Source organism: Mixophyes fleayi, chromosome 4, assembly GCF_038048845.1.
Source record: "Mixophyes fleayi isolate aMixFle1 chromosome 4, aMixFle1.hap1, whole genome shotgun sequence".
Lineage (NCBI taxonomy): Eukaryota > Metazoa > Chordata > Amphibia > Anura > Limnodynastidae > Mixophyes > Mixophyes fleayi.
Window position 1 is genome coordinate 338,729,906 of NC_134405.1, and position 72,089 is coordinate 338,801,994.

Here is a 72,089-nt window from a genome sequence, read left to right on the forward strand (position 1 = left end):
CTGTATCAGTAACTCTTGTGAATAGAAGACATAAGTTTAAATAATAATATTTTCTGGTTCTTCAGGATGAAACCTGTGGAGGAGGCTGCGGAAGATCCTGCAGAGATTGTGAAGGCTGAACTGGTGAGTCCATGTCATCAGCCCCTTCCTCTATGTTATATAAAGTAAGATCATATTTACTGTCAGCAGTAAGACATTTGTACCTGCCACCTCTGTCACAGGTCATCTTTTGTTACTACTAAACATCTTCTATCAGAAAGAAAGGTTCCCATCCCAGGAGAGGGACAGATAGCTAAGACGCTCAGTGTGCTAATAACATACGTGCTCTGACCCTACCTCACCAGGTCTCCTGCACCACACCAGAGCTCTCACTAGTATAGTGCATTGACGTGGAGCAGGAGGCCAGCAATGGCAGTGATTAGCATGATACCTGGTGGTTACAGTCATTACCATGAGGAAGACTTCTCTTTCTTTTCCCTACAGGCTGTAAGCTCTCTAAGCTGGGCGTACATTGCAGCAAGACCACCATCAACAAAATTGTGGCCAAGATCCAGGCACTCTGGCCAAGCAGCCAGTTTACCTCTGGCTTACACTAGGGTCTGTTAGTACAGTTGGGTGATGACCAGACACACCTAACCATGCAGGATATTTAACTAGTTGATTTCAATTGGATTATTAGCAAATAATGTGCTGTTCATTTTGGGGCAACTTGCTGCAATATGGGACCAAATGGTCAATATCGTAGCATGGCCGGCCAACTCTGACTTCCCTAACTTCAGTGGCTGATCTTGTGTCGTACTCCTCATAATCCCACCACTGATTTTCCTTTAGGAGCGGCAACTGCAGATGAAAAGTGTTGTAAAACGTAAAGAGCAGAAAAGGAGCAGCATTGCAGGACTGAGGTAAATTATTCTCCTATTATTATTTCAAAATGATTGCAACTGTTCATCGCTATAACATAGTTTCTCTTTCAGATTGCTATTTAACATCATATGCAATCTCATGCGCTGGTCCTGCAAGCTGCTGCTCCTGTCTGGCATTCTGCTCCTGCTCTTCTATGTGCTCCTGCAGACATACGCGCCCGTTACCACCAACTGCAGGAGCTGCACAAGAGGGATGATGGAGACTATGGAGCTTATCCTGAGGCCCTACCTTGCTATCAAGGTTGAGGGCCCAGTTCCCATATAATAGCTTGTCCCATCAGCAGAAAGGGTGCAGGCTCCTCTACCTGGTTGGTCTACTCCTTGTCCCCCAGTCCATACGGTGTAGATGTCCTGCTGCAAGGAGGCAGTGACCAACAGGAAAGGTTGTCGCTCTCTGTAGAGACCCATTCGTTCCAGCTCCAGCTGGGACGTATGGATCTCTACAGAGAGTGACGACCTCTCCTGTTGGTCACTGCTTCCGTGCAGCAGGACATCTACACCGTATCAGATGACTAAGGTAAGAACTGGACCTGTGAGTCAGACCAACCAGGTAGAAGACCCAGCACCCTATACTTTCTGCACCTCCCTCTAAAACATCTGCACCAGCATAGGAGATCCATACCATCTGCAGGAGCTCGCACAGGAGATCCATACCATCTGCAGAAGCTCGCACAGGAGATCCATACCATCTGCAGGAGCTCGCACAGGAGATCCATACCATCTGCAGGAGCTCGCACAGGAGATCCATACCATCTTTAGGAGCTCGCACAGGAGATCCATACCATCTGCAGAAGCTCACACAGGAGATCCATACCATCTGCAGGAGCTCGCACAGGAGATCCATACCATCTGCAGGAGCTCGCACAGGAGACCCATACCATCTGCAGGAGCTCACACAGGAGATCCATACCATCTGCAGGAGCTCGCACAGAAGATCCATACCATCTGCAGGAGCTCGCACAGAAGATCCATACCATCTTCAGGAGTTTGCATTAAACCTTTTGAACCAGAGTCTAGTACTGTTTCTTTCATACTGTCATTTATTGTTACAATGTCTAATTAAATATATAGATATACATTCCTTTAAAGAAGTTCCTCTCCCCAATCATTAACCAGCGCTACAGCTAGAAGCAGGCTCCCACTAGAGCAAATGGGGGGGGGGGGGGGGGCAATGAGCATGGAGACCCCTTCTCATAATGTGAACCAATACCACCCTACTCTTTTTTTAATTATTATTTTTTTTTATTTCCGAGGTACATGACTCAGAATCACAAAAGGCCCCAGAGAGGGAAAAAAAGGGAGATCTTCAGTCCCTCCTTTGCTGAAGCTCCTTTATATCACCGACATAAAAGGCTCCCTCCAAAAGGAGGGAGCCTCAGATGACTTGGGGAAAGAGGGTCGCCCATAAGATCCTATACCCAAACCCCTACCAAATGTGGCAAAAACAAAGACACATAATCAAAAAAGTGCTTGGTACCAAGTGTAATAAATAAATAAATAAATAAATAAGTGCCATAAGGCCCCAGCCTTTTGGACGGAAATATAAAAATGATGCTTGCACTCGGCCAACAGGCTAGGGCAAAAAAAATGGTGCTGCCTGAAAATTAAAGGTGCAGAGGGCCTTACTCTGTGCACAGGTGCCTCTCTCTCCACAATGCATTTTTGGGCATGTAGCAACTCGGGCTCCAGGCAGCCGGCCTCTTGGCCAGAGGACCAGGTGACGGCCCATCGCCTACAGGGGGTGTCTTTAAGCCCCACTGCATCCATGGGCATGTACACCTACTCTTAGCCAAAAGGCCAAGAAGCACCTGTGTACCTGCTCGTTAATGCAAATATCTAATCAGCCAATCATGTGGCAGCAACACAATCATAAAAGCATGCAGACAGGCTGAAAAGGTTCAGTTGTTGTTCAGACCAAACACCAAAATGGGGAAGAAAAGTGATCCAAGTGAATTTGATCGTGGAATGATTGTTGATGCCAGACCGGGTGGTTTGATCATCTCAGAAAGTGCTGATCCCCTCTGGAGTTTACAGAGAACGGTGCGCAATGGTTCAAGCTGACAGGGAGGCGTCAGTAACTCAAATAACCAATGTGTTATAGCGGTGGTAGGCAGAGGGGCATGTCTGACTGCAAAGCGCGTAGAGCCTGGAAATGCATGGGCTGCAGCAGCAGAAAACCGCACTGGGTTCAACTCCTGTCAGCTGAAAACCCTTTGATGAACAAGCCCGGTTATAATTATAATAACAAAATAACACATTGCATAATGGCTAACAGGCACTCACATAACAATATATACTCATTAGTGAGGTAGGGTACTATCTTGTGCGGAGCGGTTTTTCCTGTCATCCCTTCCCATTTTTCCCATGATATCATATGTTCTACTGAGTGTCTATACTCAGACTCTAGCTCCTGCACAGATGTGATAACTTATATAGTGAATAAAGACTTAGGGCTAGATTTACTAAGCTGCGGGTTTGAAAAAGTGGGGATGTTGCCTATAGCAACCAATCAGATTCTAGCTTTCATTTATTTAGTACTTTCTACAAAATGACAGCTAGAATCTGATTGGTTGCTATAGGCAACATCCCCACTTTTTCAAACCCGCAGCTTAGTAAATCTAGCCCTTAGTCTGTTATACTTAATCCTTGACTAATAATTTTTTGATATACCACTTGTATTATTATACAAGAAACCTATACATGGGTATACTGTAATACTTTGGGCGACCAATCCTCATACGATATAAGATACCTCACTCTCTATCTGACAACACTGATCACCTATAAAGACAGCAAATAGCCACTGACCAACTTTTGGGTTGATATACGAATTAGGCTTTAACCTATTGCTTCATCTGTTGTTATACCCCTACCTTAGAGGTGATCCACCTCTTTAAAGTATCTTCCCAATTCTTGTTCTCAAGTTACGAGTAATCCACCTTTACCTGTATAACTTAATAATAGCAATGTTTAACTTAAGAGCAGATCTCAGCAAAAGGTGTGATAAGTGGAAAGACAATTTGGGATCCGTTTTCCCTGATCAAGATATAGCTAACACCAGCTCTAATAACGATCCCTGGTTGGAAGATCTAAACCAATTAAAAACACTAATGCATAAGCAAAGTAAAACATGGTGGAATATAACCACCACTGAAAATTATATAAAAGAAATGATCACTCCACGTGGCTTGAGACTAGAGATGGTCACTGACCCCCGTGTTTTGGTTTTGGATTCGGTTTTGGATCTGGATTACCGTCGTGTTTTGGTTTTGGTTTTGGTTTTGCAAAACCGCCATTGCGTGTTTTGGTTTTGGTTTTGGTTTTGTTTGGTTTTGTTTTGCTATTTTTTGGGAAAATCCATGTTTTTGGGCCTAAATTAACCCAATTTAGTGCTCCAACTGTTTTAGAGACAAGTAATCTAATTGTTGAGGTAATAAATCATCCAAAAAAACAGTTTAATTCTTCGTTGGTAGGCCTATTCTACACACAAAACAGATTGTCTTCCTCTCCATCTATGCATATTGGCAATGCAGCCATCGTCTTGAATGTATATTACACCCTACACTTATAGTTAAATATGTAAAGAAATGGAAAAAGCCAGTTTGGTTTCTGTCTCTCAAGGCCCCCCTCCACTTGTATAAAATACCAAAAAATTCAGCCATTATAGACTGTACAATATTAATTGACATGGAGAAAGCCAGTTTGGTTTCTGTCTCTCTAGGCCCCCCTCCACTTGTATAAAATACTAAAAAATTCAGCCATTATAGACTGTACAATATTAATTGACATGGAGAAAGCCAGTTTGGTTTCTGTCTCTCTAGGCCCCCCTCCACTTGTATAAAATACTAAAAAATTCAGCCATTATAGACTGTACAATATTAATTGACATGGAGAAAGACAGTTTGGTTTCTGTCTCTCTAGGCCCCCCTCCACTTGTATAAAATACTAAAAAATTCAGCCATTATAGACTGTACAATATTATGAAAAATGGACAAAGCCAGTTTAGGGTCACTCTGTCTATGACACCCTACCCTTAAGGATAAATTGCCCTAACAGCAGCCTTTCAAGATGGTATGTGATATGGAAATGCCACAAGTCCCTTTCCTCTTTGGGGGTAGATTGCACCCTACACTTACATAGAAAGTTTTAAAAAGATGTTATCGGCATCATCTTCAGCTTCATCCTCACCCTCATCAGTGTGTACGTCATCATCACAGACTATCAATTCATCGCCGCTTGAATCCGCCATTAGAGAACAGTCAGTGCTTGGATGTCTTGGATGGTGAAGGCCTTCCTCGTGGAAGATGTAGTTCATTTTTATAAACATCATTTTCTCCACATTTTTGGGAAGTAACCTTCTACGGCGATCACTGACTAAGTTCCCTGCTGTGCTGAACACTCGTTCAGAGTACACACTGGAGGGTGGGCAGCTTAGGTATTGCAAAGCAAGTTTGTACATGGGTTTCCAAATGGCCTGCTTTTCTTCCCAGTAAGGAAAGGGACTGTCTGACATTTCCATATCAACTACCTCTTGAAAGTAATCCTCCACCATCCTTTGCATGTTTATACTCATATTGGATGGACTTATGGGCAAAGTGACACTTTTTTTTGAAAAATCCTTCAAACCAGCCCAGATGTTAAATTGTTCTCGTCTGCCCCCTGTGTCTTCCCTGCTTCTTTTTTGGAAATTTAATTTTTTACGAGCAACAGCTTGAGAAAGTGAAGGAGGACACGTCGTCAAGCCGAGGCCCAGTTCAGCGGCCAACTTGCTGAGCAATAGCTCCTTGCAAAAGTTCACATCTCGCTCATTTACAAGTAAAGACTCAATGTAGGTTTTAAACCTTGGACCAAGCACAGTCGCCAAAACGTACTGATCCGAGTTCAAGATCTTAATAACTCGAGGATCATTGTGAAGCGAATTAAGTACTTGATCGACAAGGCCAACATACTTTGCTGAATTGCTTGCTTTCAGCTCCTCCTTCATTTTCTCAAGCTGCTTTTCCAATAGTCTAATTAAAGGAATGACTTGGCTCAAACTAGCAGAGTCTGCACTGACCTCACATGTCACAACTTCAAATGGTTTCAGCACCTTGCACAGCACTGAAAGGATTCCCCACTGTGCAAGAGTGAAATACATCCCCCCTCCTTTCCCAATGTCATGACTTGTGCAATATGCTTGGATGGCTTTGCGCTGTTCCTCCATCCTCTGAAGCATGTACAGGGTGGAATTCCACCGAGTTACCACCTCTTGCTTAAGTTGGTGGCAGGGCAAGTTAAACTGCTCTTGGAGCTGCTGTAATCTCCTACATGCTGTGGCTGAATGCCTGAAATGGCCTGAAATTTTACGGGCCACCGAAAGCATCTCCTGCACCTCACGGTTATTTCGTAGGAAGCTCTGCACCACCAAGTTGATGGTGTGAGCAAAACAGGGAATATGTTGGAAATCACCCAGCTGTAATGCTCGCACTATATTGTTGGCGTTATCTGAAATGACATACCCTGGGGAGAGTCCGAGTGGTATAAGCCATGCATCAATCACATCTCTCAGTTTGCGTAACAAATTGTCAGCCGTATGCCTGTTAGTGAAGCCGGTGATACAAAGAGTGGCCTGCCTGTGACAAATGTTACGTAGTGGTGTACATGCTGCTGCTGTTCCTGCTGGTGAAGGTGAATGACCAACCCAGTGGGCTGTCACAGTCATATAGTCTTTGGTTTGGCCACTTCCACTTGTCCACATATCTGTGGTTAAGTGAACAGTGGGCAGAATGGCATTTTTCAGCGCAATCTCTACATTTTTACACACTTTTTGGTATAGTTGTGGAATAGCTTTACGGGAGAAATGGTGTCGCGATGGAATTCTGTAACGCGGACACAAAACCTCAATTAACTGTGAAAAACCAGCTGCGTTTATTGTGGAGATTGGACGCAGATCTAACACTAACATTGCAGCCATGGCGTCTGTGATTCGCTTGGCGACTGGGTGACTGCTGTCATATTTGCTTCCCCTCGCAAATGATTGTTTCACAGTTAATTGCTGAAATGTAGGACTGCTCATTTTATTCACCTGCCTCTGGGATGACGATTCACCCCCAGCAGCAGCAACAGCAGCAGCAGGACTAACGCTTTCTTCAGAGGAATCAATAATAGTGCCGGAGTCATCCAGCCTTAAGTGGGATGCCGGGCTAACTCCGAGCGCTACTGAGGATATTGATGAGGATGGTGTGGTGGGTGTATTTTGTAGCCGTCGGTATGTCGGTGAGCGGAGGGTCTTAGCTGATGAGGGAGTGCTTGTATTCTTTTGGGAAGAACTTTCAGCTTTTCCCAACACTTTGCCATGAACTCTCGTTAAATGGCGTAACATAGACGAGGTTCCAAGATGGTTAAGGTCCCTCCCTCGACTGACTGTGGCTTCACATACACTACAAATGGCTATACAATTGTTGTCTGGATTTGGGTAGAAATAATTCCACACATAAGAAGTGGATTTTTTTGTTTTATGCCCAGGCATGACAATGGCCTTTTTCTTGTCACGTGCCAGAACTGCTGCCACTGGTGCAGGACTTACACAAACAACCTCATCCTCATCAACATCCTCATTAGCGCCCTCGTCGCCTACACAAATCTCCCCCTCATCCTCTTCTAATTCCAAAGTGGCATCCTCAATTTGGGTATCACCGGCTACACTCGGGCTATTAAGGCACACATCAGCAGAATGCTCACGATTAGACATCCCACTGTTGGATGGACTCTCCACAGGGATTGTTGTCATTTGTGAATCAGAGCAAATATTCTCCTGTAATGCCTCACTGGTATCTTGCAGCTCAGCTTTGACGCGTAACAGTAGTTGTGCACCAATTGTAGCCTGGGTAACTTTTTGGGATCTGCCACTAATAGCCAAAGGTGAAGGCCTCATTCTCTCTTTGCCACTGCGTGTGTAGAATGGCATGCTTGCAATTTTTTTTTTATCGTCACTTAACTTTTGCTCAGTTACACTTCTTTTTCGCTTCAATACAGTAAATTTTTTTTTGGTTTTTGTTTTTTGCACTAATTTGAAAACACTCTGTTGTTTGACATCGCCTTGGCCAGATGACGTACTGGGAACACTAACATCAGGACTGGTGACAGAACCTGGTTGCTCATTTAGATCATATGTGGACTGCTTTGAATCCATTCTGAGCGCAAACCACTGAGGAGTGCTAAAAATTATTGAGTAGATACTGCTGACAGATATGACTTTTGACAGCCAGAAATATTAATGCACAATTAGGGAGGACACCCCAAAAACACTGAGGAGTGCTAAAAATTATTGAGTAGATACTGCTGACAGATATGACTTTTGACAGCCAGAAATATTAATGCACAATTAGGGAGGACACCCCAAAAACACTGAGGAGTGCTAAAAATTATTGAGTAGATACTGCTGACAGATATGACTTTTGACAGCCAGAAATATTAATGCACAATTAGGGAGGACACCCCAAAAACACTGAGGAGTGCTAAAAATTATTGAGTAGATACTGCTGACAGATATGACTTTTGACAGCCAGAAATATTAATGCACAATTAGGGAGGACACCCCAAAAACACTGAGGAGTGCTAAAAATTATTGAGTAGATACTGCTGACAGATATGACTTTTGACAGCCAGAAATATTAATGCACAATTAGGGAGGACACCCCAAAAACACTGAGGAGTGCTAAAAATTATTGAGTAGATACTGCTGACAGATATGACTTTTGACAGCCAGAAATATTAATGCACAATTAGGGAGGACACCCCAAAAACACTGAGGAGTGCTAAAAATTATTGAGTAGATACTGCTGACAGATATGACTTTTGACAGCCAGAAATATTAATGCACAATTAGGGAGGACACCCCAAAAACACTGAGGAGTGCTAAAAATTATTGAGTAGATACTGCTGACAGATATGACTTTTGACAGCCAGAAATATTAATGCACAATTAGGGAGGACACCCCAAAAACACTGAGGAGTGCTAAAAATTATTGAGTAGATACTGCTGACAGATATGACTTTTGACAGCCAGAAATATTAATGCACAATTATGGGGGACACCCCAAAAGCGCTGGGGAGTGCCAAATATGAAGAAAAAATAATAAACCTCTATCCTCCTCTCTGCACTAGCGATTTTGGTTAGAGCAATTGCAAGAACAATATGGTATTCTCTGTCCCTGCTCTAATTAGCCTATGACTACACCCTGCTCTCTCCCTCTGTCAAATGGCGATGGATTGCTGTGGAGGCGTGTATTTATAAAGTTGAAGTATCGCGAGAACCGAGTCCCGAGATCCGACGACGTCACAATGACGTTCGGCCTCGATTTGGATTCGGAATGGGCGGGAGAGTACCGAGCTGCTCAGCTCGGTACTCGGATACCCAAAGTTCGGGTGGGTTCGGTTCTCGGAGAACCGGACCCGCCCATCTCTACTTGAGACCTAAGATATTCCCGACATATGAGTTAGCCACTATGGAATTAAAGTCAGAATGGGAAATGGCTCTTCTTAAATGCTCTAAGGAATTAATGCAAATTATTTTAAAGCATGACAATCTTCTATTAGAATCATATTTACGAGATATTGAACAACTTAGTCTCAAATTGAAAGAATATGAAACAACAGACTTATTTCAGAAGACGTATGAAAGATACAAACAGGATTTGGATCGACTTGAGGATAACCTTATTGAAAGGAAAAAAATCCAAATTTAATCGCGATCAAAGAGATTATGCGAATGGTCGCATCTTTAAATGGAAACATTATCCCACTGCCAAAACAGGACGAAATATATCCATTAGTCCTGAATCATCAGAATTAGAATCTTCAGATAATGATAATAATAACCCTTTCAATAGGAGTAGAACTCAATCTAGAACCAGGAGAAATACCAACAAGAATACTTTTTTAGGGGAAACTCAGAGACCTCTAGGGGAGGACACCGGTGGAACAAACGTATTAGGAGGGGACACAAGAAATCTACGCGACCGCTCACGAACTCCCTGGAAGGGCAATTATCAATACAACAGAAAATACAGGGGCAAATAAATGATTCCCTACGGATAATCAACTTGTCAGATAGAATTTTAAATGAGTCACATATAAGATTATTAAGTTATGGTCTAACGTTCTCACCAGTGAACAATTTTGATCGCTTTAGATGGGAAAAAGACCTCCACCTCTTCACAAGGAAACTACGTTTGAATAAATTCTTTAGTAAAAATGAGCCTATTAATTTGCAAGAAACCAGTGCAAATACCTCCGTGGGTACCAGAGAAGATACTGATAGATTTTTCAGTATCCCAATATCTATTTCAGAAGAAATGGATACTAGTATAAATCTGGTAATACCAACAAGGGATGTGAATCTGGAGGAGGAAGATAACACAGCTTTGTCTGCTTTAGAATATCTCTTAGAGGAACAAACTGGCAGGGAAATTACATCTAGCCAAACCTCTAGACCTACATGTAAAAAAAGATCCACTTGAATGATCAAAAGAGCTTTTGTAAGTGGAGTGATTTTGAAATCAGAATTTGAATTTTTAAGCATTGACAATCCTAAAATACCAACAATATACTTATTGCCTAAAATTCATAAAAATGGCATTAAACCACCCGGAAGACCAATTCTTTCGGGTATAGGAGGCTTGACCGAACAAGCAAGCATTTTCATTGATGTACATTTGCGTGATTATGTCACTTCCTTACCCTCTTACGTAAGAGACACTACAGACATCCTTAATCTTTTAGATGGTATCACCTTGGAACAAGATGTTTGGCTCATCACAATGGATGTAGAGTCACTTTATACCAGCATCCAACATTAAGTGGGTATTGATGCTGTCAAGTTCTTCTTACAGGCCAATGACAACCCCACATTTAGCCTCTTTTTGATTGAACTCCTTGAATTTATACTGAAGAGAAACTTTTTCGTTTTTGACAACAGATTTTACCTACAGGTACAAGGGACGGCAATGGGGGCGGCTTGTGCCCCCACTTTTGCCAATCTCTACTTGGGCAGGTGGGAGAGGGAGACAGTTTTCTGTGACCAACTGAACAGATATACTGATAATATAACTGTTTGGATGCGCTATATCGACGACATACTTATTATGTGGAATGGCAAGCAAGAAATGTTTGTAGAGTTCGTAGAAACTCTTAACAACAACCCAAACAACTTACATCTAACATATGAAATGCACCAGAAGCATGTCAATTTCTTAGACCTGACTATCAGGAAAATGCCAGATGGTAGAATTGTTACCAACCTATTCCGCAAGAAAACAGCGACCAACAGTATATTACATAGTGAAAGTTCCCATTTCCCACCTGTAATAAACAACATACCCAAGGGAGAATTTTTGAGACTAAAACGCAATTGCTCCAACCCCTCTGATTTTAAGCAAAGATCTGTAGAATTAAGTATGAGACTTGTGCAACGAAGCTACAGTAAGAGACTCATTAAAAGAGCCTTTAATCAGGCTAATATTAAAGATAGGAGTAAATTGATGTATGGTAAGATCAAACCCAAGAATGACAAGAAAATTAGAATTGTAGGCAACTTTTGCCATGAATGGAAGGAGATACAAAACATTGTACCATAACATTGGCCTATTCTCCTATCAGATATGGATTTGTCTAAAGATTTTGGCCCAAGACCTGATTTTAGCTGGCGTAGATCACCTAATCTAGGTGACAAATTGGTGAGAAGTCACTTTTCGATGGGTACCCTAATTCTATCAGTTAAAGGATCCCATAAATGTGGTCAGTGTAAGGCATGCTCTTATATGGAAAGAACCAGAGACATTTCTGACAGATATGGGAATAAACATCAAATTGAACAGTTTATTAACTGCACTACCAAATGTATGATATACGTTCTTACATGTCCTTGTAATTTGATCTACGTAGGCACGACTAGCAGAATGTTAAAAAACAGACTATTAGAACACATTGGTTCAATCAGGAATGCACCCACAGATAAAGATACATTTAAACAACTGACATCAGTGGCACGCCACTTCCTCCATAAACATGGAGGAAATCCCCATGACATGAAAGCTTTTGGGATCGAACAAATTAAGATGGGTATCAGAGGGGGTGATGTTATCAAACAGCTCCTACAGAGGGAAAGCCGATGGATTTTCTTATTGAATTCTATAATGCCATTTGGCCTAAATGAGAATACTAGTTATGCTAGTTTTCTGTAGGAGCAAGCAATGCCACTACTAATGCATCTGAATCTTATGAGGTAACATATTCATTTCATAATGGATACTGAATTTCATCTTGAGAACATACTTTTTGATTACAATAACAATAACATACTTACCGAATAATGAGAACAAGTCATAATATCCTAATGGCCTATTTCAAGTTCATGATATTTGTTGTATCAACGATCTATCACAATTTAGGTCCGGTTTATATTCGTTCTAATACTAATAATTTTGTTATTTTTGTTTTTCTGTTTGCTTTTTCATTTGTTTATTATTATTCTTCTTTATATATCCCATATTGAATATCTCTGCCATATACTCACTATTGGACTCTTTGTGATATATATGAATCACCTGAGGGCAATTTGCGATAGTACATTGGTAATGTACCCATGGTCAATTGAATTTCACAACTAATTCCATCATAGAAACCTACTTACTCTAGCACAGACCCTAATATACATATATATATATATATATATATATATATATATATATATTCTCACTCTTTATATTTGTTTTTGTATTTATTTGTTCCCTTTTTTTCACCTGACCAATAGTATTGGTCCTTAATCAACTTGGATATATTTATACACTTTAGTGGGTCATAGTATCTAATATAACTGTTTCCCATTTTTTTGCATATTTGCCTTATTAAATTACACACAAGGCTTTATACATAATTATTAGATATTCAGGTTCACATGCACATCTGAGATATCTATATTCACACTTTACATTTGATTAATTCTATTAGATGGATATATCAAATACACTAATAATCATAAATTAGTAACATAAAAATAATATATGGGAAAATAAATGGAGAATAAAAATCTATAAAAATCTAAAAGAATAAAGAATATAAAAAAGTAAGAAAATAAATAAATGGAAAAATATAAAAAAATACAAAAATATAAAATAATAATAAAAAAATAATATAATAAAAAATTAAAAAACAGAAAATAAAATATAAAAAATAATAAATGATAAACAACAGAAAATAAACAATATAAAAAAAAAATAAGAAGTGAGAAATAAATAAATGAATAACAATTCCAAAAAGCAAAAAATATAGGAGATGAGAGAAAAGATATATATAAAAAAGTATAGAAATTTAAAAAAATTAAAAAATACAAATAAATAATTTAAGAAAGATATATAATATAGGAAATAAATATAAAATAACAACTAACACGTAGTTTGTTTTAACATTTTTTTCCATAATCGATACTCACATTTTTTCACAGTGGATATAATTTTGATAGAAATGAATATACACATATGATTGTGACATTCAATCATGCTACTCACTAGTTTATATTTATTTTGGGTTTTTTCATTTTATGTAATTCTACTATACTTACCTCAACCATTATGTCAGTTTCTAACAAATATCTAGATGACTCTTGATGTATGAATTTGGTGACAGCAACCTATGTCAATACAGGAATAAATACACAAAAGTGGCCCTTTAGAAGACCAGTACTATAGAGATCATCCGTTATACACGAGTCACTGAGTAACATCTAGAGTCATAGCCTAAGTAGGCGCATATGTCTGAGAACACAAGCTACTATATACTTGCCAATTCCTTGATATACTACACAGGGCTCGTGTTTAAAGAATATCTAGTATGTATTAAGGTGCACGGCACTCTGAAGGATAACTCATTATTGGATCAATTGAGGAACAAATTAGGCAATACTGCCATCTATAGCTCACACTAAACACAACACAAAATATCAAGTGCTATACAAGTGACACACTGTTACCATGCAGAATGTGCACATTGTTTACCACTCTATTTGTGTTGTGTATACTCCCACAAGAGATCCTATATCAGTGACTTTCCCTTTGGGAATGTTATACGGATTCTGATCGGCTCCATCCCAGGGTCCATTCATTTTTAATTCTATACTTTTCAACACTACATTCTTTTTATATTTCGCTTTTTTATCTGTGTGGTGTATCTATATGTACCATTTTTAATGCATACCAATAAAAACAATATGTATTAATTGATTATTTGTATGTACCTGGAGTGCTTGTTTAGTAGGTCATCACCCTTTTTTTCCCTTTCTTTTTGGATTATATGTTCATATATATGACCTTAGCACCCCCTCACATAACAATATATATTCATTAGTGAGGTAGGGTACTATCTTGTGCGGAGCGGTTTTTCCTGTCATCCCTTCCCCATTTTTCCCATGATATCATAATGGCTAACAGTACAGAGAGAACAGTTTTATATGTAAATTATATGCACAAAAGGGCAATCATGTGAAATCAAACTTCATCAAGACCTCCTAGTGTATGTTTAGCCAATGCTTTCATTGTAATGTAGATCGCTGTATAACGATAGACTGTACTTAATAACGTGGTTGACCAGACAAGAGGTGTTTTCTTTCATCCATGCTACTTTCCAAAGGGGAACATCAAGCGTCGACCCTTTTTCATATGTTTCCGATTAAACAATACTGAGTAACTTACAAAACCTGGGAGAACCAACCTTCTCTATTTAAGTAGCTTTTACTGTCACATCATTTATACGTTTCCTGCGGCCAGAAATCGATGCACTATGAGAGTTGAGGTGGAACAAGAACATTTCGAACTCGTTTTATTGCTAGGAGCTTTAGCAAGTCTGTGCCGGTAATTGCTCTTCATTGGGGAGTTATTACAGATGATCGAAATCCCCCCAAATCATGAAACATTGTTCAAAAGATGCAGAGTGAAAATTGTATATTTATTTTATAATGTTGTTTGTAAATTCTACTAATCAGGATCCATATATACCATCCATGTGTGTCTGTTATATACAGTGTTATATAAAAGTGTTCACCCCCTCCCCCACTCTTCCCATTTTATTTTATTTTCTTCTCTTATATTATATAATCTAAATTAATTTATATGGTAATTCTTAACACCGATCTAAAGACATTTGACAAATATAAAATACATCTCTAAAGCTTTAGTTTAAATAATTGCAAAAAAATGACTGGTTACATATATATTCACACCCTTATTTTTATACTTGGTAGAAACTCATTTAGCAGGAATTAAAGCCGTGAGTATATTTGGGCAATCTTCTACCTGCTTTGCACACCAAGAAACTGCAATTTTCGCCAATTCTGCTTTGCCATTTTCGGTTACAAGAGGACCCTTGGTGGGAAATTTTCAAACCATTCCACAGATTGGGAATGTGACTTAGCTTTGACCGGGATACTCTGGAACAATGATTTGCTCGGTATTTAAGCCACTCCAATGTGGCATTTGCTGTACGCTTCGGCTCACTGACCTGCTGTTGACTGCAGCAGGTTTTCCTGCAAGATTTGGCTACATCTTAGTCTACTCATTTTGCCCTCGATTTTATCAAGTTTTCCAGTTCTTGATGCAGAGGAAAAATTCCATAACATTATACCACCAGCATGATTCAATGTAGGGATCATTCTTTTGGAATCACGTGCTGCGTTAGATTTCTGCCTAGCATTGAAGCCAAACGTTCAATCTTGGTCTCATCAGGACAGATAATCTTTCTCCACTTGGTATAAAGATCTTTCCCATGCTTTCAGACAAATTCTAGGTAAGATTTCATGTAGCCAGGCTACTGTTGTCCTATGGATAGTTTCTATCATCTCTGCAATGGAAAGCTAAACTGACAGAGCTGCCAGGCTCCTCTTGGTGGGTACCCTGACAAGTACCCTTCTCGGACGGATATTCAGTTTTGTTCTAGACAAATTCACAGTTGTGCCACATTATCTTAATTTCTTTATGATGGATGTGATAGTGCTCTGGGGGATGGTAAACAGTTTGGAAATCTCATTATAACCTTCTTCTGACGAGTGCTGATCATTAACATGTTATATTTGAATTTTCTTTGAACTTCATGATGAAGCTTTGACCAACTGTAGGACCTCTCACAGACACGTGTGTTTATTTTCAGATTATGTGAAACACTAATTGTACACAGGTGGGATCCAATTACTTATGTGACCTCTGAAGACAACTAATTACAGCAGGGTTTACTTGGGCAAAATGAACAAGCAATCGTTGTCTGTTTTATATTTGTAATTACTTAAGAAAAATGTTTAGCTATTTTGTTTCGGCATTGTGGACTGTTATGTTTTTATCAGTGGGAGGGATTCTGGGATAAATCCATTATGATTCTATGATGTTAGAAAGTAAAATGTGTAAAAATCTCAAAGTGGTAAATACTTTTAATAGCCAAAAAGAGATGGCAAAATAGGAAAAATGAAAATCATGTGTTTTCCCTTGTGATCATTTTACGACACCATTTACATTTCAAATCCCTCCTCCAAATGCCACACTTGCCCCTCTTCTTCAAGGATACTGGTCATGCATACTGCAGATACCCCAGACTGTTTGTGACTATTACACTGTTTCAATGTGAGCATATGTCTGCGACTCTCTAAAGCTAGTCTAGTCTGTGGATTATGGCAGATTCCAGGGGACTTGGGTTCTGGAAGTGAAGCTTGGGAAGGAAGACTGTTTTCAGTACAGAGGAATGCAGTTGTCCAGGGTATTCCATCTCCTATGGTCAGTAATGTGGATAAAAATGAAGCATCTAAATTGATAGCTGTGATTCAGGTCCAATCAGGAGCCTCATTCAATGCACACCTTAGGTTTGAGTCATGGGTGCTATCGTCAGCAGAAAATACCCTGTGCTTGCCCAGATCCGGACGGTACGCAATAGAACGCAGCCACGTCCAAGTCACCTCTGAGTGCAAAGACACTTACTACAGCCACCGATTTAGGGGAGTGAACAGGGTGGGGAATGGGCGAGCACACGTAGGCAATATACAGTAAGGTTGTTCTTGTGCCCTGACTCCACCAAACGCCTCCCCGTTGTGTGCAGATGTCATTTCCTCTATAAATGTGACCGTTCTGCCCTGCAAACCTATAACATTAATTGAGACTGCGGCTGCAAAAACCACTGTGGTTCCAGAGCTGCATTTCTGCCACCGAACCTCCAATTTGCCCATTGTAAATCAAGAGGTGATGGCTGGAAACTAAAATATAGTATATTTATTAGGGATGAGCGCGCTCGGATTTCTGAAATCCGAGCCCACCCGAACGTTGCGGATCCGAGTCGGATCCGAGACAGATCCGGGTATTGGCGCCAAATTCAAAAGTGAAACTGAGGCTCTGACTCATAATCCCGTTGTCGGATCTCGCGATACTCGGATCCTATAAATTCCCCGCTAGTCGCCGCCATCTTCACTCGGGCATTGATCAGGGTAGAGGGAGGGTGTGTTAGGTGGTCCTCTGTGCTGTTTAGTTCTGTGCTGTTTAGTTCTGTGCTGTTTAGTTCTGTGCTGTTTAGTTCTGTGCTGTTTAGTGCTGTGCTGTGCTGTGCTGTTTAGTGCTGTGCTGTGCTGTGCTGTGCTGTGCTGTGCTGTGCTGTGCTGTGCTGTGCTGTGTTCTGCAGTATCAGTCCAGTGGTGCTGTGTGCTGTGCTCTGTCCTTCTGAGGTCAGTGGTGCTGCTGGGTCCTGTGCTGTGTCCTGTTCAGTCCAGTGGTGCTGTGTCCTGTGCTCTGTGCTTCTAAGGGCATAGTTATTTCCCAACTATTCCCAAGTTTCTAAAAAATAAAAAAAAAGTAAAAAATAATAAAAAATTTAAAAAAAAAAAAATATATAATAATTATAACCAAATTTGCAAAACCAATCCAGCATTATAAGTCCATTGGTACTGCAATATTACCAAGTTCACACATTCTGCAGTATCAGTCCAGTGGTGCTGTGTCCTGTGCTCTGTCCTGCTGAGTTCCGTAGTGCTGCTGGGTCCTGTGCCGTGTCCTGTTCAGTCCAGTGGTGCTGTGTCCTGTGCTCTGTGCTTCTAAGGGCATAGTTATTTCCCCACTATTCCCAAGTTTCTAAAAAATAAAAAAAAAGTAAAAAATAATAAAAAATTTAAAAAAAAAAAAATATATAATAATTATAACCAAATTTGCAAAACCAATCCAGCATTATAAGTCCATTGGTACTGCAATATTACCAAGTTCACACATTCTGCAGTATCAGTCCAGTGGTGCTGTGTCCTGTGCTCTGTCCTGCTGAGTTCCGTAGTGCTGCTGGGTCCTGTGCCGTGTCCTGTTCAGTCCAGTGGTGCTGTGTCCTGTGCTCTGTGCTTCTAAGGGCATAGTTATTTCCCCACTATTCCCAAGTTTTTAAAAAATAAAAAAAAAGTAAAAAATAATAAAAAATTTAAAAAAAAAAAAATATATAATAATTATAACCAAATTTGCAAAACCAATCCAGCATTATAAGTCCATTGGTACTGCAATATTACCAAGTTCACACATTCTGCAGTATCAGTCCAGTGGTGCTGTGTCCTGTGCTCTGTGCTTCTAAGGGCATAGTTATTTCCCCACTATTCCCAAGTTTTTAAAAAAAAAAAAAAAAGTAAAAAAAAAAAAAAAATAAAAAAAAAAAAAAATATATAATAATTATAACCAAATTTGCAAAACCAATCCAGCAGTATAAGTCCATTGGTACTGCAATATTACCAAGTTCACACATTCTGCAGTATCTTGTGCTACATATAATGGAGACCAAAAATTTGGAGGATAAAGTAGGGAAAGATCAAGACCCACTTCCTCCTAATGCTGAAGCTGCTGCCACTAGTCATGACATAGACGATGAAATGCCATCAACGTCGTCTTCCAAGCCCGATGCCCAATCTCGTAGTACCGGGCATGTAAAATCCAAAAAGCCCAGGTTAAGAAAAAGTAGCAAAAAGAGAAACTTAAAATCATCTGAGGAGAAACGTAAAGTTGCCAATATGCCATTTACGACACGGAGTGGCAAGGAACGGCTTAGGCCCTGGCCCGTGTTCATGACTAGTGGTTCAGCTTCACCCACGGATCTTAGCCCTCCTCCTCCTCCCCCCCCCTACAAAAAATTGAAGAGAGTTATGCTGTCAGCAACAAAACAGCAAACAACTCTGCCTTCTAAAGAGAAATTATCACAAATCCCCAAGGCGAGTCCAAGGGTGTTGGTGGTTGTCAAGCCTGACCTTCCCATCACTGTACGGGAAGAGGTGGCTCGGGAGGAGGCTATTGATGATGTAGCTGGCGCTGTGGAGGAACTTGATGATGAGGATGGTGATGTGGTTATTGTAAATGAGGCACCAGGGGGGGAAACAGCTGATGTCCATGGGATGAAAAAGCCCATCGTCATGCCTGGTCAGAAGACCAAAAAATGCACCTCTTCGGTCTGGAGTTATTTTTATCCAAATCCAGACAACCAATGTATGGCAATATGTAGCTTATGTAAAGCTCAAATAAGCAGGGGTAAGGATCTTGCCCACCTAGGAACATCCTCCCTTATACGTCACCTGAATAACCTTCATAGTTCAGTGGTTAGTTCAGGAACTGGGGCTAGGACCCTCATCGGTACAGGGACACCTAAATCCCGTGGTCCAGTTGGATACACACCAGCAACACCCTCCTCGTCAACTTCCTCCACAATCTCCATCAGATTCAGTCCTGCAGCCCAAGTCACCAGCCAGACTGAGTCCTCCTCAATACGGGATTCATCCGAGGAATCCTGCAGCGGTACGCCTACTACTGCCACTGCTGCTGTTGCTGCTGTTAGTCGGTCATCTTCCCAGAGGGGAAGTCGTAAGACCGCTAAGTCTTTCACCAAACAATTGACCGTCCAACAGTCGTTTGCCATGACCACCAAATACGATAGTAGTCACCCTATTGCAAAGCGTATAACTGCGGCTGTAACTGCAATGTTGGTGTTAGACGTGCGCCCGGTGTCCGCCATCAGTGGAGTGGGATTTAGAGGGTTGATGGAGGTATTGTGTCCCCGGTACCAAATCCCCTCGAGATTCCACTTCACTAGGCAGGCGATACCAAAAATGTACAGAGAAGTACGATCAAGTGTCCTCAGTGCTCTTAAAAATGCGGTTGTACCCACTGTCCACTTAACCACGGACATGTGGACAAGTGGTTCTGGGCAAACGAAGGACTATATGACTGTGACAGCCCACTGGGTAGATGCATCCCCTTCCGCAGCAACAGCAACAGCTGCATCAGTAGCAGCATCTACAAAATGGCTGCTCATGCAAAGGCAGGCAACATTGTGCATTACAGGCTTTAATAAGAGGCACAACGCTGACAACATATTAGAGAAAATGAGGGAAATTATCTCCCAGTGGCTTACCCCACTTAGACTCTCATGGGGATTTGTGGTGTCAGACAATGCCAGTAACATTGTGCGGGCATTAAATATGGGCAATTTCCAGCACGTCCCATGTTTTGCCCACACCATTAATTTGGTGGTGCAGCATTACCTCAAGAGTGACAGGGGTGTGCAGGAGATGCTTGCGGTGGCCCGCAAAATTGCTGGACACTTTCGGCATTCAGCCAGTGCCTACCGCAGACTAGAGGCACATCAAAAAAGCTTGAACCTGCCCTGCCATCACCTCAAACAAGAGGTTGTGACGCGCTGGAACTCCACCCTCTATATGCTGCAGAGGATGGAGGAGCAGCAAAAGGCCATTCAGGCCTACACAGCCACCTACGACATAGGCAAAGGAGTGGGGATGCGCCTGAGTCAAGCGCAGTGGAGACTGATTTCCGTGTTGTGCAAGGTTCTGCAGCCATTTGAACTTGCCACACGAGAAGTCAGTTCCGACACTGCCAGCTTGAGTCAGGTCATTCCCCTGATCAGGCTGTTGCAGAAGCAGCTGGAGAAAGTGAGGGAGGAGCTGGTAAGCCATTGCGATTACAGCAAGCATGTAGCTCTTGTGGATGTAGCCCTTCGTACGCTTTGCCAGGATCCGAGGGTGGTCACTCTTTTAAAGTCAGAGGAATACATTCTGGCCACCGTGCTCGATCCTCGGTTTAAAGCGTATGTTGTGTCTCTGTTTCCGGCGGACACAAATCTAGAGCGGTGCAAAGACCTGCTGGTCAGGAGATTGTCCTCTGAAGAGGACCGTGACATGCCAACAGCTCCACCCTCATTTTCTTCCACATCTATGGCTGCGAGGAAAAAGCTCAGTTTTCCCAAAAGAGGCACTGGCGGGGATGCTGATAACATCTGGTCCGGACTGAAGGACCTGCCAACCATTGCAGACATGTCTACTCTCGCTGCATTGGATGCTGTCACAATTGAAAAAATTGTGGAGGATTACTTTGCTGACACCATCCAAGTAGACATGTCAGACAGTCCATATTGTTACTGGCAGGAAAAAAAGGCAGTTTGGAAGCCCCTGTACAAACTGGCTCTATTTTACCTGAGTTGTCCCCCCTCCAGTGTGTACCCGGAAAGAGTTTTTAGTGCAGCGGGGAACCTGGTCAGTGAGCGGCGAAGGAGGTTGCTTCCTCACAACGTTGAAAAAATGATGTTTATAAAAATGAATAATCAATTCCTCAATGAAGTACAGCACTGCCCTCCAGATACTACAGAGGGACCTGTGGTTGTGGAGTCCAGCGGGGACGAATTGATAATGTGTGATGAGGAGGAAGTACACACTGTAGGGGGAGAGGAATCAGAGGTTGAGGATGAGGACGACATCTTGCCTCAGTAGAGCCTGTTTAGTCTGTACAGGGAGAGATGAATAGCTTTTTTGGTGTGGGGGCCCAAACAAACCAATCATTTCAGTCAAAGTTGTTTGGTAGGCCCTGTCGCTGAAATGATTGGTTTGTTAAAGTGTGCATGTCCTATTTCAACAACAGACCTCTCAACTGCAGCTCATCCCTCCTCTGCGGGGATAATGTCTCCTGTGCTCTGACACGTCACTCTGTGTACTCTCAGCCTCAGGATCTGACACTACAGCTACCATGCCTCTTGTAGCAGCCCTCACTCCAGGGCCTCTTCCATGTGCAGTGTCCCCCTCTCTCTTGGGTTCACTATAGTGGCATGGAGTTCTCCCCCTCATCCAGGGCACACATTCCTTGCCCTGGCTCAGTCACCACGCTCAGACTTCCAGGCAATGCTGGGGGAGCCTGGGAGCTTCCACCCCAGGTCCCCAGCTACAACTCTCCTCTCCTGTGTCTTCTCTCTCTTTCTGACACTTTAAAGATCGTGCCTTTAAATGAAAAAGTCAGTCTTCATTGCACGACTATGTGCAAGTGCAACAGGGACATTTTTTTGGGTTTACAAAGTCAAACAATAACACTACGACCCTGTCTGTCTGGGGTCTGTCAATGACGAATTGTCTGGAGCATGTTTGGAGGAGGTATTGTGGCCCCGGTATCAAATTGGGTACCGGGGCCACCCCACTATGCAGTCCAGATACTTGTTTGGTGGAATTCCGACACGTGGAGGGTTTTTTAATTATATTGTGGCCTCGGTACCAAATTGTGTACCGGGGCCACCACACTACGCAGTCAAGATACTTGTTTGGTGGAATTCAGACCAGTTGAGGGTTTTATTATTATATTGTGTGGACCACTCTATCTATACCACACTACAACTCTATACCACTCTATTTCCTACTTTAATTCTATTTAATTCTATTTCCTACTTTAATTCTATTACTAATTAATTAACATAAAGAGGAACAAAAAAAACCAATTTTACCAAAAGTATAATATGACTTAGACTTACAAACACTACACTTGAAAGATCGTGCCTTTAAATGAAAAAGTCAGTCTTCATTGCACGACTATGTGCAAGTGCAACAGGGACATTTTTTTGGGTTTACAAAGTCAAACAATAACACTACGACCCTGTCTGTCTGGGGTCTGTCAATGACGAATTGTCTGGAGCATGTTTGGAGGAGGTATTGTGGCCCCGGTATCAAATTGGGTACCGGGGCCACCCCACTATGCAGTCCAGATACTTGTTTGGTGGAATTCCGACACATGGAGGGTTTTTTAATTATATTGTGGCCTCGGTACCAAATTGTGTACCGGGGCCACCACACTACGCAGTCAAGATACTTGTTTGGTGGAATTCAGACCAGTTGAGGGTTTTATTATTATATTGTGTGGACCACTCTATCTATACCACACTACAACTCTATACCACTCTATTTCCTACTTTAATTCTATTTAATTCTATTTCCTACTTTAATTCTATTACTAATTAATTAACATAAAGAGGAACAAAAAAAACCAATTTTACCAAAAGTATAATATGACTTAGACTTACAAACACTACACTTGAAAGATCGTGCCTTTAAATGAAAAAGTAAGTCTTCATTGCACGACTATGTGCAACAGGGACAGTTTTTTTCTTTACAAAGTCAACTAATAACACTTGGACCCTGTCTGTCTTTAACATACTTGATGGGATCTCAATGACGAATTGTCTGTAGCATGTTTGGAGGAGGTATTGTGGCCCCGGTATCAAGTTGGGTACCGGGGCCACCCCACTACGCAGTCCAGATACTTGTTTGGTGGAATTCTGACACGTGGAGGGTGTATTTATTTTATTGTGGCCCCGGTATCAAATTGGGTACCGGGGCCACCCCACTACGCAGTCCAGATACTTGTTTGGTGGAATTCTGACACGTGGAGGGTGTATTTATTTTATTGTGGCCCCGGTATCAAATTGGGTACCGGGGCCACCCCACTACGCAGTCCAGATACTTGTTTGGTAGAATTCTGACACGTGGAGGGTTTTTTAATTATATTGTGGCCTCGGTACCAAATTGTGTACCGGGGCCACCACACTACGCAGTCAAGATAGATAGATGCGTATCATAGATAAAGTACATTCAGTGGTGTGGGGCAAATTGAAAAATATTCAAAATGCACTGACATTATCAAAAACAAGAGGTTGTCACACGCTAAAACTCCAACATGTATATGATGGAGAGGATGGAGGAGCAGCCGTATGTGTAGTGTAATGCAGACCTGTTGAAGGTTTTTTATATATTTTATTGTGGTGCCCAGTGCCCACTCCTCTAGGCAGTCCAGGTACATTTATTGGTGCGATTCATAAAAGTTCAGGGTTTTTAATATATTGTGGTGACCCACTCCTCTACGCAGTCCAGGTACATTTATTGGTGCGAATCAAACAAGTTGGTGGTTTTCTTATTATATATATTGTGGTGACCCACTCCTCTACGCAGTCCAGGTACATTTATTGGTGCGATTCATAAAAGTTCAGGGTTTTTAATATATTGTGGTGACCCACTCCTCTACGCAGTCCAGGTACAATTATTGGTGCGAATCATAAAAGTTCAGGGTTTTTAAGATATTGTGGTGACCCACTCCTCTACGCAGTCCAGGTACAATTATTGGTGCGAATCATAAAAGTTCAGGGTTTTTAAGATATTGTGGTGACCCACTCCTCTACGCAGTCCAGGTACAATTATTGGTGCGAATCATAAAAGTTCAGGGTTTTTAAGATATTGTGGTGACCCACTCCTCTACGCAGTCCAGGTACAATTATTGGTGCGAATCATAAAAGTTCAGGGTTTTTAATATATTGTGGTGACCCACTCCTCTACGCAGTCCAGGTACAATTATTGGTGCGAATCATAAAAGTTCAGGGTTTTTAATATATTGTGGTGACCCACTCCTCTACGCAGTCCAGGTACAATTATTGGTGCGAGTCATAAAAGTTCAGGGTTTTTAATATATTGTGGTGACCCACTCCTCTACGCAGTCCAGGTACAATTATTGGTGCGAATCATAAAAGTTCAGGGTTTTTAAGATATTGTGGTGACCCACTCCTCTACGCAGTCCAGGTACAATTATTGGTGCGAATCATAAAAGTTCAGGGTTTTTAATATATATTGTGGTGACCCACTCCTCTACGCAGTCCAGAAAGATACCTTTTTGCAACGTTTTGGACTAATAACTATATTGTGAGGTGTTCAGAATACACTGTAAATTAGTGGAAATGCTTGTTATTGAATGTTATTGAGGTTAATAATAGCCTAGGAGTGAAAATAAGCCCAAAAACTTGATTTTTAAACTTTTAATGTTTTTTTCAAAAAAAATCCGAATCCAATACCTTAAATCCGAACCGAGACCTTTCGTCAAGTGTTTTGCGAGACAAATCCGAACCTCAAAAATAACGAAAATCCGGATCCAAAACACAAAACACGAGACCTCAAAAGTCGCCGGTGCACATCCCTAATATTTATCTAACTCACATTTTCACAAACCATCCGACACCCATTTCACCTGCTACGGAATAGTCTGCCCCCAACTGCGGTTCCCTGTGTTAAATTAATTCATTAATGTTAAGAAAGACGTCTACTATAAACATTTATATATGATTTGTGTACATTATAAAAGACAAATATTTTCATTTTAAGCATTATTAGATTATTAGAGCTACTAAAGTAAATACCATTTATATTTTATATCTGCACCAAGAAAGTTGGCATTTTGAAAATAATAATAATTTTTGTTCTATTGCCCCCTAAATATTGCTGCCTGTGACAGCTGCCCCAGTTTGCCTCCCCCTATGTACCCCCCAATCTTTAATAAATGTCATTATATCAGGACAGGGACCAAGAATTGGAAAACAAATGGGCAAGAAATTGACCAGCGAGAGGATGGGAGTATTTATAAAAATATTCAGAGGACATTAACTTTTCAGTATATTTTCTACCCAGAAAATAATGTGGATCTTAGAGGGGAAAACACAGTAAGCTGCGTATTACACCTGTAATAATGCAGTTTAACAAAACATCAATGTTGTAATGCACTTACATCACAGATTACAGCATACTTGCCTACTTTCAGCAAGTGTAGTGTGGGAGAGGGGTGTGACTAGAGGATGGGAGGGGGCCAAACACGTCATTTTGGCCCCGCCCCTGCGACTAAAATGCTGGGGTTAAAATGACGCGATTCACAGCAAAACGCGCCATTTATGCTAGGCAGTTGCGGGATGCAGGAGACTTGCTCTCCCGGTAGTCCGTGAGACCGACCCAAATTTTGAGAGTCTCCCGGACATTTGGGAGAGTTGGCAAGTATGGATTAAAGGATAATCAGATTATCAGCAGTTGCAGATAAATGACACCAATATACATGAAGTCTGTACTGATTGCTGTTCTGCTATGCAGACGCTCCTAATTAGTTACATTCATTTCATGCCATCTAATAGAAACTCATATTCCACAGTGTACCCATCTCTTACACACACTGGACCTCAGTCACATTGTGTGCCGGAGCACACCAAATACCACTTTGGTTTTGCACTTGTCCGATTATATGGCCTGTTCAGTGCTCTACAAAGTGCAATTTGCATGTCTGTTTTACGGTCTTTGAAGACACCTCCGCAAACTAGAAGGGCGAGCGCCGTGCAAAAGTGTACTGTCACGTCCCTACTCCTAACACTTTACAAATATCCCTTTTATTAGATATAACTTTCGTTATCTCTCTAAAATATTACTCGTTTTAGCCTTAAATAAATCATAAAGTCAGGAGATGTTGGGACTGTCTATTTTACATGTGACACCTTTTTGTGTTTTAAGATTTTCATTTACGTTGTTTAATGGGAACCTCATTATAAGGGCAGGAAACTATGGACTACAGCAGCACAGGCTCACCAAAACTGGACATTTGAAGACTGGAAAAACATTGCCTGATCTGCCGAATGTCGATTTCTGCTCCGACATGTAGATGGTATCCATCCCGCCTGTGTCAGTGGTACCCTGGCTGGATATGATTTATATATTATGCTAAATATTTTCTATGTTCTTTTTTATTAATATCATTTTTATTACTACTTTTTTTTAAAAAAAAGAAATGTTCTGTCTCCTGACATATAGGAGCTTCTTGCAGAAACGGACAATTATTATGTGATTCAGCAACACTTCAGCTGTAAGTATAATCTAAATATATAAAACTAAAGCTCAACTAAACAAACTAAAAATAATGCACATTGTCCAATTCTATCCTTGCACACAGATATATAGGAATTGATGGCCTAAACCATTGAAATTTGGAATGATACTTTTAGTCCATGATGTATACACGCTGCAGGAGAATGTGGCTGCGATGTGTTTATAGCAGATTCTTTAACAAAAAAAATTTCACAATGGACTCAACACACGTTTCACTATGCAGAATATATTTTATCTACTCATCTGAACATGTTGCCCATCATGACTATGAACAACCTGTACTCTGTTGTCATCTATGTAGGATTAATGGAGAAAGAAACACAGAATGTCAATAATAACAATAGAGTCTCATATGGATGAAAGCACTTAGACGCATATATATGTGGCAGTAAGTGAGGTTACCTTACCTGCAAGTAAGATGCCACATCCCAGGCCGACCAATGAGGAAGGAAGGGGAGTGCCTGGAGATCTGTCTATATAAGTCCTAGCATGTCACATGCCCTTTCTCATTCACTGCTCAAGATCCCACCCAGCCATGCCCTTTATAGACCTCCCTGCTTCCGTGGCGTATGAGTTTTAATCTGGTTCTTCCCCACGCCACAGAGCAGGCACAGTTGGTAGGAAGTCACTGTGGGCAGTGGCTGATCGTTACAGTGTTATTGTGGTACCCCAAAGCCCTGTTGAACAGCACAGAGGAGTGCATAAACGCTTTTAAAATGCAGGGATACAAGGGGTTAATTGTGCTCCTGAAAACTTGTGCCCCAAATTACAGGAGGAGGATGAAGGCCCTGATTGGCTGGGGGAGTAACAGGAAGAGGATGTGCAGGAAGGAGGAGAAGAAGAGAGCAGCATGGTAGAAGGAACAAGGGCGAGGACGTGCAGCCGAGCAGAGACAAGAGTGAGCTGCTGCCAGAACTGTGACATTGCCAGCAAAGCGGAAGGAGAACAGCTGGGGACACGCAGCGGGGTGCCAAAGACAGTCTCCACTAACTGCAGAACCGTCTCAAGGTAAAACCCTAGCCTGCAGTGTACTGCACACATCCCAGTGTCAGAGGGAAGAGTGATGAGAGAATCTATCCAAAACTGACATTGCATTCTTGTACAAGGAAGGATTGTGAGAGCTTTTCCCCCAGATCATACCTTTACACAGGCTGCAGGGAACAATTAAGACGGTCGTTTCAGCTATATCCTGTGTGTGTGTGCTGATATCTAGACACCTGCCCTGTTGCAGAGCACATGTGCTGATAGAGATTCATTGACTGTTGAGAGAACAGCGCCATCTTGTGGCTGAAATGAGCAACAGCCCTGCTTTCTACTATAATACTTAACCCTTGATGGAAACCTCTGCAGGACATTGGAACACTACCAAATTTGTGTGTACAGGTCAGCCCAGGACTCAGTGGAAAATATGGTAACGTTACCGGGGATAATATTGGTGTACCAAATGTTTTAGATGATGTTAATGTTATGTGATTTACCTAAGAATTGATTTATTAATATTGAAGGTGTGATATTCAGTGTTAGTGGTACCGCTGCAATTCAAGTTAACTCAGCAGTAGATGCTAAAAGTGGGGCGCCTGACCCATAGGGAATAGCACGGTACCCCAAACACCTGAATAATAAATAGCCCTCTAGTGACCGTAAGAGTCTTGATGGGTTATTATTGATAGATTTTGCATCATCACCAGTCAGATATTGTTAACGTGAATGTAGTAACTGTGATTACCAGTGTGCCTTATTAGACAATGTGCTTTGAAGATGTTATCGTTATTCTGCCTTATACTCACCAGGTGTATGTTATATGTTAAATGCTATTGTGCTCTATGCTGATCAGACGCATTATTTTGTCATTACTATTGAGCTGAAGGGGTCATTGGCGCGGTGTCTTACCGAAACTATCCTTACTGCATTCTCAATAAACCCAAGTTGTTTGACCAATCCTTGTCCCTTTCATTGAAGTATTTATCTCCTGACCACCAGATATCCGAACAGAAAAGAACCTGACTCGTGTCTGGAGGACAAGGTAAGGGAAGGATTCCCATCAGTACTCGACCACCACATTATTGCTGTTTGACCACAGTTGCTACCCCCATCGAGGAACGTGACGCGGTCCTTTTTGATGAGGATCCCTTGGTCCACATCTGAGGGCGCCCATTGCGTAGTCGATATTGGGTTTAGTCACTCTTGCGTCAGAATTAGCGTTGGCCAGGCAGTTTAGGATGTGTCCCGGTTACGTGGAGTAGGCCGCCAGCCATCCACGCTTGGTTCCAAATATCAGTTTGATTTAGCTGCCTCACAGTTCACTTTCACCACCATTTATTTAAAAATTAATAAACTGGGACCTTCTTTAGCCACTTTCATATGTCTCAGTGTCTATATTATTAGATAAGTTAAGTAAGCTTGTATATGTCATTAGGAGGTTATGGTTAAGAGAGTGAAACACATCCAGGTTTTGCAGTTTATAATTTTTTATATATTTTTTACAATATGTTGCTGTTATTTCAGCTATCTGTGCCTTATCCCCTCAGGGACCCCGCACCTGTCTCGGTGCCTCCCGAGCTCTGGGGGCTGTAGGAGCAGAGCCAGGTCCTGAGTCCTCTGCTTCCTTAGGCTCAGGCTCACTGGGGTCACATGTGGGGAACCACGGCGAGCAGCCGATTTAGTATGGCTGCAGGGATTGGCCAACCCCATTTATAGCGTTCAAAATGCTCTCCATCAGGCCCTTCTTCTCCGTGTTAATTGGCACTCCTTCCTGGTGCTTCGTCTACCGAAGGCTGCGATTGATGGTTATTAGGAGCTCTTTGGTGATCTGGTCCCATTTATCTATGGCTTCCAGTGACCGCACAGATGGACAATGTGCAGAACCAGCAGGCGGTGAGGAGGGCGGGATCTCTCACAGCTCCTCCTCCTGCTCCTCTGACTGGTCACTCACACTGGGTGGTGGCTCCGCATCTAAGAAAAAGTGAATAAAATATCTTAAACCAAATTGATTTGGAGTTATCCATTTAATCCTGGAAAAGAAAACAAGGGTAGAGAGTTAACAATGGTACAGGAATATACACAAGTCTAGTGGTGTTATATTCTATATTGTACACAATAAGGGTAATTACCTGATTCTGTTTGTTGTGGTTTTGCAGGGGGGCCTGCGACACTCTCCACTCGCCCGACCCCCTCATCTTCCTGGACAGCTATGCAGGCTAACGCGGTCAGCTTGAGAGACAGAGGTCCAAAGAGACAATGGGACTACCGTGATGGGGCTGCTACCAGAGTTTGTTTGGTCACCTGGTAACAGAAGAAAACCTAATTAATTGACAATGTAATGTATTGTCTTCTAAGACTGAAGTAATGTGGAGATGTTACAATCAGTTGTGGGCAGCACGGTGGCTCAGTGGTTAGCACTTCTGCCTCACAGCGCTGGGGTCATGAGTTCAATTCCTGACCATGGCCTTATCTGTGAGAAGTTTGTATGTTCTCCCCATGTTTGCGTTGGTTTCCTCCGGGTGCTCCGGTTTCCTCCCATACTCCAAAAAGATACTAGTAGGTTAATTGGCTGCTATCAAAATTGTCCCTAGTCTCTGTGTGTGTCTTAAGAAATTTAGACTGTAAGCTCCAATGGGACAGGGACTGATGTGAATGAGTTCTCTGTACAGTGCTGCGGAATCAATGGCGCTATATAAATAGATGATGATGATGATGATGATGAATCAGCGGCTAATTCACACGATGGTATCGCTGATTGGCCGCATGTCACTACCCCTTCAAATCACCCTGGCTCTTGGTCCCTTTGTGTGGGGGACCCCTCGTCCTGCTTTATGGGGGCACGTCCTCGTAAGCCCGGGCTGATTGCTCCCGCCGCCACCATACTTTTATTATTTAAAAAACTGGGACCTGTTTTTTTTACCAAAATCAAGTTGTTGTCAGTGTGATTGTATTATAGATAAGGTTTTAGCTGTTAAGTTAAATCAATGGTATGCAGTTTAATACACAGTACATCCCCCAAACACCTATGAGATACTCTTATCTGCATGTGAATGTGACATTCATAAAAATGTAAACTAGGCGGAGTACAGCATTTCCATCCCATTACTGATGTGTTCTGGTAAATAAATGTCCGTAGTGTATCCGATACTTTAAGAGATGGCTGATAGCGGGTCAGCGCGGTGGGTCAGCACTGGGCTCATGAGTTCAGTTCTAAACCAGGGCCATTTACATTAATGGTGAGAACACGTTTTCATGATTATTATCATTAATAAGCATCTGTTTTCCCCAGTAAGCTGCCTCTGCCAGAAGGAATGAAATCCAGCATCAAGCTGCCCCCGGGTCTGCTAGAAGCGAGGTAGAAAAATCAGCAATGTCTGACATTATATAGAAGGATAACAGAGCAGGATATTAGAAGGATGTAAAAGTAGTGGAAATTAATAAGGGGGGATGTAGTAAAGTGTTACAAGTTTGGATGTTTCTCTCTCCACCATACACAGGTGAATCTGTATACCTGAAAAAGTGCCTTTATTGGGGCAGTTCCAAAACCCGGAATAAATGGCGTAGTGTAGGAGTGTTCTTATGTGAAGGGGGACAAATGGAAATGTATTACACCCCACATAGTCTGCAGTTTGTAAATGATGTTTATTGTCAGACATCCCCGCTCCCCAATCATTGATAATCATTCCTGCTGCTTTCCTCATCATAAAACTTACTGACCCACCCTATCTACCCAGCCATGACTCTGGTGGGGACTGTCCTACATAACCAGGAACTGCATTGGGTAAGGCCATAGTTGTCCTTTCCCTATGGAGATGGGCCCATATAGAGTTCTCTAATGTGGTGGATTAAACCCTGTGGGCTCTGGGTGGAGATAACGTCACCCCACTCCATGTGTCTCACTCTGAATTTCATATGTACTGTGGGCCCTTCCTGAACCTTCATTGTCATCAGGAAATACAGCAACCCCTTCACCTATGATATATATTCCATATATTCAACAATGAACATTCATCATCATCATCACCATTTATTTATATAGCGCCACTGATTCCGCAGCAATGTACAGAGAACTCATTCACATCAGTCCCTGCCCCATTGGACCCCAGAACTGTGAGGCAGAAGTGCTAACCACTAAGCCACCGTGCTGCCCACATTAAGAACATATCCCCATGTTTATTGGAACATGGGCTGAGCTCCACACTCCAAGGTCATTCTTACACAACTGAGCTTGGATGGGCAGTTCCTAAACACCCCCCATTATAATCTGCCACAGCAGTGTCCTTATTTTATCAGGTCTGCCTCTTTCAACATGCCCTGGTGACATCACGCACTGTGACATCACGCACTTGACATCATAGTGAGTGACCACACTGCCCAGGGACAGTGCAGAGAGGCAGCTCAGAGAGAGCGAGGAAGTCAAACACATAGCAGTGTTTTTGATAGGTCTGTCATTTGGACGCTGTTTACAGGAGTTATGAGGTGAGGTATAATTGTGAAGGTGCATGTGACAAGTATGAGAGAACCTGTTAATGTTTAGAGCACAGCACAGAGTATATCAGGAGATGAGTGATGTGTTAGTGAGGACGGCTGCATGTGACAGGGGCAGTGACATGATGTGTGGATGGGTAATGGAGGCAGCAGGAAGCCACAGACTGAGAGTTGTATAGTGGAATGAGCAGGTGCCCCAGCAGCACAGAGTATATCAGGAGATGAGTGATGTGTTAGTGAGGACGGCTGCATGTGACAAGGGCAGTGACATGATGTGTAGATGGGAATGGAGGCAGCAGGAAGCCACAGACTGAGAGTTATATAGTGGAATGAGCAGGTGCCCCAGCAGCACAGAGTATTTCATGAGATGATTTTGTGGAAGTTGTAGGAGGCAGTGACCTGTCCTCTCCCCGATAATAATATATAGCCCACTGCCCAGTGTAGATTCTCCTTTCCTGTATGTAATTTTAAATATTTGTTTTATTTTATGTTGCACATTTTAAAATGCATTGAATGTGACTATTTAAATGTAAATATTCCATCATTCGCTCTTTACAGAGATGATTTCTATTACGTGCTGTTTCTGAACCCTGCTATCATCTTATCGCAAAGGGGAAACATTTGTATTATCAGCAGACATTAAAGGATAACGCCACAAAAAGCTAATATTATATTATAATAAAAGAAAAAAATGAAACGTACCTGCACTCACCCAATCTGGTGCGTCCTGTGATGCCTGTAACGGCTGAAACAGGAAATCCCTTATTATGGTCGGGGTGGGATTTTTTTCCAAAGTTCTAGTGGTGTTGTCAAGGGCCCTCCCCCCGTAGTTGTCACACTCACAACCTGTAACTGATAGTTATTTGTAGCCAGGGATCCCTTTTCCTGTTGCTCACAGATCGGAGTATGCCTGGCTGTTTGTCTGGCATTGGTGTACATTAAATAAGCAGGTAAATAAGAATGTATTCTCTACTTGTCTATCCAGGTCGAATAATGATGAGCTTGAGACCCTGTGGAAACAACTGAGGGAGAGCAAGCAAGTGGAGGCAGAAGAACTGTGGATCAAGCAGCAGTTGGTATGACAACTATCTATAACCATTTGTATACATACAAACATACACGTACAGCAGTAATCACAACACGGAGTGGTCATGCCAGGCTGAGGGGCGTGTGACGGTCTCTGGGGCCGTGCTAAGCGCTTCTGAAGCATTAGGCTGTCTCCAATTCCCCTCCTCTAACAAACTCCTAAAATTGCTGCGTACCTCCCAACTTGTCTGGGGATAAACGTGCCGACTGGTGGAATGGCGGCACAGTGGCGTCAATTCGTGACTGTCCCGCCGAAATCAGGACATCTGGGAGGTATGATTGGAATATGGCCATTGTGATACTATGAACCATGTGTGTGACATGTCATTGTGCATGATCCCACGCTATATCTTCATGTGTACGTTCACATCAGTTCCTGCTCCGACATCCGCGTGGCAGTGGGACACTAAAAGGTTAATATCCCTCACCATGCGAATGGCTGGAAACTGACTCACGGTACAGATTCAGTTTCCTACTATTCACATTATAGACGGGATTAATAATGTGATGCCCACTGTCTGTACTGAAAAATAAAAGTACAGAAAGTGTGACATACATTTATCTGTCTCTCTCTCCCTCTCTGTCTCTCTCTCTCTCTCTCACCCTCTGTCTCTCTCTCACCCTCTGTCACTCTCCCTCTCTTATTTCTCTCTCTCACTCTAAAACTGACCTTATACCTGCATTATCCCCTGAACAGGAAAGAAAATGTGATATACTGGAGGCACGGGAGGAGCTGCTATCAAGCCTGGTCAGTCCATCATTATATCACTTAATATTCCAATGTGATGATAGTCACAGCCGTGGTGCACTCTCTCCTCGCAAGTGTCCCATAAGACCAAAACTGAAGCTTTGTCCACACACTTTATTACTGTAATGTAAGATAAGATCTACAAATGAAAGATTCCTAGAAACTTGGACACAGCGGCGCAGTAACATAACCGTACCCTGCAAATAAGCCCCTTTGTGCGAGGAGAGGGCACTACACAATGTGTTACACAAATATACAATATGGTGTGCACTACGTATTCATATACTGAGATCTAAATGTAATTCTCTCTCTATTGCAGCTCAGCAGCTACATGAGGGAGAATGATCTCCTGAAGAGTAGGCTCACCAGGCTGCGGCTGCTGGCCACCGAGCAGGAGGTACAGTATAACAGTTACTATAAAGAGGTGGCGCTCAGGTGGTGGCTTTGCTTACAGTACCCGTGGTGCCGTCACTTCAGAGCTGAGGGTACATTTTACACGGCACTCAGTTCATAGGCGCAGAGAGAACATGACACAGCTGTGTGACCAGTAAATAACATGGACTCATGTATGTAGTAACTGATAGCCGGGCGGGATTGAGGAGCAGGTGCTTTGCTGCCGGAAATATTTTATTGTGTTTATTACATGTGTGCCCAGTGTAAAGTGTACAGACATGTAAATGTGTAATGTATTTATGTATAAACAGTAGGAGAAGTGGCGATATGGCGATACCACCATATACACCCCCACAGCCACCTCTGTGTATACCACTTATGGATTCCACTCACCCAGTGGTCCAGTAGGGATCTGGGGGGCCCAGTGTAGATGGTGCTAGACATCAGGGACAAAATAATGTCAGTCTGGGTGAGAGATATTCTGCTCCATCTATAAAATCCAGCTGTGTCCTGGGACCAACAACTTACCATTTATTCCATCTCCTGTCTACCTGCGTTCATCTTCCCGGCAGTACCAATCCAAAGTAAATGGTCAGAAGGTTTTAGCAACCAGCAAAGAGGTGCTGCAGCAGCTACACCCCACAGAGAAGTGTAAGCGGCTCCTGGTAGGCTGGTGATGGAGCTTGGTGGTGACAGTGATTACCCACCTAAAACACGGGATACGTTTAGTTAAGTTTGGCCAATGGGGAAACTAGGATTAGTCAGTGACAACAAGTTGCTGAAAACCAGCAAAAATTATAAAGCGTAAAGGAGGACGGGGCGTCACAGCACAGACAGGGACTTGTCGCTTAAAGTTTTTGTGTAATCAGCGGCGAAACGTTTTTCATAGTCTGGATTGGTTGTCCCACAATAGGTCCACGTTCCAGTATCTGATATGTCAGATATAGAGATCATACTGGATGTCTGACCAGAGTGATATTTCTATGGTTGTAATCCTGCATAATATCAGAGTGGGTTCTTGTTTCATGTTCTATATAAGTTGCTGCTAAATGAACTCTTCAAGACAAATTTCTAGACCAAATCAAAATATATTTTTTTTTATTAAGACCAATTTGTTAATTTTTCCATTAAATTATTTTCTCTCATTCTGCTGTAAAATGTATAGTAACCTGGTAAAAACCTGCGGGGACAGACTGTGGCCGGCTTATCCGAGTCCCATGGAACTTGTCCTAAAGATTTGTTGTGTATAATTTATTTCACTCTGTGTCTCTTTCCCTAGATTATCAACAGAAACCTGCGGGAGTGGCAGCCGCAGCCAGAAGCACCTTCTCTGTTAGTATCTATATGGTTTATTCCATGTACACATACATTCTATACGGTTCTAAAGAGGAACATTTGTGTATATAATCAGTGCTGTCCATACTGCAATAGAAATATCAGGAAGTCTTTAAGTCCTGTACTGGTGACTCCAGACAGGCTCTGTCCATACTGTTCTATTAATTGCATTCAGGCTCTGTCTGTAATTTTCTAATAACTCCAGAAATATCTATTATATACTGTTAAATTGTTGCTCATCCTACATTAAAAAAATCGTATAAGAGAAACCTCCAGATAGGAACTATGACCATGGACTGTATCAGTAACTCTTGTGAATAGAAGACATAAGTTTAAATAATAATATTTTCTGGTTCTTCAGGATGAAACCTGTGGAGGAGGCTGCGGAAGATCCTGCAGAGATTGTGAAGGCTGAACTGGTGAGTCCATGTCATCAGCCCCTTCCTCTATGTTATATAAAGTAAGATCATATTTACTGTCAGCAGTAAGACATTTGTACCTGCCACCTCTGTCACAGGTCATCTTTTGTTACTACTAAACATCTTCTATCAGAAAGAAAGGTTCCCATCCCAGGAGAGGGACAGATAGCTAAGACGCTCAGTGTGCTAATAACATACGTGCTCTGACCCTACCTCACCAGGTCTCCTGCACCACACCAGAGCTCTCACTAGTATAGTGCATTGACGTGGAGCAGGAGGCCAGCAATGGCAGTGATTAGCATGATACCTGGTGGTTACAGTCATTACCATGAGGAAGACTTCTCTTTCTTTTCCCTACAGGCTGTAAGCTCTTTAAGCTGGGCGTACATTGCAGCAAGACCACCATCAACAAAATTGTGGCCAAGATCCAGGCACTCTGGCCAAGCAGCCAGTTTACCTCTGGCTTACACTAGGGTCTGTTAGTACAGTTGGGTGATGACCAGACACACCTAACCATGCAGGATATTTAACTAGTTGATTTCAATTGGATTATTAGCAAATAATGTGCTGTTCATTTTGGGGCAACTTGCTGCAATATGGGACCAAATGGTCAATATCGTAGCATGGCCGGCCAACTCTGACTTCCCTAACTTCAGTGGCTGATCTTGTGTCGTACTCCTCATAATCCCACCACTGATTTTCCTTTAGGAGCGGCAACTGCAGATGAAAAGTGTTGTAAAACGTAAAGAGCAGAAAAGGAGCAGCATTGCAGGACTGAGGTAAATTATTCTCCTATTATTATTTCAAAATGATTGCAACTGTTCATCGCTATAACATAGTTTCTCTTTCAGATTGCTATTTAACATCATATGCAATCTCATGCGCTGGTCCTGCAAGCTGCTGCTCCTGTCTGGCATTCTGCTCCTGCTCTTCTATGTGCTCCTGCAGACATACGCGCCCGTTACCACCAACTGCAGGAGCTGCACAAGAGGGATGATGGAGACTATGGAGCTTATCCTGAGGCCCTACCTTGCTATCAAGGTTGAGGGCCCAGTTCCCATATAATAGCTTGTCCCATCAGCAGAAAGGGTGCAGGCTCCTCTACCTGGTTGGTCTACTCCTTGTCCCCCAGTCCATACGGTGTAGATGTCCTGCTGCAAGGAGGCAGTGACCAACAGGAAAGGTTGTCGCTCTCTGTAGAGACCCATTCGTTCCAGCTCCAGCTGGGACGTATGGATCTCTACAGAGAGTGACGACCTCTCCTGTTGGTCACTGCTTCCGTGCAGCAGGACATCTACACCGTATCAGATGACTAAGGTAAGAACTGGACCTGTGAGTCAGACCAACCAGGAAGAAGACCCAGCACCCTATACTTTCTGCACCTCCCTCTAAAACATCTGCACCAGCATAGGAGATCCATACCATCTGCAGGAGCTCGCACAGGAGATCCATACCATCTGCAGAAGCTCGCACAGGAGATCCATACCATCTGCAGGAGCTCGCACAGGAGATCCATACCATCTGCAGGAGCTCGCACAGGAGATCCATACCATCTGCAGGAGCTCGCACAGGAGATCCATACCATCTTTAGGAGCTCGCACAGGAGATCCATACCATCTGCAGGAGCTCACACAGGAGATCCATACCATCTGCAGGAGCTCGCACAGGAGATCCATACCATCTGCAGGAGCTCACACAGGAGATCCATACCATCTGCAGGAGCTCGCACAGAAGATCCATACCATCTGCAGGAGCTCGCACAGAAGATCCATACCATCTTCAGGAGTTTGCATTAAACCTTTTGAACCAGAGTCTAGTACTGTTTCTTTCATACTGTCATTTATTGTTACAATGTCTAATTAAATATATAGATATACATTCCTTTAAAGAAGTTCCTCTCCCCAATCATTAACCAGCGCTACAGCTAGAAGCAGGCTCCCACTAGAGCAAATGGGGGGGGGGGGGGGGGCAATGAGCATGGAGACCCCTTCTCATAATGTGAACCAATACCACCCTACTCTTTTTTTAATTATTATTTTTTTTTATTTCCGAGGTACATGACTCAGAATCACAAAAGGCCCCAGAGAGGGAAAAAAAGGGAGATCTTCAGTCCCTCCTTTGCTGAAGCTCCTTTATATCACCGACATAAAAGGCTCCCTCCAAAAGGAGGGAGCCTCAGATGACTTGGGGAAAGAGGGTCGCCCATAAGATCCTATACCCAAACCCCTACCAAATGTGGCAAAAACAAAGACACATAATCAAAAAAGTGCTTGGTACCAAGTGTAATAAATAAATAAATAAATAAATAAGTGCCATAAGGCCCCAGCCTTTTGGACGGAAATATAAAAATGATGCTTGCACTCGGCCAACAGGCTAGGGCAAAAAAAATGGTGCTGCCTGAAAATTAAAGGTGCAGAGGGCCTTACTCTGTGCACAGGTGCCTCTCTCTCCACAATGCATTTTTGGGCATGTAGCAACTCGGGCTCCAGGCAGCCGGCCTCTTGGCCAGAGGACCAGGTGACGGCCCATCGCCTACAGGGGGTGTCTTTAAGCCCCACTGCATCCATGGGCATGTACACCTACTCTTAGCCAAAGGCCAAGAAGCACCTGTGTACCTGCTCGTTAATGCAAATATCTAATCAGCCAATCATGTGGCAGCAACACAATCATAAAAGCATGCAGACAGGCTGAAAAGGTTCAGTTGTTGTTCAGACCAAACACCAAAATGGGGAAGAAAAGTGATCCAAGTGAATTTGATCGTGGAATGATTGTTGATGCCAGACCGGGTGGTTTGATCATCTCAGAAAGTGCTGATCCCCTCTGGAGTTTACAGAGAACGGTGCGCAATAGTTCAAGCTGACAGGGAGGCGTCAGTAACTCAAATAACCAATGTGTTATAGCGGTGGTAGGCAGAGGGGCATGTCTGACTGCACAGCGCGTAGAGCCTGGAAATGCATGGGCTGCAGCAGCAGAAAACCGCACTGGGTTCAACTCCTGTCAGCTGAAAACCCTTTGATGAACAAGCCCGGTTATAATTATAATAACAAAATAACACATTGCATAATGGCTAACAGGCACTCACATAACAATATATACTCATTAGTGAGGTAGGGTACTATCTTGTGCGGAGCGGTTTTTCCTGTCATCTCTTCCCATTTTTCCCATGATATCATATGTTCTACTGAGTGTCTATACTCAGACTCTAGCTCCTGCACAGATGTGATAACTTATATAGTGAATAAAGACTTAGGGCTAGATTTACTAAGCTGCGGGTTTGAAAAAGTGGGGATGTTGCCTATAGCAACCAATCAGATTCTAGCTTTCATTTATTTAGTACTTTCTACAAAATGACAGCTAGAATCTGATTGGTTGCTATAGGCAACATCCCCACTTTTTCAAACCCGCAGCTTAGTAAATCTAGCCCTTAGTCTGTTATACTTAATCCTTGACTAATAATTTTTTGATATACCACTTGTATTATTATACAAGAAACCTATACATGGGTATACTGTAATACTTTGGGCGACCAATCCTCATACGATATAAGATACCTCACTCTCTATCTGACAACACTGATCACCTATAAAGACAGCAAATAGCCACTGACCAACTTTTGGGTTGATATACGAATTAGGCTTTAACCTATTGCTTCATCTGTTGTTATACCCCTACCTTACAGGTGATCCACCTCTTTAAAGTATCTTCCCAATTCTTGTTCTCAAGTTACGAGTAATCCACCTTTACCTGTATAACTTAATAATAGCAATGTTTAACTTAAGAGCAGATCTCAGCAAAAGGTGTGATAAGTGGAAAGACAATTTGGGATCCATTTTCTCTGATCAAGATATAGCTAACACCAGCTCTAATAACGATCCCTGGTTGGAAGATCTAAACCAATTAAAAACACTAATGCATAAACAAAGTAAAACATGGTGGAATATAACCACCACTGAAAATTATATAAAAGAAATGATCACTCCACGTGGCTTGAGACCTAAGATATTCCCGACATATGAGTTAGCCACTAAGGAATTAAAGTCAGAATGGGAAATGGCTCTTCTTAAATGCTCTAAGGAATTAATGCAAATTATTTTAAAGCATGACAATCTTCTATTAGAATCATATTCACGAGATATTGAACAACTTAGTCTTAAATTGAAAGAATATGAAACAACAGACTTATTTCAGAAGACATATGAAAGATACAAACAGGATTTGAATCGACTTGAGGATAACCTTATTGAAAGGAAAAAAATCCAAATTTAATCGCGATCAAAGAAATTATGCGAATGGTCGCATCTTTAAATGGAAACATTATCCCACTGCCAAAACAGGACTAAATATATCCATTAGTCCTGAATCATCAGAATTAGAATCTTCAGATAATGATAATGATAACCCTTTCAATAGGAGGAGAACTCAATCTAGAACCAGGAGAAATACCAACAAGAATACTTTTTTAGGGGAAACTCAGAGACCTCTAGGGGAGGAAACCGGTGGAACAAACGTATTAGGAGGGGACACAAGAAATCTACGCGACCGCTCACGAACTCCCTGGAAGGACAATTATCAATACAACAGAAAATACAGGGGCAAATAAATGATTCCCTACGGATAATCAACTTGTCAGATAGAATTTTAAATGAGTCACATATAAGATTATTAAGTTATGGTCTAACGTTCTCACCAGTGAACAATTTTGATCGCTTTAGATGGGAAAAAGACCTCCACCTCTTCACAAGGAAACTACGTTTGAATAAATTCTTTAGTAAAAATGAGCCTATTAATTTGCAAGAAACCAGTGCAAATGCCTCCGTGGGTACCAGAGAAGATACTGATAGATTTTTCAGTATCCCAATATCTATTTCAGAAGAAGTGGATACTAGTATAAATCCGGTAATACCAACAAGGGATGTGAATCTGGAGGAGGAAGATAACACAGCTTTGTCTGCTTTAGAATATCTCTTAGAGGAACAAACTGGCAGGGAAATTACATCTAGCCAAACCTTTAGACCTACATGTAAAAAAAGATCCACTTTTTGTCCCCATGACAATATTAGTCCACAAATAAAAGTTTTTGAGAATATGGTATCACGCGATCTAGATACCTTAAAACTCAAATCCATGAAGAATAGAAATAGAAAATGGGACAATTTGAGAAGAGATGAAAGACGAGCCATTTAAGAGATTCAATCTTGGCAAGATGTTGTTATCAAACCATCTGATAAGGGTGGGAATGTAGTGATTTGGCCTATTACTTTGTATAAGGAAGAAATGCAGAAACAACTAGCAGATTAACAATGCTACAAATTACTCTTTTCTAATCCTCTGAATGATTTCAAATCTATATATGATCGAATGATCAAAAGAGCTTTTGTAAGTGGAGTGATTTTGAAATCAGAATTTGAATTTTTAAGCATTGACAATCCTAAAATACCAACAATATACTTATTGCCTAAAATTCATAAAAATGGCATTAAACCACCCGGAAGACCAATTCTTTCGGGTATAGGAGGCTTGACCGAACAAGCAAGCATTTTCATTGATTTACATTTGCGTGATTATGTCACTTCCTTACCCTCTTACGTAAGAGACACTACAGACATCCTTAAGCTTTTAGATGGTATCACCTTGGAACAAGATGTTTGGCTCATCACAATGGATGTAGAGTCACTTTATACCAGCATCCAACATTAAGTGGGTATTGATGCTGTCAAGTTCTTCTTACAGGCCAATGACAACCCCACATTTAGCCTCTTTTTGATCGAACTCCTTGAATTTATACTGAAGAGAAACTTTTTTGTTTTTGACAACAGATTTTACCTACAGGTACAAGGGACGGCAATGGGGGCGGCTTGTGCCCCCACTTTTGCCAATCTCTACTTGGGCAGGTGGGAGAGGGAGACAGTTTTCTGTGACCAACTGAACAGATATACTGATAATATAACTGTTTGGATGCGCTATATCGACGACATACTTATTATGTGGAATGGCAAGCAAGAAATGTTTGTAGAGTTCGTAGAAACTCTTAACAACAACCCAAACAACTTACATCTAACATATGAAATGCATCAGAAGCATGTCAATTTCTTAGACCTGACTATCAGGAAAATGCCAGATGGTAGAATTGTTACCGACCTATTCCGCAAGAAAACAGCGACCAACAGTATATTACATAGTGAAAGTTCCCATTTCCCACCTGTAATAAACAACATACCCCAGGGAGAATTTTTGAGACTAAAACGCAATTGCTCCAACCCCTCTGATTTTAAGCAAAGAGCTGTAGAATTAAGTATGAGACTTGTGCAACGAAGCTACAGTAAGAGACTCATTAAAAGAGCCTTTAATCAGGCTAATATTAAAGATAGGAGTAAATTGATGTATGGTAAGATCAAACCCAAGAATGACAAGAAAATTAGAATTGTAGGCAACTTTTGCCATGAATGGAAGGAGATACAAAACATTGTACCATAACATTGGCCTATTCTCCTATCAGATATGGATTTGTCTAAAAATTTGGGGCCAAGACCTGATTTTAGCTGGCGTAGATCACCTAATCTAGGTGACAAATTGGTGAGAAGTCACTTTTCGATGGGTACCCTAATTCTATCAGTTAAAGGATCCCATAAATGTGGTCAGTGTAAGGCATGCTCTTATATGGAAAGAACCAGAGACATTTCTGACAGATATGGGAATAAACATCAAATTGAACAGTTTATTAACTGCACTACCAAATGTATGATATACGTTCTTACATGTCCTTGTAATTTGATCTACGTAGGCACGACTAGCAGAATGTTAAAAAACAGACTATTAGAACACATTGGTTCAATCAGGAATGCACCCACAGATAAAGATACATTTAAACAACTGACATCAGTGGCACGCCACTTCCTCCATAAACATGGAGGAAATCCCCATGACACGAAAGCTTTTGGGATCGAACAAATTAAGATGGGTATCAGAGGGGGTGATGTTATCAAACAGCTCCTACAGAGGGAAAGCCGATGGATTTTCCTATTGAATTCTATAATGCCATTTGGCCTAAATGAGAATACTAGTTATGCTAGTTTTCTGTAGGAGCAAGCAATGCCACTACTAATGCATCTGAATCTTATGAGGTAACATATTCATTTCATAATGGATACTGAATTTCATCTTGAGAACATACTTTTTGATTACAATAACAATAACATACTTACCGAATAATGAGAACAAGTCATAATATCCTAATGGCCTATTTCAAGTTCATGATATTTGTTGTATCAACGATCTATCACAATTTAGGTCCGGTTTATATTCGTTCTAATACTAATAATTTTGTTATTTTTGTTTTTCTGTTTGCTTTTTCATTTGTTTATTATTATTCTTCTTTATATATCCCATATTGAATATCTCTGCCATATACTCACTATTGGACTCTTTGTGATATATATGAATCACCTGAGGGCAATTTGCGATAGTACATTGGTAATGTACCCATGGTCAATTGAATTTGACAACTAATTCCATCATAGAAACCTACTTACTCTAGCACAGACCCTAATATACATATATATATATATATATATATATATATATATATATATATATATATATTCTCACTCTTTATATTTGTTTTTGTATTTATTTGTTCCCTTTTTTTCACCTGACCAATAGTATTGGTCCTTAATCAACTTGGATATATTTATACACTTTAGTGGGTCATAGTATCTAATATAACTGTTTCCCATTTTTTTGCACATTTGCCTTATTATATTACACACAAGGCTTTATACATAATTATTAGATATTCAGGTTCACATGCACATCTGAGATATCTATATTCACACTTTACATTTGATTAATTCTATTAGATGGATATATCAAATACACTAATAATCATAAATTAGTAACATAAAAATAATATATGGGAAAATAAATGGAGAATAAAAATCTATAAAAATCTAAAAGAATAAAGAATATAAAAAAGTAAGAAAATAAATAAATGAAAAAATATAAAAAAATACAAAAATATAAAATAATATAATAAAAAAATAAAAAACAGAAAATAAAATATAAAAAATAATAAATGATAAACAACAGAAAATAAACAATATAAAAAAAAAAAAAAATAAGAAGTGAGAAATAAATAAATGAATAACAATTCCAAAAAGCAAAAAATATAGGAGATGAGAGAAAAGATATATATAAAAAAGTATAGAAATTTTAAAAAATTAAAAAATACAAATAAATAATTTAAGAAAGATATATAATATAGGAAATAAATATAAAATAACAACTAACACGTAGTTTGTTTTAACATTTTTTTCCATAATCGATACTCACATTTTTTCACAGTGGATATAATTTTGATAGAAATTAATATACACATATGATTGTGACATTCAATCATGCTACTCACTAGTTTATATTTATTTTGGTTTTTTTCATTTTATGTAATTCTACTATACTTACCTCAACCATTATGTCAGTTTCTAACAAATATCTAGATGACTCTTGATGTATGAATTTGGTGACAGCAACCTATGTCAATACAGGAATAAATACACAAAAGTGGCCCTTTAGAAGACCAGTACTATAGAGATCATCCGTTATACACGAGTCACTGAGTAACATCTAGAGTCATAGCCTAAGTAGGCGCATATGTATGAGAACACAAGCTACTACATACTTGCCAATTCCTTGATATACTACACAGGGCTCGTGTTTAAAGAATCTCTAGTATGTATTAAGGTGCACGGCACTCTGAAGGATAACTCATTATTGGATCAATTGAGGAACAAATTAGGCAATACTGCCATCTATAGCTCACACTAAACACAACACAAAATATCAAGTGCTATACAAGTGACACACTGTTACCATGCAGAATGTGCACATCGTTTACCACTCTATTTGTGTTGTGTATACTCCCACAAGAGATCCTATATCAGTGACTTTCCCTTTGGGAATGTTATACGGATTCTGATCGGCTCCATCCCAGGGTCCATTCATTTTTAATTCTATACTTTTCAACACTACATTCTTTTTATATTTCGCTTTTTTATCTGTGTGGTGTATCTATATGTACCATTTTTAATGCATACCAATAAAAACAATATGTATTAATTGATTATTTGTATGTACCTGGAGTGCTTGTTTAGGTTATCACCCTTTTTTTCCCTTTCTTTTTGGATTATATGTTCATATATATGACCTTAGCACCCCCTCACATAACAATATATACTCATTAGTGAGGTAGGGTACTATCTTGTGCGGAGCGGTTTTTCCTGTCATCCCTTCCCCATTTTTCCCATGATATCATAATGGCTAACAGTACAGAGAGAACAGTTTTATATGTAAATTATATGCACAAAAGGGCAATCATGTGAAATCAAACTTCATCAAGACCTCCTAGTGTATGTTTAGCCAATGCTTTCATTGTAATGTAGATCGCTGTATAACGATAGACTGTACTTAATAACGTGGTTGACCAGACAAGAGGTGTTTTCTTTCATCCATGCTACTTTCCAAAGGGGAACATCAAGCGTCGACCCTTTTTCATATGTTTCCGATTAAACAATACTGAGTAACTTACAAAACCTGGGAGAACCAACCTTCTCTATTTAAGTAGCTTTTACTGTCACATCATTTATACGTTTCCTGCGGCCAGAAATCGATGCACTATGAGAGTTGAGGTGGAACAAGAACATTTCGAACTCGTTTTATTGCTAGGAGCTTTAGCAAGTCTGTGCCGGTAATTGCTCTTCATTGGGGAGTTATTACAGATGATCGAAATCCCCCCAAATCATGAAACATTGTTCAAAAGATGCAGAGTGAAAATTGTATATTTATTTTATAATGTTGTTTGTAAATTATACTAATCAGGATCCATATATACCATCCATGTGTGTCTGTTATATACAGTGTTATATAAAAGTGTTCAACCCCTCCCCCACTCTTCCCATTTTATTTTATTTTCTTCTCTTATATTATATAATCTAAATTAATTTATATGGTAATTCTTAACACCGATCTAAAGACATTTGACAAATATAAAATACATCTCTAAAGCTTTAGTTTAAATAATTGCAAAAAAATGACTGGTTACATATATATTCACACCCTTATTTTTATACTTGGTAGAAACTCATTTAGCAGGAATTAAAGCCGTAAGTATATTTGGGCAATCTTCTACCTGCTTTGCACACCAAGAAACTGCAATTTTCGCCAATTCTGCTTTGCCATTTTCGGTTACAAGAGGACCCTTGGTGGGAAATTTTCAAACCATTCCACAGATTGGGAATGTGACTTAGCTTTGACCGGGATACTCTGGAACAATGATTTGCTCGGTATTTAAGCCACTCCAATGTGGCATTTGCTGTACGCTTCGGCTCACTGACCTGCTGTTGACTGCAGCAGGTTTTCCTGCAAGATTTGCTACATCTTAGTCCACTCATTTTGCCCTCGATTTTTATCAAGTTTTCCAGTTCTTGATGCAGAGGAAAAATTCCATAACATTATACCACCAGCATGATTCAATGTAGGGATCATTCTTTTGGAATCACGTGCTGCGTTAGATTTCTGCCTAGCATTGAAGCCAAACGTTCAATCTTGGTCTCATCAGGACAGATAATCTTTCTCCACTTGGTATAAAGATCTTTCCCATGCTTTCAGACAAATTCTAGGTAAGATTTCATGTAGCCAGGCTACTGTTGTCCTATGGATAGTTTCTATCATCTCTGCAATGGAAAGCTAAACTGACAGAGCTGCCAGGCTCCTCTTGGTGGGTACCCTGACAAGTACCCTTCTCGGAGGGATATTCAGTTTTGTTCTAGACAAATTCACAGTTGTGCCACATTATCTTAATTTCTTTATGATGGATGTGATAGTGCTCTGGGGGATGGTAAACAGTTTGGAAATCTCATTATAACCTTCTTCTGACGAGTGCTGATCATTAACATGTTCTATTTGAATTTTCTTTGAACTTCATGATGAAGCTTTGACCAACTGTAGGACCTCTCACAGACACGTGTGTTTATTTTCAGATTATGTGAAACACTAATTGTACACAGGTGGGATCCAATTACTTATGTGACCTCTGAAGACAACTAATTACAGCAGGGTTTACTTGGGCAAAATGAACAAGCAATCGTTGTCTGTTTTATATTTGTAATTACTTAAGAAAAATGTTTAGCTATTTTGTTTCGGCATTGTGGACTGTTATGTTTTTATCAGTGGGAGGGATTCTGGGATAAATCCATTATGATTCTATGATGTTAGAAAGTAAAATGTGTAAAAATCTCAAAGTGGTAAATGCTTTTAATAGCCAAAAAGAGATAGCAAAATAGGAAAAATGAAAATCATGTGTTTTCCCTTGTGATCATTTTACGACACCATTTACATTTCAAATCCCTCCTCCAAATGCCACACTTGCCCCTCTTCTTCAAGGATACTGGTCATGCATACTGCAGATACCCCAGACTGTTTGTGACTATTACACTGTTTCAATGTGAGCATATGTCTGCGACTCTCTAAAGCTAGTCTAGTCTGTGGATTATGGCAGATTCCAGGGGACTTGGGTTCTGGAAGTGAAGCTTGGGAAGGAAGACTGTTTTCAGTACAGAGGAATGCAGTTGTCCAGGGTATTCCATCTCCTATGGTCAGTAATGTGGATAAAAATGAAGCATCTAAATTGATAGCTGTGATTTAGGTCCAATCAGGAGCCTCATTCAATGCACACCTTAGGTTTGAGTCATGGGTGCTATCGTCAGCAGAAAATACCCTGTGCTTGCCCAGATCCGGACGGTACGCAATAGAACGCAGCCACGTCCAAGTCACCTCTGAGTGCAAAGACACTTACTACAGCCACCGATTTAGGGGAGTGAACAGGGTGGGGAATGGGCGAGCACACGTAGGCAATATACAGTAAAGTTGTTCTTGTGCCCTGACTCCACCAAACGCCTCCCCGTTGTGTGCAGATGTCATTTCCTCTATAAATGTGACCGTTCTGCCCTGCAAACCTATAACATTAATTGAGACTGCGGCTGCAAAAACCACTGTGGTTCCAGAGCTGCATTTGTGCCACCGAACCTCCAATTTGCCCATTGTAAATCAAGAGGTGATGGCTGGAAACTAATATATAGTATATTTATCTAACTCACATTTTCACAAACCATCCGACACCCATTTCACCTGCTACAGAATAGTCTGCCCCCAACTGCGGTTCCCTGTGTTAAATTAATTCATTAATGTTAAGAAAGACGTCTACTATAAACATTTATATATGATTTGTGTACATTATAAAAGACAAATATTTTCATTTTAAGCATTATTAGATTATTAGAGCTACCAAAGTAAATACCATTTATATTTTATATCTGCACCAAGAAAGTTGGCATTTTGAAAATAATAATAATTTTTGTTCTATTGCCCCCTAAATATTGCTGCCTGCGACAGCTGCCCCAGTTTGCCTCCCCCTATGTACCCCCCAATCTTTAATAAATGTCATTATATCAGGACAGGGACCAAGAATTGGAAAACAAATGGGCAAGAAATTGACCAGCGAGAGGATGGGATTATTTATAAAAATATTCAGAGGACATTAACTTTTCAGTATATTTTCTACCCAGAAAATAATGTGGATCTTAGAGGGGAAAACACAGTAAGCTGCGTATTACACCTGTAATAATGCAGTTTAACAAAACATCAATGTTGTAATGCACTTACATCACAGATTACAGCATACTTGCCTACTTTCAGCAAGTGTAGTCCGGGAGAGGGGTGTGACTAGAGGACGGGAGGGGGCCAAACACGTCATTTTGGCCCCGCCCCTGCGACTGAAATGCTGGGGTTAAAATGACGCGATTCACAGCAAAACGCGCCATTTATGCTAGGCAGTTGCGGGATGCAGGAGACTTGCTCTCCCGGTAGTCCGTGAGACCGACCCAAATTTTGAGAGTCTCCCGGACATTTGGGAGAGTTGGCAAGTATGGATTAAAGGATAATCAGATTATCAGCAGTTGCAGATAAATGACACCAATATACATGAAGTCTGTACTGATTGCTGTTCTGCTATGCAGACGCTCCTAATTAGTTACATTCATTTCATGCCATCTAATAGAAACTCATATTCCACAGTGTACCCATCTCTTACACACACTGGACCTCAGTCACATTGTGTGCCGGAGCACACCAAATACCACTTTGGTTTTGCACTTGTCCGATTATATGGCCTGTTCAGTGCTCTACAAAGTGCAATTTGCATGTCTGTTTTACGGTCTTTGAAGACACCTCCGCAAACTAGAAGGGCGAGCGCCGTGCAAAAGTGTACTGTCACGTCCCTACTCCTAACACTTTACAAATATCCCTTTTATTAGATATAACTTTCGTTATCTCTCTAAAATATTACTCGTTTTAGCCTTAAATAAATCATAAAGTCAGGAGATGTTGGGACTGTCTATTTTACATGTGACACCTTTTTGTGTTTTAAGATTTTCATTTACGTTGTTTAATGGGAACCTCATTATAAGGGCAGGAAACTATGGACTACAGCGGCACAGGCTCACCAAAACTGGACATTTGAAGACTGGAAAAACATTGCCTGATCTGCCGAATGTCGATTTCTGCTCCGACATGTAGATGGTATCCATCCCGCCTGTGTCAGTGGTACCCTGGCTGGATATGATTTATATATTATGCTAAATATTTTCTATGTTCTTTTTTATTAATATCATTTTTATTACTACTTTTTTTTAAAAAAAAGAAATGTTCTGTCTCCTGACATATAGGAGCTTCTTGCAGAAACGGACAATTATTATGTGATTCAGCAACACTTCAGCTGTAAGTATAATCTAAATATATAAAACTAAAGCTCAACTAAACAAACTAAAAATAATGCACATTGTCCAATTCTATCCTTGCACACAGATATATAGGAATTGATGGCCTAAACCATTGAAATTTGGAATGATACTTTTAGTCCATGATGTATACACGCTGCAGGAGAATGTGGCTGCGATGTGTTTATAGCAGATTCTTTAACAAAAAAAATTTCACAATGGACTCAACACACGTTTCACTATGCAGAATATATTTTATCTACTCATCTGAACATGTTGCCCATCATGACTATGAACAACCTGTACTCTCATATGGACGAAAGCACTTAGACGCATATATATGTGGCAGTAAGTGAGGTTAACCTTACCTGCAAGTAAGATGCTACATCCCAGGCCGACCAATGAGGAAGGAAGGGGAGTGCCTGGAGATCTGTCTATATAAGTCCTAGCATGTCACATGCCCTTTCTCATTCACTGCTCAAGATCCCACCCAGCCATGCCCTTTATGGACCACCCTGCTTCCGTGGCGTATGAGTTTTAATCTGGTTCTTCCCCACGCCACAGAGCAGGCACAGTTGGTAGGAAGTCACTGTGGGCAGTGGCTGATCGTTACAGTGTTATTGTGGTACCCCAAAGCCCTGTTGAACAGCACAGAGGAGTGCATAAACGCTTTTAAAATGCAGGGATACAAGGGGTTAATTGTGCTCCTGAAAACTTGTGCCCCAAATTACAGGAGGAAGATGAAGGCCCTGATTGGCTGGGGGAGTAACAGGAAGAGGATGTGCAGGAAGGAGGAGAAGAAGAGAACAGCATGGTAGAAGGAACAAGGGCGAGGACGTGCAGCCGAGCAGAGACAAGAGTGAGCTGCTGCCAGAACTGTGACATTGCCAGCAAAGCGGAAGGAGAACAGCTGGGGACATGCAGCGGGGTGCCAAAGACAGTCTCCACTAACTGCAGAACCGTCTCAAGGTAAAAACCCTAGCCTGCAGTGTACTGCACACATCCCAGTGTCAGAGTGATGAGAGAATCTATCCAAAACTGACATTGCATTCTTGTACAAGGAAGGATTGTGAGAGCTTTTCCCCCAGATCATACCTTTACACAGGCTGCAGGGAACAATTAAGACGGTCGTTTTAGCTATATCCTGTGTGTGTGCTGATATCTAGACACCTGCCCTGTTGCAGAGCACATGTGCTGATAGAGATTCATTGACTGTTGAGAGAACAGCGCCATCTTGTGGCTGAAATGAGCAACAGCCCTGCTTTCTACTATAATACTTAACCCTTGATGGAAACCTCTGCAGGACATTGGAACACTACCAAATTTGTGTGTACAGGTCAGCCCAGGACTCAGTGGAAAATATGGTAACGTTACCGGGGATAATATTGGTGTACCAAATGTTTTAGATGATGTTAATGTTATGTGATTTACCTAAGAATTGATTTATTAATATTGAAGGTGTGATATTCAGTGTTAGTGGTACCGCTGCAATTCAAGTTAACTCAGCAGTAGATGCTAAAAGTGGGGCACCTGACCCATAGGGAATAGCACGGTACCCCAAACACCTGAATAATAAATAGCCCTCTAGTGACCGTAAGAGTCTTGATGGGTTATTATTGATAGATTTTGCATCATCACCAGTCAGATATTGTTAACGTGAATGTAGTAACTGTGATTACCAGTGTGCCTTATTAGACAATGTGCTTTGAAGATGTTATCGTTATTCTGCCTTATACTCACCAGGTGTATGTTATATGTTAAATGCTATTGTGCTCTATGCTGATCAGACGCATTATTTTGTCATTACTATTGAGCTGAAGGGGTCATTGGCGCGGTGTCTTACCGAAACTATCCTTACTGCATTCTCAATAAACCCAAGTTGTTTGACCAATCCTTGTCCCTTTCATTGAAGTATTTATCTCCTGACCACCAGATATCCGAACAGAAAAGAACCTGACTCGTGTCTGGAGGACAAGGTAAGGGAAGGATTCCCATCAGTACTCGACCACCACATTATTGCTGTTTGACCACAGTTGCTACCCCCATCGAGGAACGTGACGCGGTCCTTTTTGATAAGGATCCCTTGGTCCGCATCTGAGGGCGCCCATTGCGTAGTCGATATTGGGTTTAGTCACTCTTGCATCAGAATTAGCATTGGCCAGGCAGTTTAGGATGTGTCCCGGTTACATGGAGTAGGCCGTCAGCCATCCACGCTTGGTTCCAAATATCAGTTTGATTTAGCTGCCTCACAGTTCACTTTCACCACCATTTATTTAATAATTAATAAACTGTGACCTTCTTTAGCCACTTTCATAAGTCTCAGTGTCTTTATTATTAGATAAATTAAGTAAGCTTGTATATGTCATTAGGAGGTTATGGTTAAGAGAGTGAAACACATCCAGGTTTTGCAGTTTATAATTTTTTATATATTTTTTGCAATATGTTGCTGTTATTTCAGCTATCTGTGCCTTATCCCCTCAGGGACCCCGCACCTGTCTCGGTGCCTCCCGAGCTCTGGGGGCTGTAGGAGCAGAGCCAGGTCCTGAGTCCTCTGCTTCCTTAGGCTCAGGCTCGCTGCGGTCAGATGCAGGGACAGGTCCTGGAGCCACGGCGAGCAGCCGATTCAGTATGGCTGCAGGGATTGGCCAACCCCATTTATAGCGTTCAAAATGCTCTCCATCAGGCCCTTCTTCTCCGTGTTGATTGGCTCTCCTTCCTGGTGCTTCGTCTACCGAAGGCTGCGATTGATGATTATTAGGAGCTCTTTGGTGATCTGGTCCCATTTATCTATGGCTTCCAGTGACCGCACAGATGGACAATGTGCAGGACCAGCAGGCGGTGAGGAGGGCGGGATCTCTGACAGCTCCTCCTCCTGCTCCTCTGACTGGTCACTCACACTGGGTGGTGGCTCCGCATCTAAGAAAAAGTGAATAAAATATCTTAAACCAAATTGATTTGGAGTTATCCATTTAATCCTGGAAAAGAAAACAAGGGTAGAGAGTTAACAATGGTACAGGAATATACACAAGTCTAGTGGTGTTATATTCTATATTGTACACAATAAGGGTAATTACCTGATTCTGTTTGTTGTGGTTTTGCAGGGGGGCCTGCGACACTCTCCACTCGCCCGACCCCCTCATCTTCCTGGACAGCTATGCAGGCTAACGCGGTCAGCTTGAGAGACAGAGGTCCAAAGAGACAATGGGACTACCGTGATGGGGCTGCTACCGGAGTTTGTTTGGTCACCTGGTAACAGAAGAAAACCTAATTAATTGACAATGTAATGTATTGTCTTCTAAGACTGAAGTAATGTGGAGATGTTACAATCAGTTGTGGGCAGCACGGTGGCTCAGTGGTTAGCACTTCTGCCTCACAGCGCTGGGGTCATGAGTTCAATTCCTGACCATGGCCTTATCTGTGAGAAGTTTGTATGTTCTCCCCATGTTTGCGTGGGTTTCCTCCGGGTGCTCCGGTTTCCTCCCATACTCCAAAAAGATACTAGTAGCTTAATTGGCTGCTATCAAAATTGTCCCTAGTCTCTGTGTGTGTCTTAAGAAATTTAGACTGTAAGCTCCAATGGGGCAGGGACTGATGTGAATGAGTTCTCTGTACAGTGCTGCGAAATCAATGGCGCTATATAAATAGATGATGATGATGATGAATCAGCGGCTAATTCACACGATGGTATCGCTGATTGGCCGCATGTCACTACCCCTTCAAATCACCCTGGCTCTTGGTCCCTTTGTGTGGGGGACCCCTCGTCCTGCTTTATGGGGGCACGTCCTTGTAAGCCCGGGCTGATTGCTCCCGCCGCCACCATACTTTTATTATTTAAAAAACTGGGACCTGTTTTTTTACCAAAATCAAGTTGTTGTCAGTGTGATTATATTATAGATATGGTTTTAGCTGTTAAGTTAAATCAATGGTATGCAGTTTAATACACAGTACATCCCCCAAACACCTATGAGATACTCTTATCTGCATGTGAATGTGACATTCATAAAAATGTAAACTAGGCGGAGTACAGCATTTCCATCCCATTACTGATGTGTTCTGGTAAATAAATGTCCGTAGTGTATCCGATACTTTAAGAGATGGCTGATAGTGGGTCAGCGCGGTGGGTCAGCACTGGGCTCATGAGTTCAGTTCCCAACCAGGGCCATTTACATTAATGGTGAGAACACGTTTTCATGATTATTATCATTAATAAGCATCTGTTTTCCCCAGTAAGCTGCCTCTGCCAGAAGGAATGAAATCCAGCATCAAGCTGCCCCCGGGTCTGCTAGACGCGAGGTAGAAAAATCAGCAATGTCTGACATTATATAGAAGGATAACAGAGCAGGATATTAGAAGGATGTAAAAGTAGTGGAAATTAATAAGGGGGGATGTAGTAAAGTGTTACAAGTTTGGATGTTTCTCTCTCCACCATACACAGGTGAATCTGTATACCTGAAAAAGTGCCTTTATTGGGGCAGTTCCAAAACACGGAATAAATGGCGTAGTGTAGGAGTGTTCTTATGTGAAGGGGGACAAATGGAAATGTATTACACCCCACATAGTCTGCAGTTTGTAAATGATGTTTATTGTCAGACATCCCCGCTCCCCAATCATTGATAATCATTCCTTCTGCTTTCCTCATCATAAAACTAACTGCGCCCCCTATCTACGCAGCCATGACTCTGGTGGGGACTGTCCTACATAACCAGGAACTGCATTGGGTAAGGCCATAGTTGTCCTTTCCCTATGGAGATGGGCCCATATAGAGTTCTCTAATGTGGTGGATTAAACCCTGTGGGCTCTGGGTGGAGATAACGTCACCCCACTCCATGTGTCTCACTCTGAATTTCATATGTACTGTGGGCCCTTCCTGAACCTTCATTGTCATCAGGAAATACAGCAACCCCTTCACCTATGATATATATTCCATATATTCAACAATGAACATTCATCATCATCATCACCACCATTTATTTATATAGCGCCACTGATTCCGCAGCAATGTACAGAGAACTCATTCACATCAGTCCCTGCCCCATTGGACCCCAGAACTGTGAGGCAGAAGTGCTAACCACTAAGCCACCATGCTGCCCACATTAAGAACATATCCCCATGTTTATTGGAACATGGGCTGAGCTCCACACTCCAAGGTCATTCTTACACAACTGAGCTTGGATGGGCAGCTCCTAAACACCCCCCATTATAATCTGCCACAGCAGTGTCCTTATTTTATCAGGTCTGCCTCTTTCAACATGCCCTGGTGACATCACGCACTGTGACATCACGCACTTGACATCATAGTGAGTGACCACACTGCCCAGGGACAGTGCAGAGAGGCAGCTCAGAGAGAGCGAGGAAGTCAAACACATAGCAGTGTTTTTGATAGGTCTGTCATTTGGACGCTGTTTACAGGAGTTATGAGGTGAGGTATAATTGTGAAGGTGCATGTGACAAGTATGAGAGAACCTGTTAATGTTTAGAGCACAGCACAGAGTATATCAGGAGATGAGTGATGTGTTAGTGAGGACGGCTGCATGTGACAGGGGCAGTGACATGATGTGTGGATGGGTAATGGAGGCAGCAGGAAGCCACAGACTGAGAGTTGTATAGTGGAATGAGCAGGTGCCCCAGCAGCACAGAGTATTTCATGAGATGATTTTGTGGAAGTTGTAGGAGGCAGTGACCTGTCCTCTCCCCGATAATAATATATAGCCCACTGCCCAGTGTAGATTCTCCTTTCCTGTATGTAATTTTAAATATTTGTTTTATTTTATGTTGCACATTTTAAAATGCATTGAATGTGACTATTTAAATGTAAATATTCCATCATTCGCTCTTTACAGAGATGATTTCTATTACGTGCTGTTTCTGAACCCTGCTATCATCTTATCGCAAAGGGGAAACATTTGTATTATCAGCAGACATTAAAGGATAACGCCACAAAAAGCTAATATTATATTATAATAAAAGAAAAAAATGAAACGTACCTGCACTCACCCAATCTGGTGCGTCCTGTGATGCCTGTAACGGCTGAAACAGGAAATCCCTTATTATGGTCGGGGTGGGATTTTTTTTTCCAAAGTTCTAGTGGTGTTGTCAAGGGCCCTCCCCCCGTAGTTGTCACACTCACAACCTGTAACTGATAGTTATTTGTAGCCAGGGATCCCTTTTCCTGTTGCTCACAGATCGGAGTATGCCTGGCTGTTTGTCTGGCATTGGTGTACATTAAATAAGCAGGTAAATAAGAATGTATTCTCTACTTGTCTATCCAGGTCGAATAATGATGAGCTTGAGACCCTGTGGAAACAACTGAGGGAGAGCAAGCAAGTGGAGGCAGAAGAACTGTGGATCAAGCAGCAGTTGGTATGACAACTATCTATAACCATTTGTATACATACAAACATACACGTACAGCGGTAATCACAACACGGAGTGGTCATGCCAGGCTGAGGGGCGTGTGACGGTCTCTGGGGCCGTGCTAAGCGCTTCTGAAGCATTAGGCTGTCTCCAATTCCCCTCCTCTAACAAACTCCTAAAATTGCTGCGTACCTCCCAACTTGTCTGGGGATAAACGTGCCGACTGGTGGAATGGCGGCACAGTGGCGTCAATTCGTGACTGTCCCGCCGAAATCAGGACATCTGGGAGGTATGATTGGAATATGGCCATTGTGATACTATGAACCATGTGTGTGACATGTCATTGTGCATGATCCCACGCTATATCTTCATGTGTACGTTCACATCAGTTCCTGCTCCGACATCCGCGTGGCAGTGGGACACTAAAAGGTTAATATCCCTCACCATGCGAATGGCTGGAAACTGACTCACGGTACAGATTCAGTTTCCTACTATTCACATTATAGACGGGATTAATAATGTGATGCCCACTGTCTGTACTGAAAAATAAAAGTACAGAAAGTGTGACATACATTTATCTGTCTCTCTCTCCCTCTCTGTCTCTCTCTCTCTCTCTCACCCTCTGTCACTCTCCCTCTCTTATTTCTCTCTCTCACTCTAAAACTGACCTTATACCTGCATTATCCCCTGAACAGGAAAGAAAATGTGATATACTGGAGGCACGGGAGGAGCTGCTATCAAGCCTGGTCAGTCCATCATTATATCACTTAATATTCCAATGTGATGATAGTCACAGCCGTGGTGCACTCTCTCCTCGCAAGTGTCCCATAAGACCAAAACTGAAGCTTTGTCCACACGCTTTATTACTGTAATGTAAGATAAGATCTACAAATGAAAGATTCCTAGAAACTTGGACACAGCGGCGCAGTAACATAACCGTACCCTGCAAATAAGCCCCTTTGTGCGAGGAGAGGGCACTACACAATGTGTTACACAAATATACAATATGGTGTGCACTACGTATTCATATACTGAGATCTAAATGTAATTCTCTCTATATTGCAGCTCAGCAGCTACATGAGGGTAAATGATCTCCTGAAGAGTAGGCTCACCAGGCTGCGGCTGCTGGCCACAGAGCAGGAGGTACAGTATAACAGTTACTATAAAGAGGTGGCGCTCAGGTGGTGGCTTTGCTTACAGTACCCGTGGTGCCGTCACTTCAGAGCTGAGGGTACATTTTACACGGCACTCAGTTCATAGGCGCAGAGAGAACATGACACAGCTGTGTGACCAGTAAATAACATGGACTCATGTATGTAGTAACTGATAGCCGGGCGGGATTGAGGAGCAGGTGCTTTGCTGCCGGAAATATTTTATTGTGTTTATTACATGTGTGCCCAGTGTAAAGTGTACAGACATGTAAATGTGTAATGTATTTATGTATAAACAGTAGGAGAAGTGGCGATATGGCGATACCCCCATATACACCCCCACATCCACCTCTGTGTATACCACTTATGGATTCCACTCACCCAGTGGTCCAGTAGGGATCTGGGGGGCCCAGTGTAGATGGTGCTAGACATCAGGGACAAAATAATGTCAGTCTGGGTGAGAGATATTCTGCTCCATCTATAAAATCCAGCTGTGTCCTGGGACCAACAACTTACCATTTATTCCATCTCCTGTCTACCTGCGTTCATCTTCCCGGCAGTACCAATCCAAAGTAAATGGTCAGAAGGTTTTAGCAACCAGCAAAGAGGTGCTGCAGCAGCTACACCCCACAGAGAAGTGTAAGCGGCTCCTGGTAGGCTGGTGATGGAGCTTGGTGGTGACAGTGATTACCCACCTAAAACACGGGATACGTTTAGTTAAGTTTGGCCAATGGGGAAACTAGGATTAGTCAGTGACAACAAGTTGCTGAAAACCAGCAAACATTATAAAGCATAAAGGAAGACGGGGCGTCACAGCACAGACAGGGACTTGTCGCTTAAAGTTTTTGTGTAATCAGCGGCGAAACGTTTTTCATAGTCTGGATTGGTTGTCCCACAATAGGTCCACGTTCCAGTATCTGATATGTCAGATATAGAGATCATACTGGATGTCTGACCAGAGTGATATTTCTATGGTTGTAATCCTGCATAATATCAGAGTGGGTTCTTGTTTCATGTTCTATATAAGTTGCTGCTAAATGAACTCTTCAAGACAAATTTCTAGACCAAATCAAAATATATTTTTTTTTATTAAGACCAATTTGTTAATTTTTCCATTAAATTATTTTCTCTCATTCTGCTGTAAAATGTATAGTAACCTGGTAAAAACCTGCGGGGACAGACTGTGGCCGACTTATCCGAGTCCCATGGAACTTGTCCTAAAGATTTGTTGTGTATAATTTATTTCACTCTGTGTCTCTTTCCCTAGATTATCAACAGGAACCTGCGGGAGTGGCAGCCGCAGCCAGAAGCACCTTCTCTGTTAGTATCTATATGGTTTATTCCATGTACACATACATTCTATACGGTTCTAAAGAGGAACATTTGTGTATATAATCAGTGCTGTCCATACTGCAATAGAAATATCAGGAAGTCTTTAAGTCCTGTACTGGTGACTCCAGACAGGCTCTGTCTATACTGTTCTATTAATTGCATTCAGGCTCTGTCTGTAATTTTCTAATAACTCCAGAAATATCTATTATATACTGTTAAATTGTTGCTCATCCTACATTAAAAAAATCGTATAAGAGAAACCTCCAGATAGGAACTATGACCATGGACTGTATCAGTAACTCTTGTGAATAGAAGACATAAGTTTAAATAATAATATTTTCTGGTTCTTCAGGATGAAACCTGTGGAGGAGGCTGCGGAAGATCCTGCAGAGATTGTGAAGGCTGAACTGGTGAGTCCATGTCATCAGCCCCTTCCTCTATGTTATATAAAGTAAGATCATATTTACTGTCAGCAGTAAGACATTTGTACCTGCCACCTCTGTCACAGGTCATCTTTTGTTACTACTAAACATCTTCTATCAGAAAGAAAGGTTCCCATCCCAGGAGAGGGACAGATAGCTAAGACGCTCAGTGTGCTAATAACATACGTGCTCTGACCCTACCTCACCAGGTCTCCTGCACCACACCAGAGCTCTCACTAGTATAGTGCATTGACGTGGAGCAGGAGGCCAGCAATGGCAGTGATTAGCATGATACCTGGTGGTTACAGTCATTACCATGAGGAAGACTTCTCTTTCTTTTCCCTACAGGCTGTAAGCTCTCTAAGCTGGGCGTACATTGCAGCAAGACCACCATCAACAAAATTGTGGCCAAGATCCAGGCACTCTGGCCAAGCAGCCAGTTTACCTCTGGCTTACACTAGGGTCTGTTAGTACAGTTGGGTGATGACCAGAAACACCTAACCATGCAGGATATTTAACTAGTTGATTTCAATTGGATTATTAGCAAATAATGTGCTGTTCATTTTGGGGCAACTTGCTGCAATATGGGACCAAATGGTCAATATCGTAGCATGGCCGGCCAACTCTGACTTCCCTAACTTCAGTGGCTGATCTTGTGTCGTACTCCTCATAATCCCACCACTGATTTTCCTTTAGGAGCGGCAACTGCAGATGAAAAGTGTTGTAAAACGTAAAGAGCAGAAAAGGAGCAGCATTGCAGGACTGAGGTAAATTATTCTCCTATTATTATTTCAAAATGATTGCAACTGTTCATCGCTATAACATAGTTTCTCTTTCAGATTGCTATTTAACATCATATGCAATCTCATGCGCTGGTCCTGCAAGCTGCTGCTCCTGTCTGGCATTCTGCTCCTGCTCTTCTATGTGCTCCTGCAGACATACGCGCCCGTTACCACCAACTGCAGGAGCTGCACAAGAGGGATGATGGAGACTATGGAGCTTATCCTGAGGCCCTACCTTGCTATCAAGGTTGAGGGCCCAGTTCCCATATAATAGCTTGTCCCATCAGCAGAAAGGGTGCAGGCACCTCTACCTGGTTGGTCTACTCTTTGTCCCCCAGTCCATACGGTGTAGATGTCCTGCTGCAAGGAGGCAGTGACCAACAGGAAAGGTTGTCGCTCTCTGTAGAGACCCATTCGTTCCAGCTCCAGCTGGGACGTATGGATCTCTACAGAGAGTGACGACCTCTCCTGTTGGTCACTGCTTCCGTGCAGCAGGACATCTACACCGTATCAGATGACTAAGGTAAGAACTGGACCTGTGAGTCAGACCAACCAGGTAGAAGACCCAGCACCCTATACTTTCTGCACCTCCCTCTAAAACATCTGCACCAGCATAGGAGATCCATACCATCTGCAGGAGCTCGCACAGGAGATCCATACCATCTGCAGAAGCTCGCACAGGAGATCCATACCATCTGCAGGAGCTCGCACAGGAGATCCATACCATCTGCAGGAGCTCGCACAGGAGATCCATACCATCTGCAGGAGCTCGCACAGGAGATCCATACCATCTGCAGGAGCTCGCACAGGAGATCCATACCATCTGCAGGAGCTCACACAGGAGATCCATACCATCTGCAGGAGCTCACACAGGAGATCCATACCATCTGCAGGAGCTCGCACAGGAGATCCATACCATCTGCAGGAGCTCACACAGGAGATCCATACCATCTGCAGGAGCTCGCACAGAAGATCCATACCATCTGCAGGAGCTCGCACAGAAGATCCATACCATCTTCAGGAGTTTGCATTAAACCTTTTGAACCAGAGTCTAGTACTGTTTCTTTCATACTGTCATTTATTGTTACAATGTCTAATTAAATATATAGATATACATTCCTTTAAAGAAGTTCCTCTCCCCAATCATTAACCAGCGCTACAGCTAGAAGCAGGCTCCCACTAGAGCAAATGGGGTGGGGGGGGGGGGCAATGAGCATGGAGACCCCTTCTCATAATGTGAACCAATACCACCCTACTCTTTTTTTAATTATTATTTTTTTTTATTTCCGAGGTACATGACTCAGAATCACAAAAGGCCCCAGAGAGGGAAAAAAAGGGAGATCTTCAGTCCCTCCTTTGCTGAAGCTCCTTTATATCACCGACATAAAAGGCTCCCTCCAAAAGGAGGGAGCCTCAGATGACTTGGGGAAAGAGGGTCGCCCATAAGATCCTATACCCAAACCCCTACCAAATGTGGCAAAAACAAAGACACATAATCAAAAAAGTGCTTGGTACCAAGTGTAATAAATAAATAAATAAATAAGTGCCATAAGGCCCCAGCCTTTTGGACGGAAATATAAAAATGATGCTTGCACTCGGCCAACAGGCTAGGGCAAAAAAAATGGTGCTGCCTGAAAATTAAAGGTGCAGAGGGCCTTACTCTGTGCACAGGTGCCTCTCTCTCCACAATGCATTTTTGGGCATGTAGCAACTCGGGCTCCAGGCAGCCGGCCTCTTGGCCAGAGGACCAGGTGACGGCCCATCGCCTACAGGGGGTGTCTTTAAGCCCCACTGCATCCATGGGCATGTACACCTACTCTTAGCCAAAAGGCCAAGAAGCACCTGTGTACCTGCTCGTTAATGCAAATATCTAATCAGCCAATCATGTGGCAGCAACACAATCATAAAAGCATGCAGACAGGCTGAAAAGGTTCAGTTGTTGTTCAGACCAAACACCAAAATGGGGAAGAAAAGTGATCCAAGTGAATTTGATCGTGGAATGATTGTTGATGCCAGACCGGGTGGTTTGATCATCTCAGAAAGTGCTGATCCCCTCTAGAGTTTACAGAGAACGGTGCGCAATGGTTCAAGCTGACAGGGAGGCGTCAGTAACTCAAATAACCAATATGTTATAGCGGTGGTAGGCAGAGGGGCATGTCTGACTGCAAAGCGCGTAGAGCCTGGAAATGCATGGGCTGCAGCAGCAGAAAACCGCACTGGGTTCAACTCCTGTCAGCTGAAAACCCTTTGATGAACAAGCCCGGTTATAATTATAATAACAAAATAACACATTGCATAATGGCTAACAGGCACTCACATAACAATATATACTCATTAGTGAGGTAGGGTACTATCTTGTGCGGAGCGGTTTTTCCTGTCATCCCTTCCCATTTTTCCCATGATATCATATGTTCTACTGAGTGTCTATACTCAGACTCTAGCTCCTGCACAGATGTGATAACTTATATAGTGAATAAAGACTTAGGGCTAGATTTACTAAGCTGCGGGTTTGAAAAAGTGGGGATGTTGCCTATAGCAACCAATCAGATTCTAGCTTTCATTTATTTAGTACTTTCTACAAAATGACAGCTAGAATCTGATTGGTTGCTATAGGCAACATCCCCACTTTTTCAAACCCGCAGCTTAGTAAATCTAGCCCTTAGTCTGTTATACTTAATCCTTGACTAATAATTTTTTGATATACCACTTGTATTATTATACAAGAAACCTATACATGGGTATACTGTAATACTTTGGGCGACCAATCCTCATACGATATAAGATACCTCACTCTCTATCTGACAACACTGATCACCTATAAAGACAGCAAATAGCCACTGACCAACTTTTGGGTTGATATACGAATTAGGCTTTAACCTATTGCTTCATCTGTTGTTATACCCCTACCTAACAGGTGATCCACCTCTTTAAAGTATCTTCCCAATTCTTGTTCTCAAGTTACGAGTAATCCACCTTTACCTGTATAACTTAATAATAGCAATGTTTAACTTAAGAGCAGATCTCAGCAAAAGGTGTGATAAGTGGAAAGACAATTTGGGATCCATTTTCTCTGATCAAGATATAGCTAACACCAGCTCTAATAACGATCCCTGGTTGGAAGATCTAAACCAATTAAAAACACTAATGCATAAACAAAGTAAAACATGGTGGAATATAACCACCACTGAAAATTATATAAAAGAAATGATCACTCCACGTGGCTTGAGACCTAAGATATTCCCGACATATGAGTTAGCCACTAAGGAATTAAAGTCAGAATGGGAAATGGCTCTTCTTAAATGCTCTAAGGAATTAATGCAAATTATTTTAAAGCATGACAATCTTCTATTAGAATCATATTCACGAGATATTGAACAACTTAGTCTCAAATTGAAAGAATATGAAACAACAGACTTATTTCAGAAGACGTATGAAAGATACAAACAGGATTTGGATCGACTTGAGGATAACCTTATTGAAAGGAAAAAAATCCAAATTTAATCGCGATCAAAGAGATTATGCGAATGGTCGCATCTTTAAATGGAAACATTATCCCACTGCCAAAACAGGACGAAATATATCCATTAGTCCTGAATCATCAGAATCAGAATCTTCAGATAATGATAATGATAACCCTTTCAATAGGAGTAGAACTCAATCTAGAACCAGGAGAAATACCAACAAGAATACTTTTTTAGGGAAAACTCAGAGACCTCTAGGGGAGGACACCGGTGGAACAAACATATTAGGAGGGGACACAAGAAATCTACGCGACCGCTCACGAACTCCCTGGAAGGGCAATTATCAATACAACAGAAAATACAGGGGCAAATAAATGATTCCCTACGGATAATCAACTTGTCAGATAGAATTTTAAATGAGTCACATATAGGATTATTAAGTTATGGTCTAACGTTCTCACCAGTGAACAATTTTGATCGCTTTAGATGGGAAAAAGACCTCCACCTCTTCACAGGGAAACTACGTTTGAATAAATTCTTTAGTAAAAATGAGCCTATTAATTTGCAAGAAACCAGTGCAAATGCCTCCGTGGGTACCAGAGAAGATACTGATAGATTTTTCAGTATCCCAATATCTATTTCAGAAGAAGTGGATACTAGTATAAATCCGGTAATACCAACAAGGGATGTGAATCTGGAGGAGGAAGATAACACAGCTTTGTCTGCTTTAGAATATCTCTTAGAGGAACAAACTGGCAGGGAAATTACATCTAGCCAAACCTTTAGACCTACATGTAAAAAAAGATCCACTTTTTGTCCCCATGACAATATTAGTCCACAAATAAAAGTTTTTAAGAATATGGTATCACGCGATCTAGATACCTTAAAACTCAAATCCATGAAGAATAGAAATAGAAAATGGGACAATTTGAGAAGAGATGAAAGACGAGCCATTCAAGAGATTCAATCTTGGCAAGATGTTGTTATCAAACCATCTGATAAGGGTGGGAATGTAGTGATTTGGCCTATTACTTTGTATAAGGAAGAAATGCAGAAACAACTAGGAGATAAACAATGCTACAAAATACTCTTTTCTAATCCTCTGAATGATTTCAAATCTATATATGATCGAATGATCAAAAGAGCTTTTGTAAGTGGAGTGATTTTGAAATCAGAATTTGAATTTTTAAGCATTGACAATCCTAAAATACCAACAATATACTTATTGCCTAAAATTCATAAAAAATGCCATTAAACCACCCGGAAGACCAATTCTTTTGGGTATAGGAGGCTTGACCAAACAAGCAAGCATTTTCATTGATTTACATTTGCGTGATTATGTCACTTCCTTACCCTCTTACGTAAGAGACACTACAGACATCCTTAAGCTTTTAGATGGTATCACCTTGAAACAAGATGTTTGGCTCATCACAATGGATGTAGAGTCACTTTATACCAGCATCCAACATGAAGTGGGTATTGATGTTGTCAAATTCTTCTTACAGGCCAATGACAACCCCACATTTAGCCTCTTTTTGATCGAACTCCTTGAATTTATACTGAAGAGAAACTTTTTCGTTTTTGACAACAGATTTTACCTACAGATACAAGGGACGGCAATGGGGGCGGCTTGTGCCCCCACTTTTGCCAATCTCTACTTGGGCAGGTGGGAGAGGGAGACAGTTTTCTGTGACCAACTGAACAGATATACTGATAATATAACTGTTTGGATGCGCTATATCGGCGACATACTTATTATGTGGAATGGCAAGCAAGAAATGTTTGTAGAGTTCGTAGAAACTCTTAACAACAACCTAAACAACTTACATCTAACATATGAAATGCACCAGAAGCATGTCAATTTCTTAGACCCGACTATCTGGAAAATGCCAGATGGTAGAATTGTTACCGACCTATTCCGCAAGAAAACAGCTACCAACAGTATATTACATAGCGAAAGTTCCCATTTCCCACCTGTAATAAACAACATACCCAAGGGAGAATTTTTTAAACTAAAACGCAATTGCTCCAAACCCTCTGATTTTAAGCAAAAATCTGTAGAATTAAGTATGAGACTTGTGCAACGAAGCTAAAGTAAGAGACTCATTAAAAGAGCCTTTAATCAGGTTAATATTAAAGATAGGAGAAAATTGATGTATGGTAAGATCAAATCCAAGAATGACAAGAAAATTAGAATTGTAGGCAACTTTTGCCATGAATGGAAGGAGATATAAAACATTGTACAACAACATTGTCCTATTCTCCTATCAGATATGGATTTTTCTAAAAATTTGGGGCCAAGACCTGATTTTAGCTGGCGTAGATCACCTAATCTAGGTGACAAATTGGTGAGAAGTCACTTTTCGATGGGTACCCTAATTCTATCAGTTAAAGGATCCCATAAATGTGGTCAGTGTAAGGCATGCTCTTATATGGAAAGAACCAGAGACATTTCTGACAGATATGGGAATAAACATCAAATTAAACAGTTTACTAACTGCACTACCAAATGTATGATATACGTTCTTACATGTCCTTGTAATTTGATCTACGTAGGCACGACTAGCAGAATGTTAAAAAAAACAGACTATTAGAACACATTGGTTCAATCAGGAATGCACCCACAGATAAAGATACATTTAAACAACTGACATCAGTGGCACGCCACTTCCTCCATAAACATGGAGGAAATCCCCATGACATGAAAGCTTTTGGGATCGAACAAATTAAGATGGGTATCAGAGGGGGTGATGTTATCAAACAGCTCCTACAGAGGGAGAGCCGATGGATTTTCTTATTGAATTCTATAATGCCATTTGGCCTAAATGAGAATACTAGTTATGCTAGTTTTCTGTAGGGGCAAGCAATGCCACTACTAATGCATCTGTATCTTATGAGGTAACATATTCATTTCATAATGGATACTGAATTTCATCTTGAGAACATACTTTTTGATTATAATAACAATAACATACTTACCGAATAATGAGAACAAGTCATAATATCCTAATGGCCTATTTCAAGTTCATGATATTTGTTGTATCAACGATCTATCACAATTTAGGTCCGGTTTATATTCGTTCTGATACTAATAATTTTGTAATTTTTGTTTTTCTGTTTGCTTTTTCATTTGTTTATTATTATTCTTTATATATCCCATATTGAATATCTCTGCCATATACTCACTATTGGACTCTTTGTGATATATACGAATCACCTGAGGGCAATTTGCGATTGTACATTGGTAATGTACCCATGGTCAATTGAATTTGACGACTAATTCCATCATAGAAACCTACTTACTCTAGCACAGACCCTAATATACATATGTATATATATTCTCACTCTTTATATTTGTTTTTGAATTTATTTGTTCCCTTTTTTTCACCTGACCAATAGTATTGGTCCTTAATCAACTTGGATATATTTATACACTTTAGTGGGTCATAGTATCTAATATAACTGTTTCCCATTTTTCCACATTTGCCTTATTATATTACACACAAGGGTTTATACATAATTATTAGATATTCAGGTTCACATGCACATCTGAGATATCTATATTCACACTTTACATTTGATTAATTCTATTAGATGGATATATCAAATACACTAATAATCACAAATTAGTAACATAAAAATAATATATGGAAAAAAAAAATGGAGAATAAAAATCTATAAAAATCTAAAAGAATAAAGAATATAAAAAAGTAAGAAAATAAATAAATGGAAAAATATAAAATAATAATAAAAAAATAATATAATAAAAAAATAAAAAACAGAAAATAAAATATGAAAAATAATAAATGATAAACAGAAAATAAACAATATAAAATAAAAAAATAAAAATAAAATAAAAATAAAAAATAAGAAGTGAGAAATAAATAAATGAATAACAATTCCAAAAAGCAAAAAATATAGGAGATGAGAGAAAAGATATATATAAAAAAGTATAAAAATTTTAAAAAATTAAAAAATACAAATAAATAATTTAAGAAAGATATATAATATAGGAAATAAATATAAAATAACAACTAACACGTAGTTTGTTTTAACATTTTTTTCCATAATCGATACTCACATTTTTTCACAGTGGATATAATTTTGATAGAAATGAATATACACATATGATTGTGACATTCAATCATGCTACTCACTAGTTTATATTTATTTTGTTTTTTTTCATTTTATGTAATTCTACTATACTTACCTCAACCATTATGTCAGTTTCTAACAAATATCTAGATGACTCTTGATATATGAATTGGGTGACAGCAACCTATGTCAATACAGGAATAAATACACAAAAGTGGCCCTTTATTGTGAAATAATTAAAGCACAACCTAATTTAATCATAATATAAACCACCACATATAAGCTATACATAATTCATAATCAGATACAAGGACGCCTCAAACTGATCTAACTGTCTTGAATAGAATTCCAATACATACCATTAGGTATCATTACAATAGACTTGCTTTGGGACGTGATGTAATCCAGAAACGCAATTGATTGGCTCTCAGTAGTATAAAAGCAATCCATAGTCAGTAGCCCAGTAATTCCATGATTAAGTAATAGCGAAACGTACGTCGGGGTAACGTCACGTGGAGTGACGTCAGACCCGGAAGTGGGCGGAGCCGACCCCGGCATTCTGCCGCTAGTGTAAACCTACAAACTGATAATGAGACTCCTTCAAATAACACATGTTAGCGTCTAGATATTCGCCAAGATATTCGTTTTCCCACTATAACATACTATTGAAAGACTATATGGGGAAATATTATTAGCGATCTAGCGCTTTTGTGAGAAGACCAGTACTATAGAGATCATCTGTTATACATGAGTCACTGAGTAACAACTAGAGTCATAGCCTAAGTAGGCGCATATGTATGAGAACACAAGCTACTATATACTTGGCAATTCCTTGATATACTACACAGGGCTCGTGTTTTAAGAATCTCTAGTATGTATTAAGGTGCACGGCACTCTGAAGGATAACTCATTATTGGATCAATTGAGGAACAAATTAGGCAATACTGCCATCTATAGTTCACACTAAACACAACACAAAATATCAAGTGTTATACAAGTGACACACTGTTACCACGCAGAATGTGCACATCGTTTACCACTCTATTTGTGTTGTGTATACTCCCACAAGAGATCCTATATCAGTGACTTTCCCTTTGGGAATGTTATACGGATTCTGATCAGCTCCATCCCAGGGTCCATTCATTTTTAATTCTATACTTTTCAACACTACATTCTTTTTATATTTCGCTTTTTTATCTGTGTGGTGTATCTATATGTACCATTTTTAATGCATACCAATAAAAACAATATGTATTAATTGATTATTTGTATGTACCTGGAGTGCTTGTTTAGGTCATTACCCTTTTTTTCCCTTTCTCTTTGGATTATATGTTCATATAAATGACCTTAGCACCCCCTCACATAACAATATATACTCATTAGTGAGGTAGGGTACTATCTTGTGCGGAGCGGTTTTTCCTGTCATCCCTTCCCCATTTTTCCCATGATATCATAATGGCTAACAGTACAGAGAGAACAGTTTTATATGTAAATTATATGCACAAAAGGGCAATCATGTGAAATCAAACTTCATCCTAGTGTATGTTTAGCCAGTGCTTTCATTGTAATGTAGATCGCTGTATAACGATGGACTGTACTTAATAACGTGGTTGACCAGACAAGAGGTGTTTTCTTTCATCCCTGCTACTTTCCAAAAGGGAACATCAAGCGTCGACCCTTTTTCATATGTTTCCGATTAAACAATACTGAGTAACTTACAAAACCTGGGAGAACCAACCTTCTCTATTTAAGTAGCTTTTACTGTCACATCATTTATACGTTTCCTGCGGCCAGAAATCGATGCGCTATGAGAGTTGAGGTGGAACAAGAACATTTCGAACTCGTTTTATTGCTCTTCATTGGGGAGTTATTACAGATGATCGAAATCCCCCCAAATCATGAAACATTGTTCAAAAGATGCAGAGTGAAAATTGTATATTTATTTTATAATGTTGTTTGTAAATTAAACTAATCAGGATCCATATATACCATCCATGTGTGTCTGTTATATACAGTGTTATATAAAAGTGTTCACCCCCTCCCCCACTCTTCCCATTTTATTTTATTTTCTTCTCTTATATTATGTAATCAAAATGAATTTATATGGTAATTCTTAACACCGATCTAAATACATTTGACAAATATAAAATACATCTCTAAAGCTTTAGTTTAAATAATTGCAAAAAAATGACTGGTTGCATATATATTCACACCCTTATTTTTATACTTGGTAGAAACTCATTTAGCAGGAATTAAAGCCGTGAGTATATTTGGGCAATCTTCTAACTGCTTTGCACACCAAGAAACTGCATTTTTCGCCAATTCTGCTTTGCCATTTTCAGTTACAAGAGGACCCTTGGTGGGAAATTTTCAAACCTGTCACGGTCGTCTGAATTTCTTGATCCGATTCGGGACCCTTGGGACTAGCTGGAGCAGGAGTGAAACAGAACTTAGCAGCCTGGATGAACTTCTTGCTCATGTTCTTGCTGATTGTAGAATATAGCAGGGGAATTAGCAGTCTGGAAATGTAGACAGGAACACTGCACTTGTAATGCAGTCAGGAACACTGCACTTAGGAGTGCAGACAGGATTACTGCACTTGTAATGCAGTCAGGAACACTGCACTTAGAAATGCAGACAGGAACACTGGAGCCAAGAACTATCCTCTGGAGAGAAGTGTGTTGTTCTGGCAATGAACAGATCACAGCAGCAGGTTTAAATAGGGTGTCCCAAACAACTATTGGCTGATCAGTTCATGTGATCACAGCTGCAGAAGCTGGTTGGTCTGGAATGATCACCTGACTGCATCCAAGATGGCCGCGCCCATGCAGCAGAACAAACAGTATGTGTTTGTTTACAAACGGAGGTGTGGAGGATGGGAATGCTGCAGACGGCCAGAAGGGACCCAGGTAGCCGTGATATGACAGCGGCGGATGAGGTAAGTGCGGCTAAGATCCCGATTTGTGACAAAACCATTCCACAGATTGGGAATGTGACTTAGCTTTGACCGGGATACTCTGGAACAATGATTTGCTCGGTATTTAAGCCACTCCAATGTGGCATTTGCTGTACGCTTCGGCTCACTGACCTGCTGTTGACTGCAGCAGGTTTTCCTGCAAGATTTGGCTACATCTTAGTCCACTCATTTTGCCCTAGATTTTATCAACTTTTCCAGTCCTTGATGCAGAGGAAAAATCCCATAACATTATACCACCAGCATGATTCAATGTAGGGATCGTTCTTTTGGAATCACGTGCTGCGTTAGATTTCTGCCTAGCATTGAAGCCAAACGTTCAATCTTGGTCTCATCAGGACAGATAATCTTTCTCCACTTGGTATAAAGATCTTCCCCATGCTTTCAGACAAATTCTAGGTAAGATTTCATGTAGCCGGGCTACTGTTGTCCTATGGATAGTTTCTATCAACTCTGCAATGGAAAGCTAAACTGACAGAGCTGCCAGGCTCCTCTTGGTGGGTACCCTGACAAGTACCCTTCTCGGAGGGATATTCAGTTTTGTTCTAGACAAATTCACAGTTGTGCCACATTATCTTAATTTCTTTATGATGGATGTGATAGTGCTCTGCGGGATGGTAAACAGTTTGGAAATCTCATTATAACCTTCTTCTGACCAGTGCTGATCATTAACATGTTCTATTTGAATTTTCTTTGAACTTCATGATGAAGCTTTGACCAACTGTAGGACCTCTCACAGACACGTGTGTTTATTTTCAGATTATGTGAAACACTAATTGTACACAGGAGGGATCCAATTACTTATGTGACCTCTGAAGACAACTAATTACAGCAGGGTTTACTTGGGCAAAATGAACAAGCAATCGTCTGTTTTATATTTGTAATTACTTAAGAAAAATGTTTAGCTATTTTGTTTTGGCATTGTGGACTGTTATGTTTTTATCAGTGGTAGGGATTCTGGGATAAATCCATTATGATTCTATGATGTTAGAAAGTAAAATGTGTAAAAATCTCAAAGTGGTAAATACTTTTAATAGACAAAAAGAGATGGCAAAATAGGAAAAATGAAAATCATGTGTTTTCCCTTGTGATCATTTTACGACACCATTTACATTTCAAATCCCCCCTCCAAATGCCACACTTGCCATTCTTCTTCAAGGATACTGGTCATGCATACTGCAGATACCCCATACTGTTTGTGACTATTACACTGTTTCAATGTGAGCATATGTCTGCGACTCTCTAAAGCTAGTCTAGTCTGTGGATTATGGCAGATTCCAGGGGACTTGGGTTCTGGAAGTG